The 72,089-nt window shown below is 39.9% G+C and overlaps 2 protein-coding genes across 2 annotated transcripts; both read left to right on the forward strand.

Moving 5' to 3' along the window:
• The first annotated feature begins 7,783 nt into the window (after positions 1–7,783).
• On the forward strand, positions 7,784–13,782 carry LOC131591418 (interleukin-26-like). Its single transcript, XM_058862096.1, has 5 exons — positions 7,784–7,954; positions 8,327–8,383; positions 9,787–9,918; positions 13,545–13,610; positions 13,696–13,782. The coding sequence occupies exons 1-5, from the start codon at positions 7,784–7,786 to the stop codon at positions 13,780–13,782; spliced, it is 513 nt and encodes a 170-aa protein (XP_058718079.1).
• Positions 13,783–32,949: 19,167 nt separating this feature from the next.
• Positions 32,950–36,510, forward strand: LOC131591922 (interferon gamma-like). The gene is made up of 4 exons (XM_058863044.1): positions 32,950–33,128; positions 35,105–35,173; positions 35,508–35,687; positions 36,349–36,510. Exons 1-4 carry the CDS (start codon positions 33,006–33,008, stop codon positions 36,472–36,474), a joined length of 498 nt encoding a protein of 165 aa, XP_058719027.1. The 5' UTR covers positions 32,950–33,005; the 3' UTR covers positions 36,475–36,510.
• Positions 36,511–72,089: the final 35,579 nt, after the last annotated feature.

Here is a 72,089-nt window from a genome sequence, read left to right on the forward strand (position 1 = left end):
TCAGAAAGTGACAGAAAGTGATTGGAAGTGAAAATCTCAATGGATATTTTGACATCTGTGGCATCTTTCTTTCTTTCTAGTTATATTTGTGATACTTGATTTTTCTATAACTTTTAGGAGATTTTCAAATGCAATCTCTGTTTTAAAAATCCTGCCAAAAGAAACTCAGATTTTACAGCACCATCAGGTACTTCTCTAATGTCCTGTGCCATGGGAGTTTACATGCTTTGGAACTTCTCATAAGTAAATCATCATTTGTCTCCTTTAGCTTTTCTAGCAAAAAAAGTGCCAAATGTGACCATATCTGATAGTTAAATAAATAAAATTTTCCCCAAATAATGCCTCTAGTGATGAGGTTCATTGAAAGCAGCACTCCACAAAGAAGGAAGATGCACAGTGGGAAAGTCTGAAGCCATGAAGGTGCGGTTGAATGGAAACTGGGGAGATGGTTCCTTAGCAGCAACCTCTGACTGAAGGGACCCAGGATGCTTCTGAGGGAAAGACAGCAGAGGGAAGCACATTTATTGCCAAGTTCACTGGAGGGAGAACAGCATTTTCAAACAGAAAAACACTCTGGGAATTCATTCTGTTGCTTGCTGCACTCTTGGTTCTCTAGCTTTTCTTCTCTGGTCCTACACTGGAGAGTCAAGGTGGCAGACATCCTGTGGGAGACTCCAACAGAGTCCAACAGTGGCCAGGACTTTGGAACAAATCTCACTTGTGAGAGAATTGACCTGAGAGATGGCTTGGCAAGTGTTTTATATTTTCCTGTGCGAGAGGTTTTCTTTGTTGTTCAAATTGCCTGGCTAAAGCCAATATTCAGCTTTCAGTAAACAGAAAAACTTCAGCTCCAAACCAAATGAATGATTTCACTTCTTTACTGAAACTATGGAAATACACTGCAAACAAATATGTCCTACACAGGTTTTTTTGTCTGGTTTGTTTGTTTTGTTTGGATTTTTAATTTTTTTTTTTTTTATAAAAGACTATTCTTGCAAAAAAAAAAAAAAAGTGATTTTTCATATTGTGGTTCAATTTGTTGCCTGCCATTAGCACGGGTGTATCAGCTGAGAGATTCAATGCCAGTCTTCCAGCTCCCAGGTGGTGTAACTCACAGAGCTGGGTGAGCAGCCTGTGCTGGCATTGCAGACACTCAGGAATGTCCTGGGTTCAGAGAACAGAGGGGGAAAAGAACCTTTAAAAAAATTTAAAAAATAAACAAGAATGAAGGTTAAAGAAGATCATGGGGAGAGAGAAAACTGAAAAAATGGTGCACAAAAGTAGAAGGAGGATGAGCTTTCCAGGATAAGAGTTGTACCATGCAAACTGAGACACTCCTGCCAGCCTAGCAGACATCCTCCTCCCCCAGAACCAGACCCAGGTTTCCATGAGGTTGGCTTTTCCTTTTGTAATTTTAGTACAACCTTTTATTAATGCCATGATGACATTACAAGAGAAAGCAGGTCACAGACTTTTGAACACTCCTGTATGTCACAAGAGAAAACAAGGAGTTTGTAATAGTCACATCCCCATGTGGGAGGGCTGAGCTGTTATTGCTGAACACATCTGTACCCTCTGCAAAAATACTGCTGTGCAGGGATTTCCTAATGTGAGTTTGGTGGTGGCAAACAAATGTTTTCTAAAGAGTTTAGGGATTGAATCACTATTGCTAAATGAGATCACTTGACTGGTTGATTAGAGCAATGCTCCAACATTTTTCATATCTGTTTCTTTCATAATTTCTACCCTCAAATGCAAGACTACATGAATGTAGTGAGTAAGGGCTACATATACAAAGGTTTTATGTTAAATTCATCTCCTTGTCCAGCCAGGAAGGGATTACTAATTTTTAACTACATAACCGGACATTTGAGATGTATCTTGATTTACTCAGATAGCACTGAGCATTCTTCTGAAGCAGTTAGTAGTTGGCCATAAAAACTGCTATTGCTCAGAAAACTGCTTTTTTTTTTTTGTTTGTTGTCTATTTCTGTGCATAAATGCAAAATTTTAGTTCTAGTACCTCGGTGGTTTCAAAATGGTTGCTGAATATACTCTGTAATCTATCTCTGAAAAGACTGAATGTACTGAACCTTCCTATCAGATTTCTGAAATAAAACTGGCTTGACAGATAATTGTCATCCAGCTGTCACCAAACTGAAACACCAAAGAAGGACAGTAGCACAGGGAGATCCACCACTCGAACCAGTCCTGAGAATGACAGAGGACTGACAGCATGTTTTATAGCAATTTACAATTCAAGCTTACTCAGAAATTATACATGAAGTGCTAAAGAGTGCGAATACCCAGGAAAAATGTAGTTGTGTTTGGGATTTTTTTTTTGTTTTGTTTTGGGTTGATTTGGTATAGTTTTTCTTCTTCATCTGGGTGTGAATCTGATTTCTGCTTTACTTGATACCTTAAAATTTTTATGAGGTTTGTGTAAGGCATAGAGTGAAAAACTTCTGAGAGAATTTGATTTGTGGGCCTGGTGAAGTACCACACAGTCAATTGACAGGAGCTTCTTTTGTCTGAGGAGAAGCAGTGAGAGTTGGGACTGTTCAGCTTGGGGAAGAGTCAAGGAGATCTCACCAATGTGTACGAATGACTGAAAAGAGGAAGCAAAGAAGAGAGCCGGGCTCCTCTCAGTGGTGCCCAGTGATAGGACAAGAGGCAATAGGAACAAATTAAAATCCCTGAAATTCCACCTGAAAATAAGACAATTTTCTACTGTGACAAAAAATTTGCACAAGTTGACCAGAGAGGTTGTGAATTCTCATCTTCAGAGATATTCAAAACCTGACTAGACACAGTCCCAGGCAAGCAACCGTAGGAGGCCCTTCTTGAACAGGAGGGTTGGACAAGATGACTTCCAGAGATCACTTCTGACCTAAATCTTTGTTGCTTTTTGGCAAAGGCAGTTCAGACAGGCACCATGAAAAGCAGGTGAATAAATGTAGAGATTCTGTGTGTAAGGATGGGAAAAGCACCAGACTGACATCCAGTGATTTTAATTTTCTTTGCACTGTCCTTATATCTTTTATGTGGGTTTATTTTTTCTAACCAGAGTAGTGTGTGTATAACGTGCAAACTGCAGTTGCTGGTACCATCTGTTTGTGCTATTCTCTTGTTCCCCTGATGTTTATGACTACTGAGGCTACTGGTAGTGGATCGCTGGGTGCCTATGTGCTGAGTTTAATCTAAGGTAATTTAGGTACCATTGTCTGAAAAATACTCATAATAGTTCTGTATTTGTACAAAATCTATAGCAGCTACAAGGGTTCCTATTATACTAATAGAAGGTCACAAGAAACTGTTGAACTCTGGTGGGTATTTAAGGCTTACCTATGTGTTCATTACAACCATTTTTAGAAAATTGCAGACTCAGTACTGAATGTAAGAGCTTCTCTTCTCTAAACTACTTTCTCCAAGAGAGGTACTAGGGTATCTCAATTTTTTATGTCCTAACAGTAGTGTTGTCACCCTCAGTTTTTGTAAGATCTCTCTAAACTTCTTTGCTGTTTATCAAATCATGTTTCTGAGGACAAGTACTGCAACTCTTCACACAGACCTCTTTTTTTTTCAGAAGACCAAAGTGAATCAAGCAGGATAAGGAGCCAAAAGAGATAGTGGAGAAAAGTCTTAAGAGAAAGCACAACATTAATAGCAGTTAAGCATATATGAGTAATGTTCATAGGAAGTACTTGACATTTAATTCTAGTTATACAAACAGGAAATGAAATAAACAGAAATTGTGAAAAGTAAGAAGATTCATGAGTAAGAAACTAGACAAGGCATTTTGTGGATGAAGATCAAAAAAACATTTAAGCTGCAAAACAACTAGTACATATGATTGTTACCTTAAATGGACTAACAGAACTTTGCAGCAGTTGTTGATGTATGTGTTTGTTCTCCACAGATCAAGATAACTTAATGTTAATAATATCTACTAAGTTCATGTAGATCAAGACATTTCTGTGGCTCACGATAAGGCAGAGAAGAAAGGATCTTCCTCAGGCTGTTGTTTTCATGCACTCACATGGAGCATAGGTCATACACAGCTTTCTTTGAAACTTATTCCCAGCTCAGGGTAAATCAGGTAAGATTTTCTTATCTAATAAGCTGACTACTCTGGTGGTTTTTCTTACATGTTTTTCTCAGTTATTTTCTTTCTTGTTCATTCTCATGGTCATAAGCTTTACACATTCCATATAGATGCAGCACATGAACTTTGCTTGTGTTATAAATTCACTCGAGAGAGTGTTAAAGTTTAATAAAGGGAAGTTTTATTAATTATAGCAAGCAAGCAATAAGCAAAAGACAGCGCTGGACAGCCGGGAAGCGATCTCGCTTTGCCGCGGCCGTGCTTTCGTTTTTCGTGTGTCTCCTTTTAATCAGTCCGGCTCTCCGGGCTCTCCTGTGACGTGTCCTTCCTCGGGTCTTTCTACACATGCGCCTTCATCGGTCTAGGGGCCCGATCATTCGGTCTTTACCTTATCTTCTTTTAACCTTTCTTCACCGTTCTCTGTAAAGGCTTAGCTCAGTAATTTTTTGGAATGCAAGGAATCTTAGCAAGGACATGATAAACGTCAATAGCTATACAAGCATCAGTTACTATGCATACGTAAGTAACTATCGTAAGTAAGTAAGGGGTAAATAACAATCTTGATTTTACAGAACATAACATTACAGGATATCCTATCTGCATGTTTAGTCGAACAAAAGGGTCTCTGTTTATCACAGCTTGTGTCGTCAGAATTGTATTTTTCCTGAAGCATTTGCTGATAGTGTCCATGTGTGCGGAAGATCAGACAGCTGCAGAAGCTGAGTTGGGTAGTGCCACCAGGACCTCCTGGCCTTGGAGCAGTGGAAACCATAAAAGAGATAAACTGAAAGCAAGAACTAAAGTGAAGACATCATCATGTCTCGTCACTCTGACTGCTGGGATGAAAGAATGTAAAAAGGACATTGCTGGTGAAAGAATGGTTACCGAGAAGACTGTGGAAAATTTGGTATGGAACTTAGAGACCTATAAATACTGATGAACTAATGAATAAACAGCTTTGCTTGCATAGCAGAGTCCGTGTGTCTCAATCCCCACACATCTAAAATTTTCCATTAGAGACAGCCCATTTCCTCTGGAGCAGGGTGCTTGAACTTCTCTGTTTTCCAGCCTACACATGGAAGCCAACATGCTTTGTGGTGTGCTTTGTTGTTGTCCTCACACTGTCCCTGGATACATCAGTTCCACTGCCCATACCAAGCTTTTCAGGTATTTTCTGTCTTTATTAGATGAATTTCTTTTTTCTTTTCCTTCTTATAACTTTAAAATACTGAGTAATACTGGTTCTTAGGTATTCTATATTACTTGTACCATAGTTATGTCTGAGTGCTGAAGTGGCACTAAAATACAGCGTAAAAAGTGCTACACAAGACCCAGAAAGAAAAGACTATCTTTGTTCTGAACAAGTAACGCATGAAAAAGTTGAATTTATATTTGCTATTTTTGACTAGAAAACAAATTGTCATATCAAAAATTGTGGAAATGGAATTGAATTTTATAGGATTGGTTATTAAATGGTAGCCCCCATTCTTTTATAAAAGGAGCGATAGGAAAGCCCTGATTTATTTTTATTTTTTAAAGTATGGCTACCCTGCACTTGCATCCATCTGCATCCTTTTACACCACCCAGTTGAAAAGTTAGCCAATCCAGTAAGACATTTACTGATTCACATCCAGAAGTGTCTAGAGCCCAGTGAAAAGGTGTTACTTACAGCCCTGTAAGTATGGTGATAGAACTTCACAGAAGAGACAAAATGAAACTTGTGGGCTCAAGGGTTTTCCAACAATATTAGAAGATTCAGAAATGTTGAACATAATTGATTTTCTTGTGAAAAGCCACTACAGAGTGCCTGTATGACCCATTTATTCCATTTAGAGGAAAACTGTTGACCAAGGAGTACCAGACCAAAGCAGTTTTGCATTCTGACTGTATTGCTTTCACCCAAGGTCCCCTTCTAGGAGCAAACTCTTATTAGCAAATAAGAGGCTAATCTGCTATCCACATGTCATGTGTGTTGAGGTTCAATGCACCTCATCTGGCAAGCCTGACCAGCATTTAGAGTGTTTAAATACAGACCACAGTTCACAAGAGCACTGAAATGCAAATAAAGCCTGAGGCCATCATCATCTCCACTTTCCAATAGTCTAAGATCTCCTCCCCTTGTTGGCTCTTTTTGTCCCTGGACCCCATCAGCACTTCCATGCCAGTGAAGCTACTGTGATGTGCAGAAGGTTCTGTGGAAAAATGCATTTCCCATTTCCCAGAGCTGTTACAGGTGGGATGCTTGAAGAACCCTGTTTGGCCTGCAGGCTGTATGCATGCTTGTCTGTGTAAATGGTCAGTGGGATTGAGGCTGGAGTGAATTAATTACCCAGTTTGTCTCACCTTTCTTCCTCTCAGAGCTGACACATGTCCTGGGCACAGGCATGCTGGTGGCATCATAGAGGGACAAACAGCTCTGCTGCTGGATCTAGCAGATTATGGTCACTTTGAGTCATGTCAGTTGCAGTTTAAACCACTTTCTCTGGTCTGTTTAAGGTCTATGTTGCTTTTGAAATATTAAGCAAATGTGTGAATATTTCAAGAGCTTGCTTTTACATCCAACAAAAATAGTTTCAAGGAAATTTTGTTCTAGACCAGAGCCTGCTTTGTTTGTCTTACTTGCACACATCTCAGCCAGTTCCAGGATCTTGACATTTGACTTAAAACCACCCTTGGCTGAACAGCCTCACATGGCTGGTGTTACTTCATGATTTCCAAGTCTATCCTTGGAGTGATGTTCTTGCCTGCCTGGAGTGGTACCTGAGAAACCTGCAGCGTTTGGCTGTCTTGGAAGTCTCTGACCACCTTTGTAGAAGAGTGATCATCTGATTCTACTGTTTTAATTTTACCACCTCTCTGATGGATGTGCTGGGGTCTTGCACATTATTTCCCAGTGCCCATGACTCTTGGTGGGCTTTTAGTGACTTGGTAGCCAAGGATGCCCTGGTCCTTCCACAGGGTGCTCCCTGGAGCCCTCTCTTTCACACTAAGCTGCCTACTGCTCCTACTGGGGCAAATTCTACCCTGGAAAAAGTCTATAGAAGTTAAAATAGGCAGCAAACACCTTTGCTATTAGATGCTATACCCTGGAAAAAATACGCTTCTCAAAAACCTGAACAGGGAAATTTTAAACACCAGGCAGTCCAGCTTCCTTATAGATAACGGTTTTTCTAATACTTTCAGGGTAAATTAGGAAAGTCTTTTTTTTTCCTTTCTGGGCCATTACCTTTCAGAAAAGTGCTGCCATAAGGCTTTTTTGAAAAATTAAAAAAAAACAAACTGCATTTTCCATACTTCGTTGCAAAACTAAACTAACGCTCAACTACCTTTTCCTCACTTGACCACTACTTAAATGAAAGAAGACTTCTCATATGATGGGGAAGTTCTTCTTTCTTGGAAACCTTGACCCTGTTGCCAGTAAATATGGAGATATCGTTTAGAAAAACGTCACAGATGATTGTGGTCAAATTTGTTGAAAGTGGAGCAAGATATATAAAAAAGCACAGCAAAAATACCGATCAGCCACCACATGAGCAATAGGTTATCTACGTGAGCATCTCGGGGAAGAAGCTACTTTGAGGGTTAACAAAATTAGGTTAACCTCTGTCATCTAACCAGTCTGGCTGCATCACACATGCTGCTGTGACTGTAGAGGCTCAAAAGATTTGGGAGAGAAGATGAAAGGATGTTCTATTTTCAGATCTGGGCATTTTTTATTTCTGCTTTGTCTTTTTGCTGTGGAAGGCAAAAAGTCACCTACAGGAAAACACACCTGCCGGAAAGGACTCCTCTCCCAGATGACAGAGAACCTGTATATCAAGGCAACTAGTTTAAAATCATCTGTTCCTGTAAGTTGATCCCACTAATTGAAAAAGCTTATTTTTTTTCTAGATGCTTCTTTATTAGTTTAATTACTAAGCTTCTGGAAACTTTAATAAGTTGAAAGATCTCTGCAGTCCTGAGAGACAGGGTAGTGCACCTACTTCTTCTGAAAGGTGGGAAAAAGTGATGCATAGAAGATGCTTAGAGAGGCTAGATGAGTTTTCCATGAAAGAAATTTGCAGCTAGGCTAGGATCAGAATACAGATTCACTGAGTCCTCACCCTACATCTGAAGAAGAAGATGAAGATTAATATTATTGTTAGTAAGTTTTGTACAAACCACACTTGAAAATGTCTCCCTCTGCTTGGCTTCATTAATACTATCACTATATTTTACAGAAGGATCTCATCAAGACCACAAGACTGCTTAAAAAGACTACAAAAATGCTGTTTATGGTAAGATTTATACTGCCAGTTTTCCATCTTCTTACTTTGACTTTCCCTTGGTCAATAGAAACAGGAATATGTGATCAAAAGCAATGATAGCTGATGCAAAAATTTCTTGTGTTTAATTGGGAAAAACTTTTATGAAAGCCACACACTTAATGAAGTTCTCGGCTTAGAGAAAGAGTGTTATATCTGTCACAAGAAAGGGATATTCCCCTGGGACGTGAAGGGACAGTTGATCATGGTATGGGGGGAAAAGGGTGGTTTTGGAAAGCCTTCCTGGAGGCACTTCTTTGTAGGCAGCATGTTCTGCCAGGGAAGTTGGGGTGAGGGTGTTTGTTGGTCAGGGAGGAGTGGTAGCACTTGCTCCTGCGGTGAGCTTTCCCAGAATGCTCTCAGGCACCAGCCCTCAGAGGAGGGCCAGAGCCACAGCCACTGTCCCACAGCTGAGGCACCTTCTGCTGAGGGTGTGCAGGACCATGGATAGCCCAAGGATGCTGCAGAGAGCTGAGACACCAAGGAGTTGCTTTCAGCTTAGACCTCTTCAGGTGCACTGGAAAAGGGACATCAGAGTTCCCAGTGCAATTCAGCATGGGAGTGAGAAGCAAACTGTGGGGTGTCTAATTGTAAGTGACTTTAAGTATGTGGCTTTTCTTCATGCAGATACCTAGTCAGCAGGGCAAACTGAGCTAGCTTATCCTTAAGTATAGACCTACAGGCTTTTATGTCCCTTGGATTTTCCCTTGGGAGTGAAGGCTCCTCTCTTGTCTGTGAGACCTACACACAGATACCCACATCTGGGTGGTGTCATCTGCAGCTGCATTACCCTCCTGACAGGAATCTCACACCTAACACTTCATTCCACTGCCTAAAAATAGGCATATATACCTTGAAATACCTTTAGGTGTCCAAGAGAACCCACAGATCAGGCAGATATGACACAGAGTTGACAGGATGACTGGTCTTTTCTGGAGCAGCAGTTGGGGATGGGCTGGATACCCTACAGCATATCAAATGGCATGGGACAGTGATGTGAAGGAATGGAAAAATTATACCCACAATGACTCCTACAATTTGACCAAGATGGTCTGACTTTTTATCTTCTTATCTCTCTACTCTTTGTGTGTTAAGTATATTTGTTGCTGTCACATCTGTTCATTATTGATCTTACCAATAGCCCTGTGACTGCCAGCATTGCACTCTCCTGCCTTTCCTTCAGAAACCACAGAGGCAGACTGAGCTCCTCCTTTAACACAAAAGGAAGCAGGTCAATTGGATACTAAAATTCATAAAAAAAGGTTTTATTGATTGCACACTTTCTAAATATGCATATTTTTATGAGGCTGAAATTTTAGGCCAAATCTGACTTTTGAGGTGTTCATTTGCCAAATCATTACTTGATTTGTTTTCAGACAAATTGCAGTGTTCGAGATCAGCTCCTCTCCTTCTATGTGAAAAATGTCTTCTGTCGTCTTGAGGTAGGAAGTGACAAGTTGTACTTTATTAGTGCCTTCCAGGTTCTGCAAGCAAACATGGATGCCTGTGTGAGTATATTCCTGAGAGCTAAGCTTACTTTGTCTGTCTGAAAAGTTAGGAAAGGGCTCCATCTCAGTTTTTCAGCAGATGGAGGGGCAGGGGGTGATTCAGAGACATGGTGTGTCCCACCCCACAGTGGACCCAACTTCACGAGGGTTTCTCCACTGGGTCCAAGGAAGTTTAACACAATCCACTCCCTCCCAGAGTGATCTTGTGGGGAGTGTGCAAGGTGGTGGAGATCCCATGGAGCCAAGCCACTTCCCTACTGAAGATGTCACCTTGTGCTGCCGTCTCTTCACTAAAGCTGCAAAGAGACAGGGTGATCACAGGGAGAAGAGAAATGCGGCCCCCCATGTTTCTGTGGCGTGACAGTGGTAATGCTTTCCTTCTTCAATATACCCTCTGCAGGTGTGTAATCTTTACTCACATGTCATCTCTGCTCCTCCATACTGAGATTTGAAAGAACTGGTGGTGTCTCATGAGTGAGCAGGGATCACAATTATGTGGGAGCAGCTCCTATGTATTAGCTGTGCTCACAGCCAGAGCAGGTTGTCAGAGAGTGGTGCTGCCCACTGGCAAAATGTCACAAGGTGCCCCAGAGAAGAGGCACTTTTACCAACTCTGCCTAAGTAACAACAGGACAGCAGCCAGAGTGCACTTTTGCCTGTGCAAATCTACATTCTAACATACCAGGTAGGATGCTAAGATGATGCCATCACTTGTTGGTCATTTCTCATCTAATTCTTAAGGTTCCCCTAAACCTGAAGTCCTCACAAATAAGTGTCCCAGAAAGCAGAGCCTGACCTAGAGTGAAATATAACCATGGATATCCAAGAAAATGTGTACTGTGATTTTAAAAAGTGAGAGCAGGATGACAAGTCAATGAATTAATGAATTATATTAATTGAAACTTTGTCTAATCTAAACTGCATGGTAGCATGAAACAAAAGAACAGTGGTTCTACATGCACAAAAATATTTGCAATGTGAAAACAAACAGCTTCAGAGATCTCTTTGCAGAGTTATAGTTCAGAACTCAGCTGGGATATTTGCAAAATGTAAAAAGATTGAAATCTTAATGGGACAAAACTTCACCAGCTTTCAGGTTCTGTATTTCAAACAATGCTAAACAGTTGTGATTTCCAGGCATTATTCATAGCAGTCTGCTCTGATCATACTGCTGTGATTATTTGTCTGTCAAAATTCCAGATACTACTTTAATTCCAGAGAGCGATAATATAATTTCAGATGGTATAATATGTTTTATAGAGACTACTTACATTCTGTACAAACGCCAGTACACACTGAAGCATTTAGACTGTCAACTGTGACTGAATTCAGAATATCCAGTGACTATAGCTTGCTAGATAACTTACTAATACATTTGTTTCTGTGCTATATGGAGACAAAATGCTGCAGGTTTTTCAGAGCTCCAGATTCTTTTTCATAATTAGTGCCAGTGTTTTACCCAAGAGAAGTCTAAACATAAAAACTTACATTTTTGGGTCTAAAAAGTGCTTGTAAGAGAGACAAGACTGTCTCTGTTAGCAGAAAAACAACAGTTCTTTGAGAAATGATGGCTTGTTGTGATTTTCTAGGAGATGCCTTGTTTCTGGAAACTAATATTTTTTTAATGTTTGTATTAATTCAAAACCAGCAATACAAAACCATGTGAAAGAATAACAAAAGTTATGAATAGAGTGGAAGTAATGGATCCTTTGCTAATAGCAAACTTGAGATTTTTTTCATCATATATTATTCCTCAATAAATTAGCACTCATTCATCCATGTACATAAGCTCTTTAGGTATTATTATCTAGTTGAGCTATAAGATGTTTATAAGATGGGATTTCCATCATAACAACATATTAATGTAATTATTTTTTGCCTTTCAATAATAAAGTTCTCTATACAACTAAGGGAAACAGTTATGCCTTTATAGACATATTCACTTTATATTCTTCCACAAACTTGGTAATTCAGCCAGCTGCAGGCATGTGTGCTACCTAAAAATCCTAACAATATTTGCCTCCCAACCACTTCCAAGGACTTTATACTCTGATATTATGATTCTCACTCTGTCAGTTCTTGGATTTGTCCAAACAAGGAAGCATTAATATTTTTCAATGATATAGGGGCCCAAGTAGAGTTTTTTAGAAATGAGTATGTTTGAAAATCTCTAAACTGATTTTCTGCGGTAAAGTCAGACTTTTTCATTTAGCCTATGACTGTAAGGTAAAGGGAGCAGACATTTTTCCTTGGGTACTTGGAGCATCCACCTGCAGCACCACTGGCCTCATTACTTGTTTGGGTGCTGATCAGCATTGCTGAGAACAGTGTGAAGTTGCTTCTGAGGTTGGACTTGTGTTCCTACATCAGCAGCACTTTGCAGAGGTCTTTTCTTATATTTGAATGGAGTGCAGAAGGACAATATATTCCCTGCAGAGCCTTTAGTATTCCTCTGTCATTTCAGGCAGAGCTTGTAGACCTCAAGCTGAGTTAATGTTTTAATACTCTAACTTGCTGGCTAGCTCATTTAGTTACTTGCAGTATATGCAGGAAGAATTTGTAATGTGTACCCCCTCTAAAGCAGACATATTCATTTAAGGTCAGTTCTGCTACCAAATGATCTTTTGTGGAAATCTGTATCATACAAGATGGAGATCATTAAAAAAAAAGAAAGCACTCTAAGTTAGAAAGAACTGCTCTGATTAGAAGATTTTTTAAAAATTTACTTTTATTTTCACTCTTTTAAAAATTTGGTTTTTTTCCCACTTTCATCATGTGAAGTGACTTTGGGAAGCACAAAAGATAGCCTGAATATGTCTGTGTTCCTTTTTAAAGTACTGCATGTGAGTTAGAAAAGGACTGATTACTCATTTCAGAGGAGTTATTTCCTTCCATGCGTTGAGATGAGGACATTAGCCTTTTTTCTTTTCAAACATGTTATCCTTGTTTGTAGAATGGAAAACATGAAATTCTTCTTTTTATTTTCTCTGAAAGAATGTATATTCCCTTTTGACAATCCAGGTAGCTGAGGATCAGCAAGCTGTGTTGCTCAGAAAGCTTAGTCTGGCAACTCTAAAAAATCCAGCTGGAACAGCTTTGGGTGGCCAGTGCTGAGTGGCCAGAGATAGGAGACTAAGCCCCCCAGACTGTAATTAGTCAGACACTGGAGAAATGTGCAGGGAAACAGAAAAACATAAATTAACTTTATAAACACATTTGGAAGGCTTGCTGAAATGTGCAGACTTGCTCCCTGTACTTTGCAATGGTCTTTGGCCCTGAGCCTTGCCTTCTCTAGGCTTCAGAGGTTCTGAGGGCTCAAAGCTAAAGGACTTTGAATCTTAAGAGCTAGGATTCACTGTGCAAAAGCTGTAACTGCAACTTATGTAAAGATTCCTGAGATAAATTGTTTAATAAGAAAACCCAGATGTACTCATAGTGCCAATTTTGGGTGGTGTGGACTCAGCTTGGTAGGAGGTGCACAGGTAAAAGAACACATTTGAAGTTTTGGGAGATACTGAAATGTTGCTGAGATCACACATTTTACTGGCAGCCCTACAGTGCCACACTGTGGGCTGGACTCTTCTTCATCACTATGTCACCATCTCTGGGTTTTTTTCATCCTTCAGCTTCCCTGTGCTCCATCCACAAGGTTAACTTCTGCAGTCAAAAAGTTAAAGAGAATGTTTCTTAAGGTAAGAACAGGAGGTGCTGGCTCCCCACTGCACTGTTCAAGGGCTGTAGCTAGTTTCTTTTCTAATGCCTTTATCTTCTCAACAGCTTGGAGATCAGGGAATCTACAAGGCCATCCATGAGCTGGACATTCTCCTTCCCTGGATTCAGGCCTACATACAAACCATCCTGTGAAGAATGAGGAGGTGACAGAGAACATTCTGCTTCTGTGAGAGAAACAGATCAACACCCACAAGGCCTGAAAATGAGCTGAGAGCCGGACGAGAGATGTGTCTGGCGGTAACTCCCTCCCAAGGAAAGAGACCCTCTATAACACAAGTGGCATAAGGAGGGGTTTTCATAAGCTTTCCCAGTTAGCCTGGTGCATCAGCTTTGCCTGCTGTGCCTCTGAAGCAGTTAGAGCACCCTGCTGTACTTCCCATCCTGCCTGCCTGCTGCCTCGCAGGCAGCCCCCAAACGTGCCGCACCAACATGGAATTCCAGAGCATGGAATCTGTCACCCTGCGGATCAGACAAAAGGTCCCAGGTGCTGTGGGCATGATCTCGCCACCCTGTGTGTGAATACAGTTCAAAGCAGCGAGGATCACTTTGGGAAATGCCACCCCTAAGCTGTACTTCTTTTGGGGCGTGTGGTTGTGGATATATAACTGTATACACATGCCATTCTACATGTAAATAAGAAAACTAATTATATACTGCTTGCGTTTATTATTAATTTAAGGTAATAACTAATCCCTAAAAAAAATACACAATTAATGTAAAAGATTTTTTCTGGACTCAGGATGACATTTAGATGTCACATGATCTACATGAGATCAGACACTCAGAAAACACAATAAATGGATTGCTTTCACTGGAATTGCAAAAGGATTTGTGAGAAGTTTATGGAAGTTGATGGTAGTGGTTTCCAAAATATCTTTAATATAGTACAGAATGAAGATGGTGGAATTTTAGTTTTCTCACATTTTTAAAGATTTACCTGGAAAAAATATCTAGGTGATAAACATATTCCCAAACTGTATGTATGTTCCATGGGGCTGAGATTCTGCAAATCTTCAAAATGCATAGTTCTGCTATGTCAGGAGCATTTGAAACCATTAGTGTGATGACACTGATGAACCTGAGCTAGTTCTTCTTCTGGCAAATGTCTAATATAAAGGAGTTTCTATGAAAAATACATTTTTTTTTTCAATTGAAGATAAAATGGTTAATTAGAGGGACAGTGGAAAATTTGATGTCATGATCTTTTTTGAGTATGTAATTTAACTTTTAATTAACACAATGCCCCCTTTCATGGATTTTTTTTACACAGCTCACCCGTTAGTTTTTGAAATTCAAGTTTGCTTTCAGTTTCAGTGTTTTTTATCCAAATTCTGGTGTATGGAATAGGAAGCTGACCATGGGCATGGTGTCTCCAGCCTTCATCAGACATAATGGTCTAGTACTTGGTGCTGGTAGGGAGGCGTATCTGGGATCTGGGAGCCCTGTGTCTGTGGGAGTTGGAGGGATGCTGCCTCTCTGCCTCAGAGGGGAGCCAGTGACACCTGCAAACAGAAACACTGCCAGGTTCAGCTGGGAAGATCCACGGGCAATGGTTTTAGATGATTTAGGTTGCCAAAGATTTCTCTTGTGGAAATTTTGCACATTCAGTGAGTGGGTGACACATGAAGACATAAAGAGATGGATGACTTTTAAAAAGGGCAAGTGACACCTTCCCTGCCACACTGCATTTCTGGGGTCAGCTCTGCAGTGGGCATGGGCAGCCAGCAGACCTCCCACAGCAGGGTTTGAGGTCAGGCTGCAGCGAGGCTCAGCCTCCATTCATCTGACAAGGAAATCAAGTTATTTCATGGCATAAAAACTTAGGATTTGTGTATCTCAGCCCTCATTTTCCATATGGCTTGGCACACTTTGCGGATTCTTAGTTGCCTTCTCTATAAAATGAAAGTACCTCTGGGAATGATGCATCCCTTCATACAGTAGTGAAAATCACATTTGCAAGCTGATTAAACACTCCTGGATGAAAGCCAAAATGCAGCATCTGCAAACTAAAGGACTTTACCTAATGCAAAAGTGTTGTGGTAAGTGATATATGCCATATGCAGAGTACTTAACAACAATTATTGCTCTCAGTCTTCACGAAAACACAGCAAAATAATTGGTATTAAATATATCCAACTGTCAATTCAAAGTAATAAGTATGGACAAAAGCTTGTTGCCTTTTAAAATGGGGCAAGAGAAGGAGTGCATTTTAATTTTACAGATGAGACTCTAGGTGTCACTGTTAGAAAACAAGACTCGTGTTAGTCAGTTAACTGCTGACTTCAGTTGATGGAGAAAGTGTTAGACTATATTTCATAAGTAGTTTTCTTGGATGGAAACTGAACAAGTTGGGTTAGAAAGACTGAATTATTTAAATTCAATTGGCACAAATGTAGAATTGAAATTAAAAAATGCAGGGTAAGAACAATGGGCATGTAACAACAAACCTTTTTTTTTTTTTTGAATTATGAATTCAATTATTTGTCCAAGTTAATTTAGCATACAGAAATCCTCAGAAGGAAGTTATTTCCCACGTACTGTTAATTAATGTCACTGTTGCTTAGCATGGCTTGTCTTATGTGTTTTGGTCTTTTTGAAGCAGTGACTCTCATTACGTGAAAAAAAAAGGTATTTTATGACTGTTACTGCAAAAGCAAGAATGAAAAAAATATGTGGCTGTGCATTAAAATTGTCACTATCTCACAACTTTTTGAAAAACACTGATCTAGTGGAAAGTAGCAGCTGCACATGCAGTTTTGGTGTTATGTAAATAACATGCAACAGTCAGCGAAGATAATTTCCATCACATACAAGATCATGTACAATTTGCTGGTTTCACTGAAGTTGTTTTTTTCTTTGAGGTGCAAAATCTTAATAGCAGAGGTTATCACTTGATAAATAATTTCTGCTGTAGACCCAACCATCTACAGCAAATTCCTGATCTCAGCTGCAGCCCTGGTGTTATAATGTAGTCATGGAATCATGGAATCATAACATCGCAGAATTGTTCAGGTTGGAAAAGGTCATTCATATCATCCAGTCCAGTCATTAACCCAGCTCTGCCAACCCAGCACCAAAAAACCATGTTCCCAAATGCCAAATCCACACGACTTTTATCTACCTCCAGGGATGGTGACCACTTCTCTGGGCAGCCTGTTCCAGTGTTTGACAACCTTTCTTGGTTGCAACTTGACAGTGCCTTCAGAGAAGAATATTTCCTAATCTCCAATCTAAACAAGCCCTGGCAAATGCTGCACAGCTTCCCTTGGAGAGCATTAGAAGGATTAGAAGATTAGATTAGAAGAATGTTTCCTGAAATATGGAAATAAGAACGGTATTTGGATAATGATGCACCTTGTGTTGGATTTGGCTATTTGGTCACTGTTTCTTTGTGCCCACAAAGTTCTAGAGACTGCAACAGCAGACTGTTCACTGCAAAGATGTGTGGCCAAAGATAGAATGCTGGGACTTTTGGTCTAGTGATTAAAGAGATGCTCCCCAAATAGCCCCCAGTAGCCAGTGAGCCAAGATACTCAAGTCATCTTGCCCTAGAAATTGTGGGGCTGCCAAGAGGAGGGGTGCCTGGGCAGACAGTGCTGTTATAGGAACGGGAGGGATACAGCAGCCCCTGAACAGCTGCAGTTGGTTACCTTACAACTTCTCCATCTTTAGCCAGCCTTCTTCTTGTCACAAGTAATGGGTGCCTTAGAGCTCCAAAATACTGCCAGGAGCTTCTGAGCTGTGAAATATTCACTCTCCAAGAACATGTGTGGAGAATGGTCTCACCTCAGATCTGTTTTCATTTAAAAATCAGTGTTTAGATTGACATTCCTATCCATATTCCATCCTATCAATATTCCTATGTTGGCGTCAGTGGAAGAGTGATTTGGAAAAGGAAAGGCAGCCAGTAGGTTTATTGCCCTAAAGGAGCACTGATTGCCAGAGGGAAAAGGGAAGCCAAGGAATACCATTGATAGAGGGTGGAGATTATCGTGGAATAAAGATGTCAGTGAAATATGTCCAAAGTAAGTTTTACTTGCAAAACATTATGGATAATGTTTTTTCAGTCCTTTGGATGGAGTGGGTTAATGAAAGGCATCAGTGATCAGAAAGCCACAGGGTTCACAGGATAAATGAGGCTGTCACGGGACTCTGGAGGCTTCTGGCCTGACCTCCTGCTCAAAGCAGGGCACACCAGGAGGTCAAATCAGACTGCTCAGGGCTTTATCCAGGTGGATCTTGAACAATCTCTGATAGGAGTGATGGAAGGCTGACTTTGAAAGGCCATTGCATCATTTCTAGTTGGGTAAAGTATTACAGACCTGAATGGAGCCACACCTGAAGAAGAAGGGGCTTTGTTTCCATAATTGAAAGGAAACCTATGAGAACTGCCTGGTCACAAAATGTTTGTGTGAGGTGAATGAAAAATTGCAGGCAAGTGTTGAGTCCTGTGAGAGGAAACAGTTGAATGAATTTTGAAATAGAATTAAAGCAGATGAGAAGTCACAGATGTTTAACTTCTAGTAAACTATTTCTGAAGGTTGCAGGCCCCTCTCAATTTATACTGAGGTTTTTGGTCCAAAGCCCTGGGGATGGAAACCAGCCCATTCCTGACTGCCTCCTGGCTCGTCTCCTTGCAGCATGGGCACTGCCAGGGAGGTTTCTAATGTGTGGCCCATAAAGGGATCGTCCAGATCTCCCTGTTCCTTGGCCACTGAGTCTGGATATCCCCAGAGTGCCGCACCTTCTCATCCCAGGTTATGATGACCTTTTTATTGTTGGCTTCTGGTAGCTTTTCTGCCTTAGCAAACTGGAAAAGACCAGAAGAACATGTTCTGCTAGGATATTAAAGTAATATCAGCTCTCTGATTACCATTCCCTGATTTTTTAATTGTCCAAGACAGAAACCTGTGAAAATACAGATTTAATTCCGTTAAGTGGAAGAGAGTGTATAGATGCCAACCTGAGGAAGAATGTAGAAGAGGAGTGATGATGGGTGAACACGGGAACCTGGGGTGTTTGGGTCTTACCTGTATGTTTCAGCGTGTTGTATTTTGCACATTCAAAAAATCTGCTTAAAGAAAGCTGAATGTAAAGTTTCTAGCAGCTGGAGTTGCAGAGAAAAGAATGAAACTTAAAAAGAAATTGTGAATGAGGTTATATACAGAGGCTGAATGAGGTTATATATAGATATTAAGGTGCATGTAGATATTGTAGATACTATAGATACTAAGATATCGAGGTGTGAACATGTTTGCTTTTCAAACAAGTGAGAGCAGGTTTGCTTTTTGTTTGGTTTTGCTCTTCAAACAGCCCTTTAATCAATTATGTTTCTTCATATTTAATAAAATCTTATTTTTCTTCTATTTAAGACCTCAGAAAGGCTTTCACACTCTTGACATAATAATAGAGTTTGGGGTTAATTATGTACATCACTTGTTAACATTAACCAGTGAATGCTTTTCCTTCTACTTTCTGCCACTGCTGCACGGTATTTCAGCCGTGCTTTCAAACAAGCTGATGAGAAGCAAGTAACTTCCTTGAAGTAGCCATGGTGCAGGGGGGCCTTTAATTTGCTTGTTTCTTCTAAAGATTCAATGAGTGCTTGCTAACAGCAGAGTACACCCTGGTGGTTTTGTTGCTGTAGGTGAAGCCTGCAGCCCATGTCAATCATTGATAAAACACCATCGATTATTTTCTGATTTTTGCCTCCCCACACGAAAGATTAAGTGGTTTGTGCCAGCCCAGCTCATGGTCCCTAACCACTCGTGAAGAACCTGCTGACGTCTCCTAGGCAAATTTTGTCATGTCAGTCTAAATGTTTTCTCTGTTCCTGTGTAGTGACTAAGGAATGACCAGTAGCAATTTCCAAGTGATGAAGAATGCTTGCAGAGATAAACCACAGGTGCCTTAAATTAGTCACTTGATAAAGCTATTTACAAGTGAGCCTCTTAGATGTGAGGAAAAATTTTTTTGTGAATGAGAAACCACAGGCTGTCAGTGGAAAAGGCAGCCTGTTTTTCTACCCGCGGTAGGGGAAAGAGTGCTTCACGTACGGTGATACCCGCGAGAGTCGCAGATGCCAATCCCAAGGTGGAGCACAACTGCAGTGAGGAAGGAGAAGTTCAAAGTTTGGAGAAAATTGCAGGGTTTCAGAAGGATACAAAAAAGGGTTGCAGCATCAGATGCAGAGATGCAATTTGAGTCAGTGGTTCGGCCTCTTTGAGACCAGCAAACTGACCTGTGCCCCTAAAAAAGCCTGCTGGCACCAAAGGGTGATTGTGGCAAATATCTGACTGATACAAACTGCACTCAGCTGACAGGTAAATTCAGCACAGTCTGATTTCAGACCATCTGAAGCAAGATCCTGGTGCTTATTCCTCTATATAGAGAAAAGACAAGTGACTCTTTGGGGAGGTTTTATAGAAGGAAGGAAAGAGACCATACTAATCTAGTGCTTATTTATTAAAGAGTGTTTCCCTAGCCTAAACTCTAGAACGAGGGTTTCCCTCATGAGTGTAAAAAGACTTAAAAATTGTTACAAACTGCATGTGTTGTAGTATGACAAAAAGAGTGACTATACATGCTCAACTCATTTGTGCATGACAACAACTGAGAGGAAGCAGAAGGATGTAATTTTTGTATGTGGTTTCAGTATTGATCTTCTGAGTCTGCTCCAGCTTTTCCTTTCTTTGGAACGTTGGACTATTGCAAATGATTTAAAGAAGAGTTATAAGAAAATTTACCCTCTGGTACAAGACATTAAAGATATCAGTTTGATCCCATCCATGAGAGAGAAGATAAAAAAATCAGCCAATTGCAATTCATCTATAGATATGACTTCATAAGAAACTCCATGTTAACACTCAGTGAGATGGAAAAAATAACAACAAAGTTGTACTCTTCAAAGCTAAATCCAGGAAATCCAGTTAGGCTGGAACTAGCAGTAAGACAGATACTGCCCAGGCCAACTGGTATAAATTATCTCTTTTAAGAGAATTTTTAAGTAAATATAACAGAAAATAGAATCTACAGAAACAGAAAATAGAAAATGTAAATAGAATATCTAAGTATTTAATAGTTTACATCCTCCAGACACTGAGCACGGGAGTGAAATGAGCTTCTCTGAAACGTTTAACCTATGAACTCATCTCTGTTTCTTTTTTAGGAAGGCTTAAGAGTTGCAGAGTTTCACATTCTGATTTCCAGAAGTCTTTCATTTTCTGGCCTGAGTTACTCATGGACAGTTTATAGACATTTTGTCTAGTGTTAGTCCATTCTGTTTTCCTACATGACTAACTGAATTTGCTGTTTTCCCACTGTAATGTAGTTCAAGTAACTGGGTCTTCTCAGCTTTTATATTTCTAAAGCTGAACAATGGCAACATTTCTAGTCTTCTTTTATAAAACAGGAGCTCCCTGTCTGTTTTCTGGACCATTTCTAGTTTGAACTAGAATATATAGCAATATATACATTGGCATTGCTCCCCTCAGTCTTCTGGAAACACCTTGCCCAGTTAATCTTCACGTTTCCACCGCAGCATTGTCTTGATGGTTCCTGTGATGAGCAATGGCACCATGGAGCCATTCTCCTCCTCCCACCTTCTTTTGTAAGTGCTACTGTAGGTTAGTTATTTAAGATCCTCTCAAGCCCAGTATTGAATGCTTGAAGGTAGGTTCTACCACTTCTTTCAGCAACTCACTCTGATATTTAACATTTCTCATGCTGAGGCCATTTGAGCCTGTTGCACCACGTCCTTTCACTATGCCCTGTGTGAAAAGAGTACCTCCACCTTCTCTGTAACTACCTTTTGGGTAGTGGAAAACTGCAATTAGATACCCATGAACCTTCTTTTCTTGTGGCTGAACAAATCAAATTCCTTCTGTCTTTCTTCATAAGTAGAGATCTTCAACCTTCTCATTACATTGGAAGCTATTGGCAGAACATTCTCACCTTTTTTCAGTGTCTCTTTTGCGCTGGGGGGACCTAGGCTGGTTGCATATACTGTGTGTGGGCTGAGAAGTGCCAAGCAGAATGGGAAGGAGAATGTCTGTGTGACCCACTGGCTGCAGCTCCGCTGAGGCAGCCCAGGACACCGTTTGCCTTCGCAGCTGCAGAGGTGAAACCCATTTCCATTCAGCCATCCACCAGTGCTTCCAGGTCCTCAACAGCAGACTTACAGCCCTGTCTTATTTTTTTTTTTGTTAACTTTTGAGGCAGATTCTAAATAATTTTGCACTTACGACCTGCAGAAGCCCCAGACTTGCTTCATGTTTATCTTTACCTTCTGGCCCACTGATTAGTTCCTTTAAGTAATGTTTCTTTTGGAAGTGTTAGTTAGAAACAAAAGGTTTCTTTTTGAAATGAAAACACAATTGTTTAACTGAAAATTTACAACTCAGATGACAACATCCACTCCTATTCAAAGAATGAACATCTACTGTAATGATACCTTTTGCAGTAGTACTAACCTTCTGTCAAAAAAACCCACACACATCCTGAATCTGTGAATATCAGCAAAGCATAACCTTCTGATCTGGGATGACTAAAAAAACAAGGTGAATCCATTCCCTCTTCAGCTAAGCAACACTTCATTATTACTGCCTCCTATACACACAGTTCCCACAGAGACTTCCTTGGAAGCAGAGGAGGAGCTGATGCATCCCACCACAGGCTCTTTTAAGTGCAATTCAAGTTGTAATGCCATAAATTAGAGGGATTTTTAATGTGTTTCCATGTGTACCTATATGTGAGAAGATCCATTACTTCTTTCAAATATTTAATTGCTTCTTCCACAAATTATCTGCCTAATCATATCTGATATCTGATTCCTAATCATATCTGGTTCAGGGTCTAGTAGAAAGAAAATAAACATTTTAATTTCATGGTTCTCATTGCTTAGGCTATTCCTCTTCAGTGCTTAAACATTTCAGGTAAGATCAGAAATAGTTTCAAGATAACTTAATTCTTCAGTAGCCAAAGGAGCAATACTATAGGAACAGATTAGAAGGTTACAAAAATTGGTGTTGAGGACCCCACTTCTACACTGTGCTTGTCATGAGTTTATTTTGAATTAACTCTGGCCTGGTCCTGTGGCCTGTGCTCCTGTTAACAACTGGATAACATCAAGAGAGTTTCTAATAGCACTTTCCAGTTTTATTTTATCTGAAAGGAGCTAAATTTTGCTGGGTCCCATAGTGCTCCCAAATGCAAGCCAAAGTGAAGTGAGTGGCGATCAGGAGATTGGTTTTAAGTTCCCATATGTGTAACAACTGGCACACAAACATAGAGGATCTCACTGATATGCCATTTTGCCTTATATGGGTGGAAAAAAAGGATAAATCAGGCTAAAATGTCTTTGGGGTTTTTTTTTTTTTTTTTTTTTTTTTGTAACTATTGAACTGGAATTGGTGGTTTTCCAGAAGAAAATTCTCTTATGGAAGGGGCAGGGCAGTTCAAGTGTGCTGATGGAAATCAGATTTGGTGTGCCTGAATTCTGAGCTCCCTGCAATTAATACTCAGCTTGTCTGTGTACTTTTGCAAAGCTGTGAAAGGACTGTTATACTTTGCTTGTGCACACGGAGGCAGAGGTAGAACATCGCAGTTAAACTCTGAAGTATTACAGCTCCTCTGCTATTGATATCCACACTAGCTAGATTAAAATAAACCCACCCTAACTGTGTGGCAATATGCTACAGTTTTCCCTTCCATTTTGCTGCATAGATATGCACAGAATAGGCTGGTGTGGCAAAACCAGAGATACTGAAAAAGGATAAAGTGAGAGCCCACAGCCCTGTACACATTATTACAAAACAGAGAGATTAATTTAGGTGGCAGGGGAAGGTTCCTTTCACTACTCCTTTTTGTGAGTTTTGGAAGTTTTTCATAAGTGCCATATGGACTTTCCTAGATATCAATAGGGATATTAAAAAAATTAACACTTTCCTAAATCATTAATAACTCTTGAATAATTGATCAAATTAGTATTCTTTCACAACTAAACAGCAGTGCTAGGAGGATATTCCCCTTCTTAGGGTAACTAACTCTTACAGACACTTTGAAATATCAACACGTGGTCCATCATTAGTAGACCAATCTTGCTGTTCCTTGGCTGTGAGATTCAGTGAAGGTGGCAGGAGTTAAATTAGCTGTGAGACTTTTGAATCTCTCAAAATCAGAAGAAACTGCTGACTGCTCAAAAGTTACTGACAAGGAAGGAACTGACAGCTAAAAAACTGCATGAGTTTCATTTCCTTAGGAAAAGATTAACAGCTCAACCTGCCACAGTACCTGCATTTTTATTACTTTGAAGTATGCTACTTGAAACTGTATTTTGTTCTTTTTGAAAAGAGTATTTTGGCAGTTTAAAGGGAAAGAAAGAGCAATATTTTTTTATGTTATTGTTTTTTAAAAAATGTGTTTTATTTTAGTTTGGGGTCAGAAACACAGTAGTCTTTTCAAAAATGCAACAGAAATTCAGTTTCTCATTTGGGGGGTTTGGGGTTTTTTCAAAGTATTTATTACTAACTAAGTCAATCTTTTCATTTCCTAAAGAGGACTAGAATATGTTCATTCAAAGCACTTCATAGTTGTTATTTCAGGCCTTTGAAAAAGGAAGATGAGCAACTTTAAAGTGAAGTGTATCTACACTCGACCCACAGTAGGTCTTCTAAAGGCAGACTTACTTCCTGTGCAGATGAAGAGGAAATGTACTTAGGGTGTGAAGCACCTTCTTCTTTTTTTAACTACTAAAAAGCAAAGGTCTTGCAAATATCTCCTTGCACTTTAACTTCTGAATCTAACTGAAAAATCTTTGCAAGCAAGCTCCTCTCAAGAAATCCAGTTCTAAGTAAAATGTTATCTGTGGATGAATTACTTGTAAGGCTGACTTTGTGGCATTCTTATATATATTCTGGAGGCTGGACAGAAACAGGTAGGACCAAATCTGTGTACTGATTTGTTTTTATTCTGTGAGTCAAGATGACTGGCTTCCTTAGTCACACAATTATGAATGGCACTGAAGAGAGTGGCAGGTGAGGGGAATCCCCACCAAACTGTCTCCTGGATTGTTTTAGAAGAAAAGCTTGCACCACGTAGTAGATTTCTTCCAAGAAACGCCCTGTGGAGGTTTCCAAATGATTATGACAGAAAATGTCCACTCTCTGGGCTGGTTTGAAACATTTAAAGGATTTTTTTTTACTGATGCTTGCAATGGATCACTGACTTAGCCTCTGACATGTGCCCACAGCTACACAATTGAGTTTCCATGTACACACATGATAATTAACAATCACAAATTTGTAAGGGATAACAAGACAATGATCAGATTTTTCCCCTAGATGCTGACATTTCAGCTTATAATATTCAATAAGAAATCAAAGCAGGATTTCTTTCACTACTGTGTACTTCCAAATTTAAATATGAGTATTAATTTCTAACTATAAATTTGTCTGGAAGATAAAGTACTTACACCGTGAAGACAAATACAACTGTACAGTGAAAACTCAAAAGGCACTTGAATTCCTCCTTAAACATTAGATCAAAAGCTCCAATGCAAATAAAAGCCAGCGGCAGAAAAAATCAGCAAAAGGAGAAAGAAAACAAAACCCAACGTGGAGAAAATTCTGTAAATATAATGAGAGGAAGATGAGCAGGACTGGCTTACTGACAGGTTGATAGTCTGAAAAGTCTATCTTGATATAGTATCAAGAATATATGAAAAGTATCAAGTTGTTATCAATCTGCAATGAATTTTCAGCTGAGTCTGTGCTATTTTGTGAGGTTGCAAGCTGGCCTCTGATGAGGTTAATAGAGATCCCTGAATGGATTTATCTAGCACATACAGAAAACAACAGCTGGTTCAAGACTAGCATCCTTCGGTCTTCTCTCTTTAAAAAAGACATCGTCCTTCTGAAAAAGAGCCTTGAGTTATTATCTCTGATAGTTGGATGTAGAAGTTCCAGTAGTTTTTTGCCTCTTTTGAAGGTGGATCTGATCCTATGAAAATGAAACTGAATAACAGACAGAAAATAGAAGATGTTTCTGTATGGAGAGTTGAAGTATAGAGAAAAACATGAATTAATTTACTGGGAAATGGGGAAAGACACTGTGTGCAAAACATGATACTTTTTCTGTCAGTACCATACAGCAACGGCAGACGAATACATATATATTTACAGGAAATATCAGGAACTCAGAGCCGCAGAACACAGTCAGAGCAAATTACAGTGGAATTGATTTCTTCATGAATTAGCTCTCTCAAACTGAATTAAAACATTACCTTTAAACTAATGAAAATATTTGTGGGAAAAATTATTATAATACTAGCATGCTGGTCTTATGAAGAGCAAGGCTATTAGAGAATCAGAGAATCATAGAATATCCTGAGCTGGAGGGAACAGAGGAATTAAAAAACTTTGGAAGATCACTCTGGGGAGAACTATTTTAGTAAAATATATCTTTATTTTGTACAATGCTTCACATCCACCAAGGTATAAAATGTCTTATCTGAAGTCAGTATGTTGCACTGTTAACATGGGATAGATACCATTGCCTGCTCAATATTAAAAATTAAAAATATAAATGTTGTCAGTGCTAGGCTAAAAAGCCTAGGCAAAATATTTAAAAAATATTAGGAAAAACTTTGAAGCAATTGTCTTTAAATAATATGTTTTTCTATTTGCTTTATTCTGCTTTTAGAAGCTCATGTTTTCTGTCCTTTCCCTGCAGCCATACTGATTAAAAAGCAATTGGAAAAAAATCCCAACCCCAAAACTGTGAAATATATCCCAAGATCCATGAAACCATGTAAAACAAAAAGCTGGTGCTTTAAAGTGGAAGACCAATACTGTAAGATCCATGACATAATGCTAATAATGGGAAGTACCTCCAAAGGATATTATGGTGCTGAAAACAGAAAACTTTATTCCTCTTGGAAGAATGAAGAAGAGAGGGTGAAAATGGAAGATTTTATGTAGAATAACCTGCAGACACTCCATGGATGTAGCACAGGAGGTATTGCACCAGCCACAGTTTAGATTGCAGCTGTGCCAAGAGTTTTGCTGCTTTCCATTGATATGGACTTAAAGTAAGATTGAATTAGATTTAGAATTTCATTCTATTTTATGGGCAATAGATTTCAATCAGAGTTTAGATATGTGGAGAAATTCCAGACAGTAGAAATACAGAGTAAAAAATGCACACCACGTTTGTCCATCACTGTCTGTTATGCTGCCAATTTTTTTTCCATATTTTAATACAAGAAAAAGAGTATTTTGGAATTTCACCTGCCTTTCTCATGGTTAGTTCTCATGGGTACCTTATGGTTTCAAAATCATTCATGCATGCAGACTGTGCTTTTTTGGAAAGCTGTAATACCGCTTTGTACTAACTTGAAATACGGCACAAGAAACAAGAAGGAAACTTTGGTCTCCACTGCATATTGCAGTCCATGCAGAATTAGCAATGAGAAAACGTGTGTTTTAGCTCTTTTTACAGGCTCAGAATTCCTCATATACGTCAATTCAACAGTCTTTCAAGGAAAAGAAAAAGACAGAATTATGCTGATTTTAGAAACAGAGACATGAACAGCCATCAATGAGGACAGATGTTCTGAGGAAAATATTTGTTATCATCTACAGAAAATTATTTTAGCACATATTCTGAATATTTATGTTATATTATTACTGGAGTGTTTAGACAATACAAAGCTGATAGTAATACAGTTAAGAATTTCTGTAAAGTCCACTGTAGTGTTTGAGAAAGGCCAGCACAGAACCATTATTCCTGGTTATCCTCCTCTTCTTGGGCAAAGCAAAAGCTTGAACTCTTACAGGATGGATGAGTTCTCAGACCATGAGGGGTAATTATTTCCTTTTGCTAATTCAGAAAGGAATCATTAGTGTTTGGTGGGGAACTCCTGCGTTAGTTTACTAAATTAAAAACCTGAAGGAAAATATGAAGCAGATGTCTTGTGTGAGTCAAAGTACCAAGATTTTAGTAATTTTGAATTTACACTCTAATCCCTTCAAGTTGTACCTGTCAGTTCATTATCTGTTTGGATGTCTGTTTCTCTAGATGTGTAACACCATTGAGTGTTAGTTTCTTCTTCCTTCCTTTTATCAGAAGCCTCAACAACTAATGTGTGCAAGAAATTTTTGGGAGTAAAGAGGGATCAAGAATTCTCATTTTTCTGTCTGCATTTGCATGCAGACAGGAGTATGTAATGGAAGGCAAAGGTCCTTCCTTGTGTCATATTTCAGATTGTACAAACTAGTTTTCCAGCTCTCTCATACAATATAATCTCCAAAGAGACCTTAGAACGGGCTGAAATTCTGTTCAGAAAAATGTAAATCCAGTTAATTTAGAGTGTTTCAGAACTTTCCTCTACTCTGAAATTTTGTCTTATAAAACAAAGTAGATGATTTGTGCCAACATTATCCTCTGGAATGATGAAAACCTCCTCTAAATCACTGAGATCCAGTGGTCAGAAGGAGGAGCCAATTACATCCTCTATGATGTGTAGCACTGATGAAGCATATCCTTATCTATAGGAGAGCTGTGGGTTGGTTCTTTTTATTTGATTTTTGGATTTTATTTTTTGTTTGATTTTATTGTTATTTTGTTTATTGATTTGGGGGTTTTTGTTCTTCGGGATTTTTGTTGGTTTTGGGTTTTTTTGGGATTTTTTTTGGGGAGGGAAAATGGCAGTGTTACAATATGTTTGTAAGGGTCAGTTGCTAACTTGCAGGATCATAGCAAGGTTTGGGTTGGAAGAGACTTTAAAGATCATGCAGTTCCATCTGCATGGCCAGGGGACATTCCACTAGACCTGATTGCTCAGAGCCCCATCTTACTTGGCCTTCAACACTTCCAGGAAGCCCACATCATCTCTGGGTGATGTTCCAGTGTCTCACTACCTTCACAGTAAAGAATTTCTTCCTTATGCCTAATAATCCCCTTCCCTCTGACAGTCTGAAGCCATTCCCCCTGTCCTACCACTACATGCCTTTGTAAAAAGTCCCTCTCTCACTTTCTTGTAAGTCCCCTTAAGGCCCCCTTAGTCGTGAAACCTGATTATCAAGACATCTACTTTGCAGATCCTAGCCACATGAATAACAATGTTTAGTAATGACATAGCACTGGCACAATGTGTAGGCAAAGTTTAATCACTTAACACCCTCAAGTGTGCCAACCCCCCTTCCACCACCCCAGCACTGTGGAGGAGGAAACAAAGGAATTGTTTCTGCTGCTTTGTAAGAAATGGAGACTGAGAGGTGAAGTGTGATAGAAGGTCAGAAAGACAACTCAGAGAGGGTTTTCCAACCATGGGCTGCTTTCCTGGGGCAGTGATAACAGAGAAAGCCACTGTGTTTTAGTGAAATGAAAGTCAGGCAGAGGATCTGCTGAACTGGCATGGGCAGTTGCTCACTAAACCACTCAGGAGCATGCATAAAACAAAAAATGAAAGGGAAAAAGATGTAATCGGGGTCATAGTGAAATCTGACATGACTTCGCAAGGGCATCTTCAGGTATTTGGTGTAAGGTGTTGTATGAACAGAAGGGTGTGAAACCTCTGCTTTGCATGAAGAGTCAGATGACTTCCAGGCAGCAAAATGAAAAAAATGCCTTGGTTTCACTTCCTTCTGTGTTAGGACCAGATGATAATCCAGCTGTGACTATGGAGTCTCACAGAAGGACCATTTCAAAGCAGCACAAGATTTTTCAATCCTATTCTGGCATCTCTTTCAACTAGATTAGGATAAGTGTTCAGACAAAGAGCTTTTGTTAGTGTTGAGCATTCAGTCCTCTCCAGCATGCACTCCACAGATATCTGCTAAAGAACATTGATAATAAAACTGCATGCTCTTAGGCCTCTTGGAAAGTGCAGATATTTTCAGGATACCTCCTGTACTGTTTGCAATGATGTTGGGTCTCAGGACAGGCAGTGCAGGGGAGCCGTCTGAACCTGGGTCTTCCTCCCAACCTGACTGTTCACGTTCTTGGGCAACAAGACGTACACCGGACAATGGTGATCTGGTTCATCACTTTTGGGCAGAATGGGAAGCAAAACAGGGCTGGAAGAAACACAGGGCCCTCATGTTCTAACCACCTCCTGTAGGTGGTTGCCTAATTTCAAAATAATTTGGAGACACAATACTGTGTGTCAACAGTAGAGAATATTATGAGATTAGCATGTCAACGTTAACGTGGCACCATTTCTTAAAATGAAAGGGATTTGGAAAAGGGGTGCTATATTTCTGTATTAAATACATTTCAGTGCAATTGATGATTTACCACAGAACATTCAGTGCTTTGTGTGATAATTTGAATGTGGAGATTCAGCCTAGAATGTGGAGATCTAGCCTCCCCAGGCAGGAGAGTGTACCTAAAATTTAGACCTGTGCTCAGAAGATAGCATAACAGAGACAGATCTCATGGCTGTTCTCCTTGCTTTTTGCTTCATTTCTTGCCTCAGTTTATGATAAAATACTTGTAGTGCTGCACTGTGGGCAAAGCACTGCAGTAGGACTAGGAGACCTTGTTTGTGTTCCTAGATTTGCCTTTCTCATAGGCTGAATGATCATTAATCATCCCATTGCTCTATGCTACTGTTTTCTTACCTGCAAAACTGGATGCTTGGCAAGTGGCCTCTGAAGCTTGAGGAGATCAAATTAACCAAGTAACCCACCAAAACTATAACCAGCATTGGCAAAATGTGCGTCGGCAAAGTCCTTTTTTTACGATACTTCATCCTCCTGCTATTCTTAGAAGTTTAGGGGCACAGCTTGCTGTGGATGAGATGTGTGTCTGACAAGTTTAACAGGGCAGCTGACCCCAGCACACTCTGGATGAATAGTTCTCTGTAGAAGGCAATATTCCTGACTTAATATTTCACCTCCTGGAATTACATCTTCTGCTTGGCTGGAAAATTACAGCAATTAGTTGTGTTCAACTGCATTGTGATTTGTTCTTAATGTGTTAGGAAGAGTGAACTGTTTGAGTAAAGAATTTTTCCCCAACTCTTTCTTTTAGGTCTTCTTTCACTCTCTCTAGAAATTAGTCTCAAAATTGCTGTTCAAATTAGAACCTGTTATGGCAAAAACTGGGCTTCAGGACTCAGTCCCTCTTCCAGTTGTATGTTTCTGACTACTTAAAGAGTGCCACAGGAATCATATTCACTCTCCCACTTTACATGTCCATTTCAATACATGGCCAAAGAATTGCTCTGCTGACTCATGGACAGTCAGTGAACCTCAGCAGGTGTCCCCATCTGGTAAAATATGCTTGATTTTCCTGTGTGTATAAGACTACGTTTAGCTGAGCCATACCAGGTCTTTGTACTTGCTTTGCATAGCAATCCAGATGTTTCAATCAATAGGTTTGTTGTGTGCTGGCATTTGTGAGCTCACTTTGAATTCTGAGTTCACCTTAAATTTTGTTGGGACCTCCATTTTGTCACCATCCCTGGAGGTAATTAAAAGGCATGTGAGTGTAGTGTTTGGGAACATGGTTTAGTGGTGGATTCAGTAGTGCCAGGTTAGAGTACTTGATGATCTTAAGAGTCTTTTCCAAATGAAATTATTCTATTATTCTAATTTTTGGCACAGAATCACAGAATAAAAATGGTTTGGGTTGGAAGGGACTTATGAAGATCATCTAATCCAACCCCTCTGCCATGGGTGGGCACATTAACTTTGCATTTGTTTACAGTGCTTTGAAGCAACCTTGAATAGCACTATTATTTTACCTTCATGTCAACACTTCCAGCAATTGAGTTATTAATTAATTTGTTTTAACTTCTTAAACTAAAACGAAGATGTGCAGTGCATAGTGTTACTACCTCAAGCAGATTACGGCACTAACTACCCATTTGTTGTGAGATGTGTCCCATCTGTCTATGTGGCTGTTCCCAGAGAGTTCTTGCACGCAGATTTTGGGCCTGCCATTGTTGGTGAAATTTGGTTCTTCTCCCTGAAAAATGATAATTTCCCTGGTAGTAGTAGTCTAGGTCTATTCCACAGATGGAGATCCTCTTTCAAGCAGAAATGAAAAAGATTTGATGGCATTAGTGGTCATTAGCTGAGATGGAAGGAGCTTCTGGGGAAAGGGAAAGTTTCTTTCAAGGAATATCTAAAGAGTCATGTGGGTCTGAGATGGAGACTTCCAATCTTGTCTCTTGGGAGCCACTAGAATTTTCATCTGTTTCTGATGAACTATAGACATCTTCCATTGCAGCCAGTGTGAACTGAGCCCGCAAGTGCCCTCCTCCTGATTCTCTTTTCAATTCCATAAGGGCCCCTCCTTTCTTTCTTTCCCTTGTAGGCTCCTACCTACCCTCCATTCATGTACTGCAGTCTAAAATGATCTGATTTCTTCAAAAGACTCTTCAGAATAAGCTCATTTCACATAATATCCAAACCCATTTCCCCCAGCTATCCTCAGTACAGTTGTTTCAGGGTTCTGTATGCATGCGGAGACCACCCCGTCTGTCTCCTTCAGTGGGGCTTGTTTTCATCCGTGTCCTTCTGTTCTCACATGCTACACACATCCGTGCAAATGAAATGGCAGATGGGGACTTTTAATCATTGCCAAGCAGAAATGAGTGTCTTAAGTACTAAATACTCTGCTCCCACAGATAGTAGACAACCATAGAGGAATTTAGTATGATACATCGTTGCATTCAGGCTAGAACATTGTTCCCTTCTGAATCTGGAGGTGAAGAATGCAAAAACAGCAGAAGTGCACTTAAGATGATGGAAGGGATGCAAACAGTGCTTCACCAAAGGACAGCAGCAGAAAGAACGTTTGAATCTCTAAGTGTCTGTATAGAATGCCACAGCAAACTCAGTGGTGACTTTAAAAGAATACCAGAAATGAGTTGACTGTTGCACTGACCCTTTAACCACAAGATAAGATTTTTTTTTTCAGATGGTGTGTAAGAATAGGTTTGAGCCAAAATGCATACTCCTCGACCAGTATCGTAATTTCCCCCTTTTCCCCAACCACGTGTAAAAGAAACTTCAGAATCTGCCACGTAAACGTTACCCATTGATGAACCACTGAAAATTTTTCCAGGACCACACTTTAACAAAGATGCTTTCGAGGGATTCCCTTGATTAGCCAAAAAACGAAGGGCTCTTATCTAACACTATCTCATCTAAATATACACAGCCTATGATGACGAAATAAAAAAATTTCAAGACCAGGTATAAATACCACTGACAGGCTGATGAAGTTCAGTCGTCTACTTGCTTCTAATAGAAGATACAACTATTAGAAGTTGAAGCTCTCTGCTCTTAGACCTGTTCTCACAGAACTTACCTGAGCAGTTTAACTGAACCATCACCAAGAAAATGGCTTTCCAAACCTACAGCTTGTTTGTTCTGTCTGTTATCATGATTTCTTTTGGACATGTTGAAAATAGATTGAATCTTCTTCAGCTTCAAAATGATATAGACAAACTGAAAGCTGATTTTGTAAGTATGGTCTTCTACTGCATTTCTCTTCTCTGCTGCTTGTGCTTTACATTTTACTTTTTCAAGTCCAAACTTGAGCACTACTTGGCATATTCAATATGTACCAATAGAGGGAAATAATGGAACTAAATTTTTGATCATGCTTGTTTAAAAACAAGAATATGGGTAATTTCTTTTGTTTTCCTAAGTTCTTTCAGTAACCTGATTCAATTTTTCAATAGCCATAGTTACTGTAGTAATTTGCATTTATTTTAGGGATGTTCTTTCTTTCACAATAACTTCTTTTAGCTCAATCCAGCTTTAATTACATGGAATATTATTAATATTAATTAATATTAATGCAATTTATGGTGAATATATGAATCCTTATTCAGTTCTGACTAGATGCAATTTACTGACTTTTTAAATTTCATGTTAGCAATGTTAATGGGAGATTTAGTACTAGTTAGCAATATAAACAAATTGGAGATGAGCTTTTAACAGTTTGCTTTAGCAAATGCATTTGCTACTTATTTTAAGTTGTAGTGGTGTGTTGCTCGAAGATGATTTGTACTTCTTATTCTTTTGCATCCTGCAGTCATTTTACTTCCACATGTGTGACTATGATCTGGCATGGGAATATAATCTGGCATGATAGTCTTTCTTGTCAAATATAATTTTGGTAACTTGGTAACTGTAACGTTAATTCATCAATCTTCATCTGGGAGGCATTAAAGTAGTACACAGCTGAATCCAGCAGGGATTAGTCACAGAGAAGGCAGATCTACAATAGAGTAACTTTTAATTAACAGCTTTTATTTTCAATATCTTTTTGCTGGTGGTTTTTTTTTTTTTTTTCCCTCTAAACACATGAAAACAGCTGCAACAGTCTGCTCCTATTTTCAGCTCTGATTTTTCCATTGTTTTGTCATAATTTTGTGCAAATGACAGCTGAAATTCAGCAGTCAGAGAACCACCCTGAAGTGGTAAAGACCAGTGTGATCCTTTAGTGTTTGCAGGATGCTGACTGTAAAATTTGCATTATATCTTAAATTTGTGATTAGCATAGACCAGAGGGAGTTTTACTAGAATATATATATCTCTGTGGAAGAGATCCTGAGCCGTGGTGTGCTTTTTTGCACTGACATTAAAACTTTGCTCCATAACAGGTGCTCCCCACCTTTCAGAAATAGAAAAAATCAATTTAGTAGTGTGCTTAGCATGAGGAGCCAATCAGCCTAGGAGGTTGCTGTCAGACTGCAAGTCTTCTCTTTGCACTCACTGTATTTAAATTACTGAGCAGACAAAAGAAGGAAACAGTCAGTGTTGTATACAAAAAGGAAAAAAAAGACACACAGAAGAGGAAATGATGCAGTTTGTCTTTCCTTGGTAGGAGAGTTTTATTGTTTTTGTTTCCAAGAACCAGTTGCCAACATCTGATGGTTAAACTCCATCCCTGTAAACCTCTCAGCAGCCCGCTAATCTTGCATAGCCCCATACCTGACTGTGGGCTACTGGGATATTCTCCAGTTCTGCAAATTATTCAGATGAACTCCAGTTCATTTTTGTTCCATATGAGATTTTACTGAGACTGTATGAATTTAGGGTCACAGATTACAAACTGCTGGACTTTGATTTACCAGAAAACATGCTAAGATCAGACCTAATGCTTTTCTAGCCAGTTGCTGGGTTTATGAGCTTTTATTTTCATCTGTCAATAGCAAAACTTACAGGGAACATTTGGGAAAATAGATGTGCTAAACATCTCTCTTCAGATGAATTACAGCAGGAGAAGACATTGAAAAGAGGACTAATACCATTTCTGATACCAGGCATCTGAGTAATGAGACTTGGTTGTTAGAGGAGTGAAAGCATTGGGATAGATACAGGCCAGATGTAGAAAAATCTGAATTTTGATACTCATTTGAATAAAGAGTACAAATTTGCCTTGTGATAAATATTGTTTGTGTAATAGATATGTTTGGGTTTTTTTGCAGAACTCAAGTCATTCTGATGTAGCTGATGGTGGACCTATTTTTACAGAGAGGCTGTCAGGCTGGACAGAGGTGAGTCAAAACGAGATATGATGAAGCATCTCAGGTGCTTTTTTTGGTAAAAAAGCAGCTCCCAGAACCAGTGTAATTAGCTGCAGTAGAACAAACACGAGCAGAGTTCTCTTTGGTAGCTTGGAAATGAGACAAAATTCCCCATAAAAAAAGCTTTATTCTGCACCATCCACTGACCCTGAGGTACAGCCAAGCCTGGGAGATGAGTTGAAACATTTTTTTTATCATCTTGTTTCAAGCGGCAGAGAACCCCTGTATGCTGTGTTTTATCTTCCTTCCTTTCCCTGCTGATGGGCACTTACAGACCTTTCTTTTTGATCATATTTTTCAACAGAGAAATGAAAAAAGGATCATCCTGAGTCAGATTATTTCCATGTACTTGAAAATGCTTGAAAACACCGACAGGTCAAAGGCTCATGTCAGGAACATATCTGAGGAGCTCTATACTCTGAAAGAAAGCCTTTCTGATGGCTCAAAGAAGATAGAAGATCTCAAGGACCTGACAAAACTTCAGGTAAGGCTCTTCCTTTGCCCTGTGACATTATATTTTCCAGTTGTGATTTGAGTGTGATTCAGGCCAATAATGCTTCAGTAACCTGTATGGTAATCCCTGTCTAGCTCAGTTCATGCTGGAAAAACAAATACTTCCAGCTGCAGGGTCTGCTGCAGGTCTACTGTGTGGGATAGTGCTGAGTCTTGCTGCAATCTGGCACAGAGGTGCTGGCAGCACTGTCACACGGTCTGTGCTCCAGAGCTGCTACTGACACAGCCCTTTGTGGCACAGAAACTGGATGGGAAAGCTGTGCCTGGCTGTGGAATGCTCTGTGGCTGGAATGCCCTTGGCTCATGGTGCTTGTGCCAATGGCACACAGCAGTGACCTCCTCACAGGTCTGCAGACAATACCCCAGCGCAGTCAGCTGCTTTTAACTACAGGGTAGCTCTGCTCCACAGGGTATGGCTGGTCTGTGGCAGGTTGCAAAGTAGCACAGAAAGTGGAAACCAAAATTCTGTGATGCTGGTAGGCTCTTTGTTGTGGTAATTAGGTAGTAGTGAATTGAAAATTGCAGATTTTCTTCAGTTTTACCCTGGTAGCAGGGTAGCCTTCGTGTTGTGGTCAGTAAACAATTATAGCTCTTGGCATGACTTTTGTTCCCTTTGTTTCTTCTTATTACAGATGAGTGACTTGAAAATTCAGCGGAAGGCTGTGAATGAGCTGTTCAGTGTCTTACAAAAACTGGGGGATACCTCAAGTTCTCACAAAAGAAAAAGAAGACAATTTCAGAGGCTGTGCAAATGCTAATGCCATCTTGTGATCTTCTATACTGAGCTACTGTGCAAGTCTTGTTGGAACATGAATTTTTTTTTATTTCAATATTTCTATTGATGTTTTTATACATTTATTTATTAATATTTAAGTGTCTTAAGCAATTATTTATAAACAAATACTAACAAAAGTATTTATACTCCATAATATTATATAAGAAATTCCTTTGTCTTAAAATCCTGTCTATTTGTTATATGTTTGTTGACCTGAAAATACAGAATGAGGCAGTGTTTACTCAGTTTCCATATGGAAATCTTGAAATGACATGATAATGGTACCCAGCTTTCCATCTGGTGCTGTCTTGAGACAGGGATGTTATGAGATTAGTCTCATCTATTTGGCATGGAGACACAAGCAACAGTATGGGGAAGTTCCTCTATTCAGGAAAACAAATTTATGTCTGCTTACTACTAAACATATCTAAATCCAAATCAAGCAAGTAGACATGCTTAAGGATAAGCAGATGTTGAAGCAAATTCCTGAACTAGAGGACTGATGATTAATTGCTGGTTATTATTATTATTATTATTACTATTATTATTGTTATTATGCACTGAAGTTATGAGGAGGGCAGTCCACTTAATATCTCAAGAGAATGTGACTAACTGTATTGCACTGACTTAAACTCTCAGATTTAAAAAAATTTCTGTTGGTTTTTTTTTTTTTGGTATGAATCATTCAAATGTGTCTGTTGTGATTTTATTTATTTGGAGATTATAGTATGGAAGTTCTTTGTCTCAAAGACTATATTTTTGTACTGGAATATTATTAAAGAACTTTGGATTTTTCAACAGAGATTCTTTGAAATTTTAATATTAAATAAATAAATAAATAAATAAAATTTAAAAGTGTGTTTTCATGTTTATTCACCATTATCTATGTGAAAAGTAAAACACTAATTTTGTTCTACATTTTCACAAAGGATGGTCCTGCCCAGACATATAAATTGTATTTTGTTTCCTCCTATGTGTCAAAGACTTAGGAAAGTCTTTTACATATTTTTAAAGAAATATGGCAGAAGAATCAAAAATTCTCAAGTTTTTCTTGCATCTGTTTGAGAAAATGTCATTTTGCTTGTAGGAAGGCACTGATAATTTGAAATTTGTTGTTACTCTGATCTAAGATAAAAAACACTCTCAAATTTCTCTGCATCTCAAAATTACGGAGCCCAGACTGAGCTCAGGCTGTCTGCTGGGGTCTCTGCAAGTGATATAAGCTGGAGGCTTGGGGCAGCTTGGGCAAATCTCACAGGCTTCCGAATTCTCTGGTCCTCAGGGCACAGTTATCTGGGGGTACACTGGCTGAACTGCCTGGGAATGGGGCAGATTTTCCTTGGCATTCCTGCCAACATGAGACTTCTGCCTACCCCCCAAGCACTGACTGAATCCATAAAATCCAGAAACAGCTCCACATCGTGCCTGAAGTTTATTTGCAGTAAGTCCTACAAGTTTAGTTGTAATTGTTGCAGCCATTGCTGCCTGCATGGGCTCAGCTGTCTCCCGTGGTTCAGGATACCTTCATTCATATCCACATTTGACAGTCATAACAAAGTGTCTTTGTGATCCTGGTAACGCTAACTAATTTTGAGGGAAACAGCTGTTCTTGTTTATATTCATCACAGACATGCATATGCATGGGAGATGCAAGTGAAATTTGTCCTGTAGGATTTCTCCAGTTCCAGGACTAAGCACAAGAAGCCACGGTAAGCATTTAACATAGACAATGTGGCTTTCCATGCTCATGCTCTTTCATGAGGCATTAAAAGAGACTAACTCTCCTTTGGGGATACACAGCCAGGTGCAGCATGTTCTATTGAAAAAAATACAAAACAAATAAAAATAAAGAAAAGGAAAAAGGAATTAAAGAAAAGGGAGAAGAGGAGAGGAGAGGAGAGGAGAGGAGAGGAGAGGAGAGGAGAGGAGAGGAGAGGAGAGGAGAGGAGAGGAGAGGAGAGGAGAGGAGAGGAGAGGAGAGGAGAGGAGAGGAGAGGAGAGGAGAGGAGAGGAGAGGAGAGGAGAGGAGAGGAGAGGAGAGGAGAGGAGAGGAGAGGAGAGGAGAGGAGAGGAGAGGAGAGGAGAGGAGAGGAGAGGAGAGGAGAGGAGAGGAGAGGAGAGGAGAGGAGAGGAGAGGAGAGGAGAGGAGAGGAGAGGAGAGGAGAGGAGAGGAGAGGAGAGGAGAGGAGAGGAGAGGAGAGGAGAGGAGAGGAGAGGAGAGGAGAGGAGAGGAGAGGAGAGGAGAGGAGAGGAGAGGAGAGGAGAGGAGAGGAGAGGAGAGGAGAGGAGAGGAGAGGAGAGAAGAGAAGAGAAGAGAAGAGAAGAGAAGAGAAGAGAAGAGAAGAGAAGAGAAGAGAAGAGAAGAGAAGAGAAGAGAAGAGAAGAGAAGAGAAGAGAAGAGAAGAGAAGAGAAGAGAAGAGAAGAGAAGAGAAGAGAAGAGAAGGAAAAGGAAAAACCTAACAGAAAGGTTAAAGTTTTATTAGTGATTGGCAGGGAGACAGTATGTTTCCCCACTACTCCTGAGTGAATTAATACTCTCTCTCTTGAATTTAAAGCCAAGACTGGTTAGAAACTACTTTATTAGACTATAAATGGAAAAATCTATAGTCCTTCTCCACTGCTGTATGGTTCCATGGAAACACAAGGCAACTGCATCCAGAAGAAATAACATTTCCCAATCCAGCTTGCTTTAGCTGTGTGTGCCCAACCCTGTGCTCTGCTATCCCATGAATTCCAGAAGTTATCACATTAAATTTGGCTCAAAACAGCAAGTGTTTTGTGGGGAGATTTTGCTTGGTCACACAGTTTTCTGAGTTCTTCTCATCCTAGTGTGGGTAGCAGAGAAGTAGCAAAGGAATGAGCAGTGCAGAGATGGAGTAGTAGCTGTCACTGCTGACAAAATGTGTTTGTACATTTTCATTTCAGTAGTTTGATGATTTGTTTTCTGTTTATTTTTTTGTTTAATTGATTAGTTGGATTTTTTTTCTTCTTTTTTTTTTTTTTTTTTCCCCTCCAAAGTATCCTTATTTCCTGGAATATTCCATGAAACTGGAATTTTTTTAAGCATCTTGAAACCTTTCATGTTAAACCTGACACTAGACATTGTAGAGATTCAGCAGCACTACTATAATTTTCTAACTATTCAAAGAAATCTAAGCAATTGGTTTCTCATATTGACCTGGCCTTTCCCTGTCCAGTGTAAGTCAGTGCAATTTCTACAGGGTGCTTAAGATAAACTACTGAACATTCCTCACTTTGTTCTGTTACTGTGATAACAGTGTTAGAGAAGAATAGAATAAAAATCAGCCTCTACAAAGCCATTTTTTCAATCCCATCCCATCCCATGCCTTTTGTGTATGGTATATAATTGTGTACTATACCAATTAGGTGAATCACTTTTAACATCAAAACCTGTCATCTGTTCTCTGACATTCACAGGGGTCCTGGATCTCCTTTTCTATGTCATTCCTCACAATATCCAAGTGCATGCCTGGGAGTGAAAAAATATAACCTACTATTTAGTAGTTAAAATTAGAAAGGGAAAAAGTCAAAAGAAAAGACACTTGTCTGAGAATCCCGCTTTGTTTTATGCAGCTCTTCCATAGCACATGAATTCTGTCCTCATTCTCTAGTCCTGCATACTACCAGTCCTGATTTTAATCTGCCATTTTATCACCTTGTCACTCTGTATTTTGTAGTCCTTTAATAGTTTTCTGGAGCTGGATGTCTTCTCTGTGTCCTGCATGACTTAGTACACCAGCAAAATTAATTATGAATATTAATAGCTTACTATATCACCAAACTTAATTGTGAATATGAATAAGTTAACATGGATAACCGAGTACATCAGCAAGCTTAATTCACAACTCCCTCTGTTTCGCAAACTGCTAATGGCTACATTTTAAATCTTGGTATTATTAAGGTTGGAAAAGACCTCTAGGATCATGGTGGCCAGCTGTTAATGCAACACCATTGTGTTCACCCCTAAACCACATCCCCAGGTGCCACATCCACATGCCTTTGGATCACCACCTTACAGAGGTGGTGATCCCAGCACTTCCTTGAGCAGCCTATTCCAGTGCATCACCAATGGCATAGGCCCCAGGCAAGCCCTCTCATAACTGAACCTACTTAGCTGCAAAAACCATTCACTGCTCCTTTTTTCTTATATTTTAACCAATTTCATTTTTATATGAGGAGTTTCTTACTATGTAATAGCTCAACTTCTTTGGTAGCTTTACAGTGAGACTCAGCAGGGATTCTTTTGAAGCTCCAAGACATGGATGTATTTTGTGTCCCCCTTGTCTATATTTTCTAGATCTTCACTAAACTCTGTTATAAACAATGTATGGTATATCATGTCACAAATGTCACAATATTTACTATTTCCTTCTGCACCATATTTATCCATGTGCCCACTCTGTCTTGGTACTGTGCAGTAAGGATATCAGTTTTACTGGTTTGCAGTTTTCTGGGATTCCCTTGAGGCCTTTTGGAAAATGAATATCCAAGAGGCCCACTTTGTGCATGCCTGGTGTAGGGGCAGACTCCAGAGTGGGTTGGATCTCGCACATCTCAAAATCTGTGGTTCAGCTATATTACCCTGGAGTCCTGCAGGTCTCTCAGGTGAGGGCTGTCAGCTCAAATCTGTCCTTGCCATCATCTTCCTCCACTAGTCTAGGAGTGACCATGGGATTAATTTTTTTTTTTTTGTAAGTGGGAAGTAGAAATAATAAAAAAGTCTAAAAATGTCTGGAGGTGTAAAAACCCAAAATTGTCAGACGGGTGTGGGATTTTCAGTCCAAAAATAGCTAATCATACAAAACCTCTCACCTCTTTATTGTCTTGTGTGGGGCAGAGTGTTAACAACATCTTCTGCAATGTGTGGGATGTATATAGGCTGCTGAAGCTGGCGAGGAGCAGCACAATGGCCTTGCAACAGCAAAAATATTACTTCTGGGTGTCTTACCTACCTGTTGGTCCTCATGTAAGATAGCAAAATAAGGCCACCTGTCTTCCAGCTTTCTCTTTCATTATTTTATTTCCACAGTTCCCTCTTACAGTGAGCAGAGACCTGCTGGCAAGCAAAAAGGAAGGTGTATGCCAAAAATCTACCTGCAGAAAAAAGCAGAGTAGTTCCTTGATCCATAGCAAAACCAGCTGTGGCTGCATGGTGGTCACATTATCCAGAGGGAAAGTAGACTAGAAGAGGGCTCCATTCCCCATTGCACAAAGTGGGAAGGAACCTCCTGCACCACTCTGTGCTCACTGCTCTCACAGGCAAACATCATTTGTGAGATTTCCCCCTATATCACTGGTCAAAGATGACCTTGACCTTATAAAACAGAAAGCAAACCAGTCAGGCAAATCTAGTCTCTAAATCAGCCCTGGGTTGTGAGTTTAACAGGAACAAGTGGCACTCAGTATTTCTTCACAGATTGGATCTCTGTTATCAAAAAAATGCAATAAAATGTATCTCTGTGCATAAACATTTCCGCAGAAAAGTATTCTTGAAAAATGTATCATCATATACAGTGAGCCCAGAGCCAATGACACCAAAGGAAAGTAATTTCACAATTGATGATTTTATTTTATTCTGAGGCTGTTAATGCCACCAGAGGTAAGGAAGTTCCCCGCCAGAGTCACCCTTCTAAGAGGTTCCTGAAGGTCAAACTTGTGTTGCTAACTGGCAACTGTCCCCTGGGGCATGCACAGCTGTCCTCATTCCACTTTCATGTCTTCCTGCATTATCATCTGCTGTCCTCCTCCACAGATTTCTGGTTGCACCCTTAAAAACTGAAGACATCAATGATTTATGATCTTACAAGGACAAATTTAGACTTCCCATTTTCACTGCATCTTTAGAAGGAATATTATACAGAATTTTATAAACATAAAAACTATGCAAATAGTGCTGCTATAGCAATTAAAATTTATTCTCAGGAACTTCTAAGATATTTTGTCCCCACTTGAGCTACATGATTCACTATTTCAAGGAACCATGATGATAAATTGAGTTTGAAATACTTACATACATTGAAAATTTGGCTATCAGGCCAAATAAATGCTAGAGAACTCTGTCTTGCCTGATTTATTGCAATAACCATGCACAGTTCTTTACAATCTCTAGCGAAAGGCCAGTGGTATGCTGGTCACTTGAGGTATATAATTCCTTGTGCAGTTGGTGCTGCTTGAGGTTTCTGTTAAAGATTGATTGATACAAAAAATTATAAAAGTCGATGGAAAGATTCCTTTTGATTTACAAGTCATGGGAATTGGCAAGTGGACTCTGGATGCCAATATAAGGTGCTTTTTTAAAAAAAACCACCCTCATAACTAGAGTAGGATGCCCCAAAAAATCACTCTAATAGATGAAAAAGTATAGAAGAGCTTAATAGTTTAAAATATTTTAAAATAGATCCTGCACTTCAGTGAATTTGTATCAAAACAAATCAGCAATGTTCACTTTATTTGCTGAGAATATTCCTATTTTTCCTAAATAATCTCAAAATTCCTCACATGTGAACCTGGTATACAGTCTTGAGAATTATGAAGAATGTGAGTTGCTTCACATCATCAGAAACCCACTACACACCATGGGATCTACTTAATTTGAATGGTCCAGACTTACTATCATATGGTTCCTGAATCATGCTTCTCTTTTGGCCACTCCAGACACTCAGGCAACATCTTTTACTCAATGATGGAAAGATTTTACTACTCACTGTAAAGCTGGATTATTTTGGCTTTGATTACAAATAAATATGCTAGGGTCCTTTCCCTTATTTAGGACAGTAGAAAAATGTTTAGAATAAAGTGGCTGTGAACCTATGGAAAGGCCATAATTTACTGATGAATGACAAAGCTCTGAAGTTACATAAAATACCATAAAATCATTAATTTAAAATGCATGAAGTACCTTTCAGAGATTTCTAGAAAATACTTAAAATGCTGTCAACTGCCCAATGTCATTCCCGTGCTTGTTCTCTTAGTTTGCTCATTAACAGAGCAGTTAAATAAAAATGATTGATGAATGAACAAATTATTGTGATTTTTCATCTGACACAAACAAGCAATGAGACCAAAAGTCCAGCTGGTGAAATTTATGTTGCCTATCTAGTAACTGGGCTTTTTTTTTCCATAGACATTGTAAAAATAATTTGCTTAGATGGTGAAAAATTGATGTGGTTTTCAGATCGTGTTTATCACAAGTGGCTAGTGACATGAATATAAAAGGAAAAAACAGTTCATTTTAAAACCTTGAGCTGGTCTTAGTAAGCTAGCTCTTAATTTCAGAAAGTTCTTATGAATTCTAAAATTATGTATAGACCAACCACACAAGTTCTACATGAACACACTGTAGGGAAAGAACAGCAATTAAAAGAAGAAATTTTTGTGCATTTGTGCCTGTATCAAAAATAAGCTACTTGGAGATGGGCAAAATATGTACCTTTTAATCTGCACTGAGAAAAACAAAGTCTCAGATGAAAAGTTAAAGTCCCTTCAGCTAAGTAGTTTCTGTTCAGTGACAGTATTTGCTTTTCAACAGGCCTATCACATGGAATTAAAAAAAAAAACCCAAACAAAGCAAACCCCAGACTTAAATCTGCACATTTTACAGAAATGGTGTTTGACTGCCTGTGGAACCCTCTTACTGAAAGCTCTGTCTCAAACCAAAGGTGCTCTTTGAGGGTATGAGAGGCACTGTCTGGCCTGACTGACCATAGGAATAGATGTGCTGCTTCCACAATTTTTTAATAGCCCTAGGCACCCTTTTAATCCATATGGCACACATTTCACATATTTTTTTACTTTTTTGGACCATGTACGACCTCAGTTCATAGGTTTGCAATTTTGCTAGGCCATTTTCTACTCCAAAGAGTCTCTTCTGATAAACTTTCTGAAATGGTGGGAAAAATACTGACAATTCAGAAGCAGAATTTTCAAGAGGACATATTTAATACTGGATAGACTTCTTTTTGATTTATTTGTCAGGATGATCTATCATTTCCAGGACATGCTTGTGTGCATTTCTCTGAGGGGCATTTCTGAAAGAGCAAAACAGTGATGTGGCAGGGATCTTGGGAAATACTGAGATAGGATCTTAGTCTGAATCAGCACTTCCCTCTGGGTGGAACAAAATATGAAACACATCTGCCCTGACCCTCTTCCCACATGGATAGCTGTGCTCCTCCTGGTGCCTGTGTTTCCTTGTATCTTCTCTAATCTTAAATTCAGAGTAAGCAATCTACAGCTGAGCATTTGCTCAGTGATTCAGACAGGAAAATGAGCAAGGCTTTGGACTTAACCTTCCTCCTCAGTCCTTGTTTCTGGTTCAAATTTTCATTGCCTTTCCTATGGATCTCTTTCAGGATTTACTGCTTCCCATGCGATGTGACCAAGATAATGTTGGCTGAACACAAAGGAAATCTCTGTATGTGTGTTTGTATTTATATGAACAGTAATACATATTAATACCTATTTTCAGAAAAGTCCAAACCACCCTTTCTCCACCCTCAGCCCCCCAGTACCTTAAAAGTACATTATTCTGCCACATATTTCAGACATTTCTAAAAATAATTATTTGACTTTATTATGATCCTTCTAATCTTCTCTTTGCTCTTTATCAAAAGATATCTGTTTTATCAAAACCAGTTGCACCTTCGGTTTAATCTTCAGAGGAAAGTCTGTGGGTTTTTCTCCTTTTTACTATTATTGTTTTCTTCCTGGTTGTTATTCTCAGTTTGTCTGCGTTTGAGCTAGAAGAGACTTCCTGTACAATGCCTCTTGAGCCACAAGGATATGCAAAGACATGGATAAGAAATTTAGCATCAAAGTAGCTTCTGCTATTCTGATCTATCAGAATAGCACTTTTACTGTTTTTCACCTCCAAGAAGGAGTGAAAGGGGATAGATGGTCTTGAGTTTAAAAATGTCTGACTGAGAGTTAGCTCAAGAAGAAAGATGAATTTCTTTTTCACCGTCATCCTGCTTTGCCACCCCAAAGTACTGGCACACAAAATTTTATCTTGCTGAGAGGTGCATACACTCCTGCAGCTTGCCCCAAACCCAACTCTTCTGCAGCAGGATTTATTCATTTATACTTAGCAGCTGGACTACACACTTGAGTTAAACAAAGTTGTTGAAAAGGAAGTGCTGGCTCTCATGTGCTTGAGAAGGCTGTGGTGAGGGGAAGGTTGGTAACAAAATTCAGGAGAAAAGATCCCAGGCAGTATCACCATCTGATAGCCTGGTTTTGTATCACCACGTCTGTCTCAGAGTGCCAGAGGCCAGCCAAATTTTCTTTCCTGCAGCTGCACCATTTTAAGAATTACTGAGCTGTGTGGGCTGGAATTCACCTGTGGGCTGAGTGGCAAAGCACCTACCAGGAACACCTCATGCTGCTCAGCTCTAACCCCGGCCTGCCCTCAGCTTGCACAGGTGGCTAAACCAACAGAAAACTAAACCATAGACCTTGTGAAATGGAGGGTAATTGCTACACAGCTCACAGCAAATAGGGCTCAAAGCAGCCCTGGATTCCCTGCATATGTCTAATATATAGCATCACATACCTGCTCTTGCTGCACCCCTTGCAAGCAGAGATGATCCAGCCAGCTGTATATATTTTGGGGTGAGCAAAGCTTTATTAAGAAGAGGAATGAATCCTACTGTGATTACTCAGTTGTGGTCGAAGCTAAGCAGTGAGCACAGTTTGCAGCAAAGGAGCAAAGGCTTCAAATGCAACACATTAAAGTGTCACTGGAACAATCTTATTAGGTGCTCTTTGGTGCAGCTGTTTGCAGAAACAAAGGCACTATATTAGTCACAGAGCTATTAATCAAGTTGTCTGGCTGACTCATAACAGCAAAGTGATAATAGAGTAATTAAAAATATGAACAACAAAACACAGTTTATGGCTACTTTTCCATGATAGTAAAGAAAACAGGGAAAAGGAGTGGCTAATATAAAGTCAAGGATGGTTATTGGTATTACAAGGACATAGAGAGAAGTTGTATCACCTAATAATTGATAATGCTTTACAAGAAAAAAAATTCATGGTTCATATCCTTCCAAAGTCAGATTTTTAAACAATGCATTAAAATATCACTGCTAAAAATGAAAAATTGCTCCGACACATCTGTATTGCAGCTGGAGAAAGGCAGGGCAATTAAATGTCATGGGAACAGTTTTCTCACCTAAAGAATGAGAAGGCAAATGTGGCTGGAGTTAAATGGGTTTAGGTTTACGGTGTCTGTGAAACACTGTGAACAGCTCCTCAAGCCTTTCTGTCTTGGTTCCACCAGTTTTCCAAGGAAGATAACATTTTTCTATATGTGGCAACCTACACAAAGTGATTTACCCATGTTTGATATCTTACACTAATAAAGGAAGGCAGTGTGTAATTTCATTAAATCTGTTTTTTCTAGGCTTTACTTGTTTGCCATTAGGCTGGAACAGTGATTACGTGTGTGACTTGAGGTGGGAATGATTCATATTCACATTCTACAGTAATGGTCCCTGAAGTGTAGGGGATACTGTCACATTGAGCCTATTTGCTGAGCAAACGAGATTCCCAAGAGACGACACCCTGGACTGCAGCAGCTGTGGGAATAATCAAATTACTTTTGCAGGATTTTCAAATTTGTTCATTTACGTTGCATAAATTCTAAATTTTGTGCCAGAGCTTACCTGGAAAGACTAATTTACTTTTGTTTAAGGTGGAATTTGGAGTTTCCCAGCTTGAGGCCTGTGTCACAATGCTTCATTGTGATCGTTTTTGTGAAGGATAAAAATAAAAAGGGAGCCTTTTTCTTACTTTCCTTTATTCCAAGTTGCTTATATATTAGGCATAGATATTTTTTATTACACTCATATTCCTCTTGAGATAGACATTAAGTTAGATGTCTTAAAATGAATGTAACAAGGATGTGAGATCATATACAAAAGAAGCTCATAGCTACAACAAGAACCTTGGGAGGTTTGTATTTCATCTCTCCACTTTTCTGCTAATGCAAAAGTTGTAGAAAACAGCCCAGATTCACTAAATTAGTTATTTCTATTGGCTAAAAAATGTCCACTTCTTTTTGTATTCCTGAGGCAAAGGCCCTGGCCTCATGTTCTCCACTTTTAGACACAGGACTTTCTTTAAACCTTTTAGCATTTTGCCTCAGCTCTATGCTCTTCAGAAACATGATCAAGGTGTGCCACATGAGGCTAACCAATTTTCCCATTGCAGAGGCTATAGTTCTGAGAGGGGTGTTTCTGCTACAAAAAAATGTCAAGTGAAGCCACAGGCTGCTACCGAGTCTTGTGTATACAGTAGGCTGTGGGCTCAAAGCCATTCCCAACAGGCCAGTGCTGACCTCATATTATGAGCACTACTGCCTCAAGTAAGTGCTCATAACTCTTTGCCCAGGGATTTTCTACCACAAAAGTCAGGAAAATATATAAATACTGGTAAGTCCAGTAGGTCTCACCAGTTTGTGTACACAGATTTGTTTCATCAGCTTTTGACTGAAAAATGATACCACAGAGTTTAGAAGACCAACTTGAAGCAGACATATGGTCCTATAAGACTTTTACCCCAAAAGTAAAACCAGTATTTACTGATAATTTGTACCAAGCCAGCAGATGTGTAGGTGAGTGAGGAATTTCCTGTCTACTTTGCCATAGTGCAGGGAACTGAACATCATCAGGCTCTAAAACAGCCTTGATTTTTCAGAAAAAATTATGTATAGCTATGATACAGTTCAATATGTGAAGCAGTAGAAAAATGGCCTTGGCACTCAGAAAATGAGAAGGAGAGTAAAGTGACATGCCTATGCATACAGGTAGATTTTGACACAAAGGAGAAAGGAAAATCTGCTGAGTAATGCAGTGGGAATGAGAACCTGGTTCATGTGGCACATGGAGAATGCTTAGATTGACATCCTGAGACAATATAAACAAGAAGAGTGCATTGCTGAAAGCCGGAAAAAGGGTGTTGAAACAGAACAAGAATGAAAATGAATAGATGACAAACGCCTGACAGTTAATTTTTAGGATTGTAGATTAAAATAGTGTTGTGTTTAGTAGCAGTGTATTTGTATATTCTGTAGAATTTACAAGACTCAGTGAGAACTGGGGTGTTGACCATAAGAGATACCTGACTTGCAAGCCTGAGGAAATGTTGGTAGCCTGGATCCAGGAGGAAGCAGGATTCTGTTTGACATTACTGAATTGAAGCTGGTGTTGGTCATTCAGAGAAACCACAGGGACAAGTCATGAGAGTGAAGAAGATCCTCAGCCTAAACAGATGAAAATACAGCTAGGGCAAGGGAAGTATAAGAAAAGTCAAGATATTGAGACAAGAAATGCCATGTTGGATGAGTTTGGGATACTGACTATGAGTCTGATCAAGGAGAAGTCTGGTAAGACTGAGAACATCTACTCTAGTGGAGTACAAGAAGCAAAAGATATATTTATCATTTAGAAAGGTGGACATTTTCTAGCCGGTGGTTTTATACATGGATAGGATCATCTCATGGTTCTTCATGACAAACAAGGCCAGGCTTACCAACCCTCAATGTATATGTAACTGATATGGCATGAAAAAACATGAAAAGTATGACTAAAGACATATCAGATAAAAAGAATCTAAGAATGGATTAAAAGCATCAGCTGAAGGGAATGAAAATGAAAGCTAAATCAGGAAGGATAAAGTCACTGAATTTCAGAACAGTGAAATCAGATTTCACACTTGGTAATTCCAGATAAGGGTCACTCTAAAATTACACATTTAGCCCAAGGCACAAGGACCCTGCTAGATCTTGGATCAAGTTCTTCTAGATTGTAGCTCTACATGCAAACTATAGAGCTGTTCTTTCCGATTTCACACCCAATAGTAAATTATATTTAGTGGAGGTTTTCGGTATGGTATAAAAGCATTTGTGTGCTTCTTTGAGACTTGATAAAGCGTAATGCAAATCACTCATGCACACCAGCCTTCATTAAGTTCTTTTTACATTTATGTACCAAGTGCTGGAGAAGAGACCACTGAATTCTTCCTATAAACTGTTTTGTGGCCTCCAGTAACTTTGGGGTGCAATGGACAGCTATCACCTCTGCTTACAGACCATCCTGCCACTCTGCTTTAGTAGTGAAACACCTTCTACTTCACCTGCTGAGGCCAGACCTCCCTGCTGTGCTGTCATGTACAGTATGACCTTCTGAAAGTACTCTCACCTAGTTTATGTTCCCCAGTGAATTTGTCAGATGCCTCCTCCCTCCTCCCAAATCAAAATAAAAGTCTGCTCTTCAAGTCAGTTATACACTGAGAAGTAACACCTTGTGATGAGGAAAGCAAAGAGCCTGCAGCTGAGACAGACCTTGGAGGCCGATCTATCGTTGCCCAAGCCAGTTCACAGTTCTGAACGGCTCTTACCCATTACTATTACTGGAACAAAGCACAGTCAGGAATTTTGAAACTGCATCCAAAAATCTCCTGCTTGCAGAGTCTGATATGAGTCTGGGCTATCCATATATGACCATATGTGCATGGATATTCAAATGATGACTCTGTGGATTTAGTCCAACAGCTATGCTATATAAGGCTCCTACCATAAAAATCTCTCTGTTGCATAAAGTTTCTGTGACACTGCTGTGAAGAAATACACTTTCTTGGAAAGCTTTTTCCCCCTATGCGTGAGGAGGGCAGATGCTGTGGGAACTGCACTGCCAAGTCTGTATGGCTAAATTAAAAATACTATGGCACCAATTAACCTTTCTATATAGCCCTACATGAATCTATACAACTATAGCAACATGCAGCCACAAATTCCTGACTTATCAGGAGTCAAGCTAGTGAAACTGTTTCTTCTGTGGTTTTCCATACAGTCCATACAGTATGCAGCAAATGGCTATGAAAATGAATACACTCCAGGTCATCTGGAGAGGAAAGGCTTGCAGTGCCACACAACAAGGAAGAAGTCTGCTGGGCTGTCTCACAGCCTCCTCATCCTGCCACAGCTGCTCACCATATGCTGCCCTTGATGGCAAAGGGCCCTTTGATGACTGATCTAAGCCAGGCCAGGGGACACTGAGATGTCATACATAACAGCTGGGAACTTGTGGGAGATGATGAAGTCATTTGTCATTGAACTAATCCAAAATGTACTCCCACACTAGTCATTGTGAAGAAAATTAACTCTACTTCAGCCAAAACCAGCACATGTGGTCACAGCCTCTACACTAGCCCCAATGAGGGTGCAGGAGCCCGATCACATTCCAGGGCTGGGTTGACCCCTGGCACACATGTAGTGAGAGGATGGCAGGGTGTGTGTGCAATGGCTATACACCACCCAGCTGTGCATATCTAGTCCATCCCTCACTGCCTTGGGCTGTGCGTGGGATGTGTAAACAGATTCAAAAGGTCATATTGGAAAGATATCTTAAACATGAGCAAGTACATGCAAGAAAAAAATAGATTTTCTTTCTCTTCACTTCTGCCAGCTGGTTGAAAGCCTTGCCAGTGCCTTTGCTGCACAAGTTTCTGTTATCCTAGCCCAAAACACACTGCCCTTTGAAGAAAGCATGTAGTGTTCCCTGGTACCTCTGCACTGCAGAAGAAATTTCCTCCAAATAAAAGCAAATCATTCAGCAGGGATGTGGGACAATATATCACCATGCATCTTTTTTCTATACTGACTTCTGCAATTCCAATAGGAAGCTCACACATGTGATTATTGAATCATCACATACCACACAGCTTGGCACAAAGAACCACTCAGAACTGAATGGCAAGTCCTCAAATCTCTTTACAACAGCCAGCCTGGGCACAAACTGAGTTAAGGCAGTGCCATCTGGATTCAGCCATCCAGGAGGGCAAAGTGCTCAGCCTGTCTGGCTCCATCCTGGATCAGCACAGTGCCTGATAATGAAAGATCAACTTGAGGAAATATTGTCAGCTGAGGAAAAAAAAATTGCAAATTTATTTGTGTTTGCAGTCAAAGGGTAGCAAAAAAAGTTGAACAAACTGAATTCTCCTCTCTTCTGGATTGTGAGCATGTGGACGCAGGAAAGAATTTTACATAGGAATAACCAACAAATATGGATGCTGCTACTTCTGATCACCTTCCCTTTTCCCTTTGAAAGGAGAAAACCCATAATTTTCATTACCAGCATTATTCATTGCCTGTATCTCAGTCAGAAATCTCCAGTCACAGCTGAAGTCCTACAAAATAAAGTTTCAGCTACATATACTATTTAATGCTTATTGATACCTTACAATACATATACCTAATGGCACCAATCACTTCAGTTTAACTCAAATAAAGCAAACCCCATTGGCCTTGGGGACTATGTCTTCCCACATTAATGTGAAACCACAAGTAAGAAATGATGATGTTCTTATTCTTATGCACAGCTTGGAACACAGCAGAGTAAAAGAGACCTTTTACAAGCTCCTTCAGAATTGACTGTTCACTACAAACATCCCCACCCATAAACCTGTGCAGACTGTCAAACCCATAAGCTTGTGCAGAGTTTACTGTGACAGAGGACAATGTCTGCAAATACCTTGAAAATTATTTTTTGCTGTATGCTTTTTTTATGCCTGTCACAAGTTGTGGTAGGACAGCAGTCAGTCCAGATACTGTTATGAAAAAACAAAAAAAAGTAAAATAAAATAAAATAAAATAAAATTTCTCATTTTTCAGACTGTGTTTGTTTAGTTTCATTTTATATTTCTAGCCCACAGAAGGCTTACAGGAAATTTCATCTGGTAAAATGTAAATTTACCGTAATTGTGTAGTAGCACCAGATGCAGCTGACCACAAGTTATGTGTTTTAGAAAAAAAAGTGTTTGCACTAACAGGGTAATAAATGACAGGAAACAAAATTGCCTGATGTTAGCACAGGTCTTTGAGCCTGTGAGTCTCAGAAAAAAATGTGTACCATACCTCCAAAGGACACCATGCATTCTGATGAAATTCCCACAAGGAGGAAGCCATAGGGTAGAAAAAGTTAAAACTGCAGAGAAAAATGAAGCTTTTGTTTTGTTACCCTATAGTATGCCTCTCTGAGGGCTGGTGGGACTACTGGCACAGAGAGCAAAAAGTTCAACCAGGGGCATTCCTTCTTTCTGGTAGGGCAAGGAGGTGTTTTTCCACGTAAGGCCTCATACAAAAGCCACAAGCAGTGCTCTTAGAGCTGGAACAGCTCTGTTTTCTAACTTCAGGCTCAGACATGAAGACACAACTGGCAGCAAGGGATAGTAAAACATTCTAAAATCATAGAAAATTTGGGGAGTTAGAAAGAAAGTTAGGCTTGACAAAGCCGTGGGAAAAGTGTTAAAAGTAGGCCCTGGGAAATGTTAGGCCTTGTGCTTGCTAAGATCATGTGAAACAGCACCTGTGTAGTTAGTATATGATACATGATATAATTTTTAGATGTGATTAGATATAATTATTTTTTAAAGAATCATGAGAAACTATGTTAGGGGTTTAGGGGGATCACGAGAAATCCATGCTTGGGTAAAATCAATGCATACAATAGAAAAATGTAAGTTTAATAACTAATATGAAATATATAACGTTAGAATATAAAAACATGTTCAACTCAAAACCAAGTCAGGTCAGATTTGGGTATGTGTACCCCTGACACCCAGAGCTCCTAATAAAACACCTTCATATAATCATTCCGTGATTATGTGTTCCTGAACACCAACACAAGTATTACAGAGAGCTCCTCTTTGCTCTTTGGGACAGGCTAAAGCTTTGAGCATCCCAGGTTGTCACTGAAGCTGAAGGTCTCCTTGCTCGGCTGTGGAAACACTGCAGGTGCCATAGCTGGCTGATGTCCTCCTCCAAGTGGCAGAGGACAAGCAGCACTGTTGAGTCATCACGACTCTGCTTTCATGATTCCTTCTTTCAGCCTTAATTACACTGCCCTTGGCCTCTCTGATGGCTCTTTGTACTGGTTTTTTTCCCCCTCCTCACATCATCTTCTGTGTCTAAAGTTATCTGTCTTCATAGTGCCAAATCACCTATTACTCATCCTTAAAAATTGCTAGTTTCCTTACTTAAGCAGTCTTGTCTTCAGGACCTCAACAAATAATGTTTTGGAATTTCATGATAACAAGACTTATAAAGGCAAATATTATTAATTCAGTTTGCAGTGTAAAAAAACCAAAAACCCCAACAAACCCACACCACACAAATACCCATCTAAGCTACTCCCAAATGAAATGCATAATAAATGTTGCAAGACTGACCCAAGCAGCTGCATTTGGAGACCAGCCTTTCCACCCATCTTTGAAGGAATAGGAATTTGTGTGGCTGAGTGCAGCAGGAGAAGGCCAGGGAATTCAGCCACTGTCCTGCAGGATATAAGTCCCTTCAAATGACTTCCAAACTAAACAGAGAGGGAAGGAGTGTGAAAGGTTTCATCTCAGATTCTTGGTCAGGCAGAACACCTGATCCAACTGGATGACACCAGCAAGCATGAGGATATGGGGACAACCTACCGTGAAGTCTTCAGCCAGAGGCAACCACGAGGTGCCAGCAGCTGCCTCATGCAGCCCCATTGCAGACTATGAGAATCTAAACTCTCAGAAAACTCCAATAGTCTGGTTACTTGTAAGGTACCAGTAATTCATCCTATCACCTTCTGGAAAACAGGATTTCTTGACAATCATATCTTCACCTTTCCTGGTGGCATCCAGTTTACCTGCTTACCAACTTTTTTTAAGCATTGGAATATTTTCCCACTGGCTTTGTGGGAAAAATAGCCTTAATAAGCTGAGAAACAATAGCAAGCTTGACCTTGGCAAAACATGAAGATGAATGACATGATGGTTTTAAGGACTTGACATCTGATCAGCTCAGACAGCACATGGTGCATAAGACAGACTGAGACACTAAGGGCCTGAAGGAGGTCAGAGCACACTATAAAAAGTGCAAGGGCAAGTGACAATTTTTCTAGCTTGGTCAGACTGCTTAATTTGAAGTTACTTTTCAGGAAAACATACCAAAAATGGTATAAATGTGAGACTAACGTGCAGGTGCACTAAGGTGCAGCTACCACCTGATCACAGGAACAGGCTTTGCCAGGCAAAGGGGATGAGAAATGCTAAGGGTGACATTTTCTCCTCCTTTGCAAGAGAGCTCAGCTTTCCTGTCTCCTAAATACCTGAAGATAGCGAAATGTAAATATATAAAACCCCCTAAATGCAAAAAAATGAAAAGCTCCTAAAAACCTTTTGAGACAGCTTATATACACATAAAGAATTGGAATACTTACTTTGCTTTTGCTTTTTCAAATGGTCAAATAGTCATACCAGCAACTGACCTTATTCCTTGCTGTTTACTAGCATGTGGTAGTGCATTGTACCATGTAATATAATGTGTATATACATATAATGTTTATACTTCATTGGGGCAAAGTAGTTCAGCTGCAAATGAGGAGCAATTTTTCAAGCACAGGAGGAAACCTCCTATGTTCTTTGGCTGCTTTAGATGGGCAAGTAAACTGCAGAAGGAAAACCTCATCCAGTATCTTCAAGCAGAGTTTCAAGTTACAATACAGGAACTTGCTTCTCAAAGAGAGAAATAAAACCCCAAGGCTTTGTCTCCAGTAACCTCTGTGGCAGCAGATGTATGTGCTAATTAACCACAAAAAGACATCTATAACACCTACTTAGGTTTGTTGAACGTTATATAAAAGTTATCTCTGTTAAATGTACCAGGGACAAACTTAAAATCTCCAGATTCCAATGAATAGCATTCCCTTTACTTCTGTAAACTTTGAATCATGGCCAGAATGAAGAAGCAACAGGGGCATTAAGGTTGCAAAATGGAAAAGAAACCGACTACTTATGTTTAAATTTAAAAGTTGTGTTATTTGTGTCACAGACATAGGATATCATAAACTCCATGCCTAGACTCAGAAATTGCTTCTCTCCAGTCAAGTAATCAAAACGTTTTTGGGCTATGTGTTGTTTTCATGTTAGAATATTACTTCTATGAGAGGAATATCCATTGTAGTGAACCAAAAGTAAATAAAATCTTAACAGCACAAACCCTGCCAGAGAAATCAAGACTTCAAGTATATTTCTTAGATTATTGCCAGTGTTTCATAATACTTTTTCAATAATTTTCCATAATGCCTTCCTTGCAGAGAAATGTGTAAAGTATGCAAACACCACTTTTTGTCAGACACTAAACTCCTTCAGCCTCCTTTAAACCTGTTTTAAAAGTCCCCAGCTGATTTTTCAGTACATAAAACCAAACCAGACTATTAGGAAACTGTCTAAAAGTCATTGTGGATAACTGTAGGCTCAATCAACTCTTGCACAAATCAGGCAATTTCAACAGGAAAGGTAAGCATTTGAAGCCTACCTTTTTTGAGAAAAAGGTGTGAAGATTCTTATAGAGAGTATAATAGGTTCATAGTTCATCCCTGAAAGAGGAAGTGTTTAGTTAGTCAAAAAACCTAAAAATGTGGTTGATTTTACTGCCAATTCTTTCAAGGTGAACCACCGTAAAATTCCACAGACGTTTGACCATCCAGATGTTACATCTTCAGTACCTTACACAAAGGATTTTCTTTAACAGACATGCTCGAGGAAATAAAAACTTCTCATTCAGATACTACAATCTGATTTGCCAGGTTTCACAGCATTTTACAGGAGATGGTAGGGATTATTATCATTACTTCTGTCTTTAGCAGGAGAAATGGAAAGGAAAAAGTACAAAATAATTGGCAAAAGGCATAGAGGAAAACGCAGAACAAGTCATCAGGCTTGCTGATATTACCACCATCAAAACAAATACTGATAATATTTTTATTATCCTTCTTCAGTTTTTCCCTCAGTTACATTCTATATTAATGAAAACCAGACTCTCCACCAGAATAGCAGAAGAAAATTAACTGCCCAGGATACAGATGTATAATACTGTCAAACAAATTTGCTTCATATTATTTTTAATAAATTCAGTTTCAAATTAAGTGAAGAACCTTCCATGCAGAAAGTCTGTGGATTCCAGTCTCCTTGCCATAGATAGGAACAGATTTCACTAAATCAGGTTGCTCAAAATTCTATCCTGTCTGGTTTTGGACACTTTCAGGGATGGAGTACCTATGACTTGGCTGGGCAACCTGTTCCGGTGCCTCCCCATATTCACAGCAAATAATTTTTTCCTAATATCTAATATAAGGCTGCTCTTTTTTCAGTTTGAAGCCATTATGCCTTGTCCTGTCACTACAAGCCTTTGTAGCAAGTCCCTCTCCATCTTTCTTGTGGGCTCTCTTCAGGTACTGAAAGGCCACAATTAGGTGACCCTTCTCCTCCTCAAGCTGAACAAACCCAACTCCCTGAGCATTTCCTCATAGGAGAGGTGCTCCATCCCTCTGACCATCTTGGTGGCCTCCTCTGGACTTGATCCAACAGGTCCATGTCCTTCCTGTGCTGGGGACCCCAGAGCTGATGCAGCCCTGCAGGTGGGGTGTCACCAGAGCAGAGCAGAGGGACAGAATCCCCTCCCTGGCCCTGCTGCCCACGCTGCTTTGGATTCAGCCCAGGACACGTTTGGCTCTCTGTGCTGGGAGTGCCCATGGCTGGGTCATGTCCAGCCTCTCCTCCAGCAGCTCCCCCAGGTCCTTCTCAGCAGGGCTGCTCTGATCTGTTCATCCCCAGCCTGTGCTGGTACCAGGGTTTGCCCCATCCAGCTGCAGCACGGTGCACTTGGCCTTGTTAAACCTCCTGAGATTCCCACAGGCCCAGTTCTCGAGCTTGTCCAGGTCCCTCTGGAAGGCATCCCATCCTTCAGGTGTGTCAACTGCACCACTCAGCTCAGTGTCCCCTGCCAGTTTGGTGGGGGTGCACTTGATCCTCTTTGTCTGTATCATTAATGAAGATATTAAATAACTCCGGTCCTCTGAGGGACACCCCTTGTCACTGATGCCCATTGGGACTCAAAGCTGGATGCAACTGACCGCTGGATGCAACTGGCCACTGGATGCAGCTGTCCAAGCACTTTCTTATCTATCTAACAACAGTCCAATTTAGAGAGAAGGATGTTGTGGGAGACCCAGTCAAAGGCTGTACTGAAGTCCAGATGAGTGACAACTGTAACACTTCCCTTGTCCACTCATGTAGTCACTCCATCTTGGGAAGGCCAAAAGATTCTTCAATTTCAATATGCCTTCTTCAGAACTGCATGTTATGAAAGGTCTATAAAAATCAAGACAAGAAGACACAGTTGTTTTAATTTTTGTGGCAATAAGCTGACACCTCAGAGACTGGGAGTCATTGAGGTGTGGGCAAACAGGGTTGTCATTGCAGAAACACAGCATCTGACCTTAGATGTTATTGTGGTAACATAGGTGCGGCACTTAGGAAAGCTTCTCTTGCTTCTATTTAATATTTGTAAGAGGTAAAATACATAAAAGAGTACGTTAAAAATAGCTACAGTAAACATACCCCACACTCAAGCCAAGCCTGGAGATGAATCAAAACTCTATTGATCAGGTTTTTTCTATTAGCATTTTGCTACTCAGGTTTTTTTCTGACAACCTAAAACTTGTTTAAATAAACCACTGTATGCAAGTGGTTTCTTTTAAAGAAATAATAGAAAATTAGTTGAATTAATAGTTTGCAGCTGACTATGAGGTTAGTTGAAAGAAACCCCTAAACCCCAACATAAAAAAAAAAAACCCAAACAAAATCCCCCATCCAGCTTTCTAGCTCCCTCTTTAGGAGAGAAAAGGAAAGCTGGAAAAGCATCCCACCTGCTGCTTTCATTTTAAGCTCTCTGGTGCCTCCAGAGGGAAAATGAGTGACATCTTCCTGCTGCCAGGTATATATATCCATCTGTAAAATTTCAGAAAAGCTTTGAGGGACGTTTTTCTCATATGATTTTATACAGGGCATCTTCGAGAAGAACATGGATTAAAAGCTCCATTTGAACTGCTAAAGACAAGTAGAACAGACGCAAATTAATCTAGCACTGTATGAAAAAGCTTTGAAGGAACAGTTTCAAAGCCATTGTGGTGTCTTGCAGGTTCAGAGCTTGGGTGTGCAGAGATGGTCAAGCACAGGCAGGTTTAAAATGAACAACCACATTTTCCTTCAGAAACAAAACATTTGTGCAAAACTGTGGGATTAAAAATATTTCCTTCTGCAAGTTTCCCATGTTACTACTTTGTATTTTGTCAAATGCTTTCACTCCTGTTCTAACAATAGCAGAGGAATAAGCAAGACTCAGAATCAAGCTGAGGACACAAAAGCAGGAGCTTTGCTTTCCATGGCAATTCTGCTATGTTGGGACTTCTTATTTCTTCTTTACTGTAAAATAAAACCCACTGAAAAGTGTGAAAACCTTCTGGTTTTCCTTGGGTATGCTTTCTTTGTAGAGCTGCTCAGGAGCAGAAAGAATATACTCTTAACATGAAATGGGGTGCTTGCTTCCTGTGGTTATGTATTTCTCTTTGTTGAGAAGCCCAGCAAAGTCATTTATACCTCTGTGGCTGCACCAGGTCATGTTTGACTGAAATGTTTCCTTGAAAACTGCCTAGCTTCAGCTTACTCATCATCTGTTTCACTGAAAACTAGCTCATGCCTCATCATCATAATAAAATTATTCACCATAAATTCAAAGGCTTTGGATCAAAGCTGCCCCCAGATTAGCAGATGCAGAAATCATCTTTGCAGAAAGACAGTAGTTTACTGCAAAATACAAAACCACCTAGATAGTTCCTGTTGTATCCATCACCACCTTTATTGTTGTTATTTTTAAATTATTTTCCCTCAATTCTCCTGTTTTACCTTTAACAGGGGCAGGATGTGTCCTGTAGACAGCACAGCTTTCTAACATTTTGTACAATTTTTATCTGTTGGCACAGGGAGGTGCATTCATTGCCTGAATATTCCTTTCTGACTCTGATGGTGTCATTGCACCAAGAATCAAAAATTTTAATTCAGCTGAAATTAATGGCTATTTGTCCTACTGACTTCATTGGGCTTCCAAGTGGATATGTGAGATGTGTGAGAATTGGATCTTCTCAGGCAAGGTTGCAATAGCAAAAAGGCTCTCAGTACATTCATAATTATGTGGGGAATTACCTTTGGACTGACTCAGTTACAAAGACCCCTGTTTTAGTGTGGCCCTGCAGCCTTGTATATAGAGAATTATCACTCCTACGAATAGGCCACAGACTTTGCAGTGGGTTTACAAAGCCTCAGGACTTGCTTTACCTGAATTTATCTTGACATGCTCGAAGCTTAATTTTCACTTGCTTAAACAGAATTTTTTTCTGATCATGAGGTAACATGTGCCACAAGTTTTTATTTGCCTCAGTTTTCAATGGCAATTGGAGTTCAACACATCTCAAGTCTTGAATCTCAGGGCACGAATTATAAGAGAAGATCACGTTTGAGACCATCTGGGGAGCTTGAACAGATGCATCCCAGAGTCCCCAGTGAAATGGCAGATTTAGCACTTAAGCTAAAGGAACAAAGCTAAGCACTTAAGATAAAGAGCACTACAGTGCTTTTCACTGTATTTGAAAAGTCACAGTAGCCAGGTAAAGTCCATGCTCAGTGAAAAAAGGGAAATACCACATCTTTGCTTTTGAAAGGGCAAAAATAACAACCCTGGGAAATATCAGATAGTCAGCCTCACCTCTGTGCCCAAAACCATCATGGAAGAGATACTCCTGGAAGGTATGTCAAGGCATATAGGTGACAAGGAGGCAATTAAACCCAGCCAAAGTGGCTTCACTGGGGGCAAACCACGTTTTGAGTGAACAAGGAAAGAGCTACTGATGTTATCTACATGGACTTCTCTAAAGCCCTTGGCATGGTACCACACAGTATTCTTGCCATTAAACTGGAGATATTTGCATTTGAGGGGTGAACAATTTGATGGATAAGAAATTATCCGGATCATCACATCCAAAGAGTTGCAGTCAATGGCTCAGTGTCCAAATGGAGGCCTACAAGTGGTCTCAAATTCCTCAGGAGAGTGTTTTGGGATGTTCCTTGTTCAATATCTTTATTTATGACAGCGACAGTGGCACTGAGAACAGCACCAGCAAGACAGCAGATGACACCATAAGGAAGAAGAAACCATTGACATCAGCATTGTATTTCTCTCTGCAACAGACTTGGGTGGTGGATACCTTGCCATATCCCTCCCCACTCCCCAGAGTGCAACCATTAATATTAGGACCCAGGGGGGCAGTGGAAGACTGAGCACAACATCAAAGAAAGAGATAATAGCCAGGATATGTGTGTTTAGGAATTTAACTGTGTAGTTTTTAATTGCATTTTTCCTCTGTAACAGAATTCTTTATTTATTTTTCTCTCTTTTCCCATAGTAATTACCTCTGTGCTAATACTGATGCCCTGATTTCACTGCTAAGATTAAAATCATGTAAATAATAAATGTCATCTTTATGCATAGAATGAATGATGTGATCACTGCTGCACCCCAGCTGGTTTGCTGCAGGAGGACTACTGCTGGATCCTGCACCAATTCCTTTCCGCTCAGGGGAACCACTAGTCAGGGCATAACCTAAAAGTAACATAATGTGGTGTACTAATACTGTCATTACAAATAATGCTATGTTGAGGAACACATTCAGTGCAGGTATCTCGGTATGAAGCTGCCATGCCAGCAGTAGGCTGAGCTATGGGAGCAGGAGCCTGAACTGAGACAGGAGGCTGTGAACTGCCAGCCCTTTGCAGAGCAAAGGGCATGGGGACCCGTGGTGCAGCCTGGGGATGGGACACTCAGAGGCACAGCAGGAGCTGAGGACCTCAGACTTCGTTTCCCTGAAACTGTGGGGTAATAAAAGCCCAGTGGTTCCTCTGTTTGGGGTCTCTCCTTGGAGACATCCAGCTTGACCTGTTATTTGGTTATTGCACCATGATTAAATTATTTTAAGGATCTGGATGTCTGAGACTCTGCTATGGGAAGCCTGTGGTCAAGCTGGCAAGGACACCTGGTGTGACTGTGAGTGAGTAGTGAGTGGGTGTAGTTGCGGAGGATCTTTCGTCCCAGCTCAGGTGGTGCGAGAGTGACTGCCAGAGTGGCTTCTGGATGGTTCAACAGGGAACTTTCCTTGACATGGAGAATGACAAATGTTTCTTAAATACTTCTATTTGATGTAGGAGTCCTTAAATCCTTTGAAAATGGTGGACTAATTTGTGGGTGGGGTATAACCTGGACATGGAAAATAAGTTTGTACTAGGAAGAAGATAAATGGTAAACTTTCATGGAGTTCATTGGTAGAACTAGTCAGTGGATAGGTGTTGGAAATAATGTCTGTCAGTAGTATTTAGGTAGTGAAGATACCAAACCCATGGTAAACTCAACCATGAGCTGTTGAAAGCAAGTGGTGAATGTGCTTTCCCATATGACTCAAACTCATTATTACCCATATGACTCAAATCATTATTACCTGCTTCTGAATACAAGGAAAAGGAGATAGTTTGGTTGATATTTTTCCCTTTTTCATCAAAACCCCCTGCTGAGTTGTGAGCTGGTATCTGCAGCTCTTCCCTCCCATTGCTTCTGAGGGGCAGGGTTAGGGGTTTTGGTACCCATGGGCTCACACCACGTGATAGGCAAACACAGAATCCAAGAAAGGAGGGAGGCAAGCAGGGGACTGACAGAAACCTCCCTGGCAGGCCCAAAGCAGTGAGGTGGTGTGCTGGATGAGTAACCATCCCCTCACCCCTGATCTCAGAGTGGCTGGGTCTGGCCCAACTCCTAGCCCAGAGCAAAGCTCACGCCAGGAACAGCCATTAGCATCCACTTCCTTAACCCTGACATAATCCATCCTGCCAGACCCCAGCACTGCTTCCAGTTCTTTTATTTGCTGCTGCAGCACTGAGGACATCTGACATATACATGAAAATAAACTAAAAAGTCCTCGCAACTGTTCTGTAAAGTAGACAAAAATGAATTATTCAGAACAGAAAGCCAAGCAGAGGACAATTCTGACTAAATAGAAGTACTAGAAAAACACATTTTGGAGCTGCCCATGCCACTCTCAAAACAGAATTCAGCCCTGGTTGGTTGCAGCAGAATTAGTGACAAAGGTCTTGTCATGTTGAGGTCTACTCAATTTTCTTAGTAGTGAGAAATGGGTTATAGTCATCATTTATCATGAGACTTGGAGTGTCCAGCACAATGTAAATCTGAGGAGTGGTTCATCAGAGACAAGACCAGCCTTGAGCCAAGAGCACTTGAAAATGGAGCTGCTTGCATTGTCTAAGGCTGGAGGGCAGAACAACCAACAGGTATCCTCAATCTGTGTCTGTGAATGGCATAGGAGCAGCGGGTGGCAGGACAGTTGGCAGATTTCTAGTGGGCATCTCATAGATCTTGTTGGAATCTCCACCATGTTCTGCAAATTTGCAGAAGCTGAGTAAGTTCTTCAAACATTTTTAACTTGAAAATTTGAAACACTTCTGCCAATACTGCTTGTTTCTATTTGTCTATTTCCAACAAACTCAGAGCATTAGTTGGGTGAACTTTTATTCTTGAACTTGTCCTCTTTTGGAAGATCTGGAAAGAACTGTACAGGGAAAAATCCTGCTGCTATTTTTTGAGTGGCAACCAGGAGAAATCTGCTTAACTTCTCTGTGAGGATGGGGTATCTCCAGCCTTGCCCCCTGCAAGAGTTCTGAGAAGATCCACATATGGCTGGTTTACAGCTGGAAGGACCAAGAGGTTGCAGAATGCTTGGTGGGGAGAAAGGCTCATCAGAGCTTTTATCTACTAAAACTGAAGTCTCCTAAAGTGGAAGAAACAGCACTTTCTCGACCATTTGTAAACCACATTTTCTTGAAGTGTTTATACCATCTCTATAGTTTTTCTGGCTCTCAAAGCAGCAGGAGAAAGGAATCCTGACATATAATGCACCCAGTAATAGGTTTCATTTGGCAGAGAAGCAAAAAAACTGTCAGAAAGATCAAAAGGTTTTGTTAACATCAACAGAGCCATGGCTTTTCTCCTTTTAACATTTCCTTGGAAGTGATTAAATAGTTTTTGGTGAACTAAGAAAAAATAATCACCCTGGATTGGACTCCTAGCATGACACACCCAAGTGTCTAACAGGGTTATAAACCATTAAAAAAAAAGCTTCCACTGGGGAGAGTCCAGCCATGCAAACATTAGACAGTATCACCTGCTCTGCCTTAAGCATAGCACATTTTTTGCACATGTTCTTCCTGAATTTTTAAATGCAAAAATGTAAAGATAATTTAATAATATTACTTTCCTGGGAGTTGGAACTTCATGGCAATCAATCTGTTTGGTATTCAAACTGACTTTTTACTTTAAATAAAAAGTGAAAAAAGGATGGAAGATGTAGGGAGGGAATTCAGGTTTAAACTACTTGACTGAGTAATTTATAGTTTTAAGATGCTTAAGTTGCAATATGGAAGATAAATAACTTTAATGAATAAATGAAAACTGATAAAATAAATACAAATATTACAATATAAAATATAATACCATAACACAGGCTGTGAATACTATGTTGCCTTCCCACCTTTGGCATCGAGCCTTGTGTTTTACTGGTGAGGCAATTGGGAAAAGACTACTGTAGTTCCCAAGTAGGAGGAAAACAATCTGGAAACTGGTTACTGATGTCAGAAAATGCCTGGAAACAAGTGCAGTGCAAATGATGGTCTGTCTGTAGCAAGAACTATGGCTGCATATAACTGGAAATGCTGGCTGAAAGTTTATTTTAGTCAAACTCCTCCCTTAATAAATACCTTAATAAAATCAGAGATAAGTTGCTTAGAATTCTGCAATATTGTACTTCAATGTAAAACTTTTCAGAAATATTGAGGAATGCTTTCTATATCCCAACAACCTGTAAATGAGGCTTTGTTTCTTGTGTGAGTTCAATCATCTCCCTGACCACTATGAAATAGCTAGAGGGTATGAGCAAAAGCTGGTTTAAAAGTCCTGACTACTTCCTCTGCCAAAAATAACTTGTTTTATTCAGAATATAAATACTAAAATTTTTTGGTCAAAAGTTAAAGTTTGGTGTTTTGTGGATTGCTTTTAAACCATTTTTGCATGTTCTTCAGTATTTCATTCTGTTAGAGGATGAGTTTACCATCAAGAACAGTACTGCTAAAATGTTTGATGAGGCAACATGTGCAGTCAGTTATCTAAAGAAATGTGGTGCTCATGCATAATACTTTCAAAATAGAAGTGCTTTACATAAACCAAAATACTGCCAATTCTGCAGCACTTTTGCCTGATTAAAAATGTGTGGCTAATTCCCCCTGGGTGAAATGTTGTTTAGAGCTGAGATTGCCGCTGAATGAAATACAGAAATTACAGCACGGTATGGAAGCAAAGTTGGATTTGCTGTTGAGAAAATTTTATGCAGCATTTTTAGCTTTAAGATCTTGCTAACGTTCTTCTCTCTATGATACAAAACATCTTTTAGAGGTGACCTTTTGCTTCAGCAAATGCTCCCCAGCTGAAATCAACTTTCAGCTAACTAAAACCTAAATATTGATTTTCCATCCAGCCATGGAGAAAAATACATTGGGGAGTTTTTACACATTCATTTGGACAGATATAATGAATGGGATTCATTGTATACTATGTTTTAAGAGATTAAAAGATTACTTTGCTTATGTTCAAAACGTTCTTGACATTTCTATCTTGAAAAGCAGGACTGAGGACTGGGGACCTCCAACCATATCTTCTAGTGGGAGAGGAATTCCTGTACCAGACTTTTTGTGGTGTGACAGACTCAGATCAGCAGTCCTTCCAATTCCTCTACTCAGCAGTGAGCTGTCTGAGGATTCTGTGCCACTGTGGATCCACTGAATTATCCTTGTCTCTCTCCCCATCCCACCCAGCATGTCCCACCACCCCATGACACAGGGACAAACAGTCCTGTGTAGTCATCCTTGAACTGGTCAGGTAATTGGACCACATACATGATTGCTGTAGGTCCCTTCCAATTGAAATGAATATGTTCTATTCTGTTCTGTTCTGCCAATGCAGAACAGCACTGCACACCTCCAATGGGATGTGCAAGCATGGAGCCTGCTGTGAGAATTGGCTGGTCAGAAATGGCTTTGTGCACACTCTGACAGAGGAGGTGGCAGCCTTACTGTCCCTCTGACACTGCAGCAGCCCCAGAGGAAGGGCCTCTGAGCTAAACTATTCTGAAGTTCTGAAGAATGAATTATTAATTACCTGATATTTTGACAGGCAGAAGTAAATAATCTCTCTAGAGCTTGCCCAGACTCACTGGGGGAGGGGGAAAGATCTCAAAAAATCTATTTGAAGGTAGAAGGGGGAAAAAAGGTTAAAATTACTTTTTACTTACAACCCAAAAGTCACTCAGGTGAAAAGTGTCCTGGTTAAGCTATTTATTGCTGACAGATGGTCACAGGTTTGTTATGAATACATTGGCAAACAAAAGTGAAAATAATGAATACATTGGCAAACAAAAGTGTAGTAACACCAGCCAAGATGGTCAAGAGTGAGGTCCTATTCATCTACAAGTGCAGCACCACCAGAAAAATGCACTGCACCTAGGTAAAAGAGGAGAAAAGAAAATGAGTGAAAACCAAAACCTCTGCATGGTGATTGAAAATGTTCAAGCCAAATTCACATGAGAAGTAGCAGCCAAGTTCAGCTTCATAAAATCAGAAGAAATCAACAAGAAATTGTTTTTCTTCTTGACTTAAATTCTCAGTGCAATGTGGAATATGTCAGACTTTTGCCCTCTGACAGTCTTACTATCAGCTGGGAAGGATTCTACCCACAATTTCTGCTTAAGTAGTTTCCACCTGGTCTTTGACAGAAGCTGTCAAAGGACAAAACACTTATAAAAAGGACAAATTTCATTATTGTCAACAAAATCAAAGTAAAAAAAACTTGGCAGTAAAGCAGTCTTGCCATACATATGTGGTGTTTGTACATACACATATCTATACACATACCTGCAGTAAGAACCCCACGTACAAACATCACAGTACACTTAGCGCATTTCTGAAAGAAATTTAACAAAACCACAAAATTCCTAGCCCAGCTATTTCTGTGATTTTTAGCAAGGCTGAGGTGACTCCATCCTATCCTCACTCTGCCTCTACCCCTGTGGCTGCCAGCTCACTTGCTGGGTACTGATTTTAAGCTGGCTTTCATGGTGGAACTAAAGCATTAAGCATCCCCTGTGTGGATCTAACTTGGAAGGAACTCAAGGAAAGCAAGCACTAGAGGGAGTAATTTTGTTCCTGCAAGCTGGGGTGGTGGGTGAGTGAGCTGGTTTCGGGGGACACATGATCCAGAGATGATCCAGAGATGTGGGGAGGAGAAAGGAGGTGGTTGTGGGGGCAGAGAGGAAGGATGCACTATTCAGTTTGTGCCTTCTATGTTTCCTTATGGCAGGAGAAGCTTGAGAAGCATGTCCTGGAAGGATGTCAAAATCTGTAACAGGAACTCATTATCTTAAGGTTTGTCCCATTTGAATTACACCAGTCACTGAATGGTCCAGTCCTGTTTGACACCTTTGTTAATGATCTGGACAGGGATTGAGTGCACCTTCAGTAACTTTGTGGATGACACTAGGTTTGGTGGGAGTGTTGATCTGCTGGAGGGTAGGAAGGTTCTGCAGAGAGACCTGGACAGACTCCATCAATGGGCTGAGGATGACTCCATGAGGGTCAAGGAGGCCAAGTGCCAGGTCCTGCCCTTGAGTCACAACACCCACCTGTAGCACTGCAGGCTGGGGGACGAGTGGCTTGAGAGCTGTTAAGCACAAAGGACTTGGGGGTGCTGGTTGACAATGGGCTCAATACAAGCCAACAGTGTGCTTGGGTGGCCAAGAAGGCCAGTGGCCTCTTGGTCTGGGATCAAGAATAGTGAAGCCAGCCAGACCAGGGCAGTGGTCATTCCCCTGTACTCAAGAGTGGTGAGGCCACACCCTGGAGTGCTGTGTTCAGTTCTGGGCCCCTCACTTTAAAAAGGACAATGAGGTGCCAGAGCATGTCCAGCAAAGGGCAGCAATGCTCATGGGAGGTCTAGAAAAGATGTCTTATGAGGAATGGCTGATGGAGCTGGGTTTGTTTAGTCTCAAGAACAGGAGGCTCAGAGGGACCTCATCACTCTCTACAACTCCCTGAAAGGAGGTGGGAGCTGGTTTCTTCTGCCATGCCTGCAGTGAGAGGACCAGAGGAAATGGCCTTAAGCTGTGGCGGGGCAGATGCAGGTTAGATAATGGAAAAATTCTTCACTCTCTTAGTGGTCAAGCATTGGACTAGGCTACCCAGGGAGGTGGTGGAGTCACCAGCCCTGAAGGTGTTTCCAGGGATCTGGAATCTGTCTGGATCTAGCTCTGGGTGATGGTTTAGTGGTCTAGGGGTTATAGTGGTAGTGTGGGGTGGATTCTTGAACATGATGATGTTAAAGATCTCTTCCAACCTTGATGTTTCTATCATTCTACACTTTCAGAAGCTCTGTACAACAAAGCAACAGCTGCAGAGTTACCATCTTTACACCTCTGCAAAACATCATTCTCTTGTAACAAAATTTCTATTTGAGCTCCTAAAAACCATAGGAAATTTTAAAAATAGTAATCTAGTTAAATGTACTTAGTAGGGATTAAAAAGAAATCTAGAACATGCACAGATACAGAAACTCATACAACTGCAGACATCCTAGTGCTTTAGGTTTGTTAATAGACCTTAAAAAATAGAGAGGACAGTAAAACAAGTGGTGCATAAGTGTCACTGGGAAGAAAATTGATTACAAACTGGAGTTTATTTAATATGACCAAAGACAAGTATTGTCATCAAGTTATTCAGGCATGTATATGGTTCTGCAGCTTCCAAAACCTGCTGATTACAAACACACCTCACCCTCCATTCTTTCAGTAGAGAGACACACAGGAAAGTGTCTTATGTATCTATGATTAGAATTAAACTTCCAGAAATGAGTAAGCAGTTACTTTTGATCTAATACCAGCATTTTTTGTGGCATACCATGTATTTTGTGGCAATCTTATCTCACTAAGGAGATTCTTATCTTGAAGCTGCATTTGGATTTCACCTTAAAAGAGTTTTTCTCTTAAGCTTTGTTAGTGTACTGCAGACTTACAGAAAAGTTTCTCATTCCACCCACGTGTAAAGTGTGGTTTCAAATTGCATTTGCTATGGCAGGTAAGAGATTTGACATTCTTGCTTCTAGTGACAGGATCTCTGTTTAGTAACTATGGAAAGGGAAAATACAACTAGTGCTAAGACTCACTGGTTTGGTGGAGGGTACAGAGCTAATCTATAGTTATAAAAGAGTGACTCTAGGAAAGGAACTCACCAAGTCTTCTAAATTTCAAGATCCAGAATTAAGTGATATGTGAAAGCATATAGAGAAAGTGATGAATATGAGGCAGTAAGCAACAACCTTACATTTTCAAAGAAGGTGTCTGATGTGTTTGAAAGGGTCCTGCCATTTCTTCATTCTCTTATTTGGGTGGGCCTGACCATGAGCAAAAAAAAAAATACACCTTTTTATTTCTTTTGGAAACTCTGATCCTTCACAGATTTCAGGAGGGGAATGGAAAGGCAGAAGACCTGAAGAGGATGTTATTCTTTAGGGGAGCAAATCTTATCACCACAAAACAAATTCACTGAGATTCATCATCTCACTGAACATCCTTCAAAGACCTAATACTCAAACTTTGATAAAATTGGACCAGAGCTCCATGATAGAACTTAAATATCAAGGCAAGATTAATTAATAAGCATTACCTCTTAAAGTTACATCAGATTAGCATGAAAATGATGAGTTAGGCCTGGATGTTTTATCCATAGCCACGTACTCACAAATATTGTATACCCTTAAGACCCCATTATTTCTTATATGTTTAGGACTTCCTGGTAAACAATTGGTTTTGTTTTCTCAGAAGCAGTTAAAATGGCAATAATTTCAAGTTTACTAGTACATAAAATCCAAATAAAGTAAATTATTTTGAAATGTCTGCCAAGTAGGGTATTTTCCTTCTCATTGTGTGGCAACCTATCCCATCAATAGCTCACTTTTTCCAGCATGGCCCAGCTACTTTTCCAGTGCCCATGTTAAATGACATGAGATTCTGGGCGTACAATTGCCACTTGTGTTTTACTAAATTTGGGAAAAAAAAAATTTAGTTTATCAACTCTGACTTCAAAAATCAGTGCTGAGGCATGGTAGAAAGTACTATGAGAAGTCACAGAATGTGACATTTAGCATCCAGCCAATCCATTTAGTTGATCAGAACAGTTGTGTTTTGAGAACATTATTAAATATGAGATTGCTCCAAAAAAAAATAATAAAAAATCAGGACTCTGCAGATAAGCAGAACTTGCTTCCATCCCAACAGTAGCAAGTTGTTGAGTCAGTGTCCACAGATAAATGAATCCAGGGACCAGTAATTTTTTTTTTAAAAAAATGCACTGGCCAAACATTCACAAAAGTTTCTGGTGTCTGTCATTGCTGTGCCAACACATATGCTTCTCACCCTTTCTACTACTGAGGAATGGAAATCCCTGGAGGAAAACATCTGAGTGATAGTAATAACCCTGTCAGGCCGTGGACGCATTTGTTGTTCATATGCTTGCTCAATTATCCTCATTTATTTTTCCCAAATGGATGCTTTGCCTGCATTATGTAGCCCTGTTGCCTAAAAAGTCTGCAATGATCTGTGCTTGAAACAAGGGTCCTGTGACTTAAAGAAATAAAGTGCAGCTGTTATGAAGTCTGGCCTTCCTCTGGTAATCAGTGCAGAGACAAGGAGAGCTAGCTGATCAGTAGTTAACAGTCTTTAGCAGGTTGCTTTAACAGGTTCAGAAACATCCCAGTGTCCTTCCACATTCTCCCAGTCCTTAGAGACAAGACTCACTTTTCATGTCACTACTTAGAGGGAAACAGCTCATAAGGAGATTCATTTAGTGCTCCTCTTAATAAAGACTACCAAAACACCCTGATGCTGCTTACAACTTCTAATCATTGCCAGCATGACAACAGGTGTAGAGCCATTGTTAATTAACATCTGAACCACATTGGCAATGATCAAAAGCTGCTGGGTTTTCATTTTAGGGTTGTATCTTGTGACCAGTAATAGGTAGATCCCATGGTGGAGGTCACTTGCATGTATTAGGATATGTTCTGAAAGGATTTCATTAACTAAAGGTGTAAGCTAAAGCTGTACATAAGCATAAATTCAAATTTGATTTTAATAAAATAAAGATCTAAATCACCAGTTTCTTTCACCAGCTACAGTAGGTATGAAAGAATTTACTCATGAAGAATGAAACCATGCTCAAATGCCATCTGCTTTATAGAGACATTCCCTCTCTTGATATGAGTGACATACAAATAATACATTTGGGTTAAACTGCAGTATCAAACCACCTGCATTTTCAGCACTGCTACTTTTAAGGAAATACAATACACATGTTTAAGTGGCTTCATCTATTTTATTACCTTGAGACTCAGACCACAGAAATGATTGGTTTATAGTGGTTTTTTTTGAGGCAATATAATTTCTCAGTAACCAAATTTCAAATGTTGAAGCACAGCCCACATTTAATTAAACTAGGTCAAGAATTATTTTTTTAGAAACAAATAACCACACTTCACCAAACCATGTCCTGTGTAAGTACAGTATCTCTTCTGTCTGTCTCAGGGTTTTATCCTCCACCTGATCATGATGGTATCTGAATATTTTCAGATTGAAAATATATAGAAATACCAAACACTTGGAACCCAACACATGGGAACTCTGCAACTTCAGTTTAGGAAATGAGTGCCTGTGTTTGCAAACGGGCATCATGTTTAAAAATAATAAATTATTGCAACCCCTTCACCCCCCCTGGCATTTTTGGGTGTTTTGTTGTTTGTTTAGTTTTTGAAAACTAATCTCTTGATGTAAGTTTTAAAATTATGTCAAACCCCTTTATCTAAAGTGGTACAGATGTGTTTCATTCAATTTGCTCTTTAAGTTTTTTATCCAGAATGCTGCTTCTACTTTCAGGCACTTTAGACAGAGTTTCTGTGCCCTGGTGTGGAGCAGAACAACACAGCTGTTGTGGTGGCACCTGCACTCTAATACAGTCTGTGAGAAAGATGTGGTTTGACCTGATTATCACTTGGAAATTAGGACTGTGTCATTCAGGTAGCCCTCAGTGATGACTGGCAATCAGTGAAGAGACTTTTCCCAGGGTCTCATGAGGAGCTCTGAATCAGGGAGAACATCACAATCTGCATTTTGTGTTTCAAGGTTGTTGGAACTCTAGCTGAATCCAACAACAGGGGGAAAATGGTCTGGTTCTCAGCAGGAAGAAAGGCAAAGTTTCATTTTCAAATTCAGATAAAAATCATCTTTTCATTACAGTTGTCACCTTGTCATTTGAGACGGAGTCCTGGTCTTAGCAGTACTTTATAAAAAATGGAAAACCACTGATGGAAGGATGCCCAAATTTAGCTCTTGCTCTTCATCTCATGTTTCTGTGAACACCATTTGTGACAGTACTTGTGTAAATTAGGCGACTGTTCAAAAGGAGTAGGTGATCACCTGGATGATTATCAGTAA

The sequence above is a fragment of the Poecile atricapillus genome, chromosome W (assembly GCF_030490865.1).
Source record: "Poecile atricapillus isolate bPoeAtr1 chromosome W, bPoeAtr1.hap1, whole genome shotgun sequence".
Taxonomy (NCBI): domain Eukaryota; kingdom Metazoa; phylum Chordata; class Aves; order Passeriformes; family Paridae; genus Poecile; species Poecile atricapillus.

Excerpts from the sequence above, each read along its gene's own strand:
- LOC131591418 (XM_058862096.1), top strand. The coding sequence starts at position 7,784 with ATGAAAGGATGTTCTATTTTCAGATCTGGGCATTTTTTATTTCTGCTT. Across the intron at positions 7,955-8,326 it reads GTTTAAAATCATCTGTTCCT|AAGGATCTCATCAAGACCAC; the intron begins GTAAGTTGATCC and ends TATATTTTACAG. Across the intron at positions 13,611-13,695 it reads TAAAGAGAATGTTTCTTAAG|CTTGGAGATCAGGGAATCTA; the intron begins GTAAGAACAGGA and ends TCTTCTCAACAG.
- LOC131591922 (XM_058863044.1), top strand. The coding sequence starts at position 33,006 with ATGGCTTTCCAAACCTACAGCTTGTTTGTTCTGTCTGTTATCATGATT. Across the intron at positions 35,174-35,507 it reads GGCTGTCAGGCTGGACAGAG|AGAAATGAAAAAAGGATCAT; the intron begins GTGAGTCAAAAC and ends ATTTTTCAACAG. Across the intron at positions 35,688-36,348 it reads AGGACCTGACAAAACTTCAG|ATGAGTGACTTGAAAATTCA; the intron begins GTAAGGCTCTTC and ends TTCTTATTACAG.